The sequence below is a fragment of the Oryctolagus cuniculus genome, chromosome 11 (assembly GCF_964237555.1).
Source record: "Oryctolagus cuniculus chromosome 11, mOryCun1.1, whole genome shotgun sequence".
NCBI classification, from domain to species: domain Eukaryota; kingdom Metazoa; phylum Chordata; class Mammalia; order Lagomorpha; family Leporidae; genus Oryctolagus; species Oryctolagus cuniculus.
In genome coordinates, this window is record NC_091442.1 from 70658962 (window position 1) to 70731050 (window position 72089).

The following is a 72089-nucleotide window of genomic DNA, read 5'->3' on the forward strand; positions in this document are numbered from 1 at the left end:
GGCCCTACCGAACCTTACGCTGATTTCGTGAACCGATTAATGGAAGCAGCAGGAAACATTTTCGAAACCGTGGAAGAAGCAATGCCCTTAGTCAAAAGATTGGCGTATGAACAGGCCAATAAAACATGTCGGGAAGCTCTTAGACCATGGCAGCATAAGGACATCCCTACCTTTTTGAAAATCTGTAGGGATGTCATGGATGATGTAGTTTCTGGATCACATGCTGCAGTAGCAGTAACCCGACAATTTAGACAGAACATCAGGGGACGTATATGCTTTAGATGTGGTCGAGAAGGGCATCTAATGAGGGAATGTAGGGCCAGATTTCCAGCCCGAGATCGGCAGGGCATAGAGAACTCGAGAAGACCAGGCCTTTGCCCACGCTGTAGAAGAGGAAATCATTGGGTCAGTGAATGTTACTTTAAAATAAACAGCGCAGGCAATCCCCAGAGGATGCCAAATGAGCCGGGCCCCATAAGAAGATCAGGTGTATATGGTCAACAGCAAAAAAACGGAATGTGGGCCCCTGCACCCCGGGGCCAAAACAATCGGTGGGTGCCACGGTCCCAAAACCAAATATTTACCGCGCAGAGTTACGAGCCACCGAATATTCGGTACTGACACCTCAAATGGGGCCACAAGCCATAGAGGTGAGGGCAGAAGCAATTTCAGCGGAGCATAACGGACTTGGAATAATCGTAGGAAAAGAAACAAATGCTTTGAGAGGCCTAATGGTCATCACCGGAGTCATTCAGTTACCTTTTGATAAGCTAAAAGTGCTAATACAATCTACAAAGGGTATTATTCAAATCAAACCAGAAGAACCTGTGGCTCAAATACTAATCATGATTGGAGCGCAGGATGTTAATGGACCCCAAGGGGAGAAATTTGCAGCCTTGTCCCTATCTCTAGCAGATCGACCTCTGTGGACCTTAACCATTAGAGGAAAGTCGATTCAGGGCCTGCTAGACACAGGTGCGGATGTAAGTATAATTTCGGAAAATGATTGGCCGAAGTCATGGCCCCTTCAGCCAGGAGATAATACTTTAGTAGGCCTAGGTGCGGCCATGACACCATCAAGGAGTGCTCAGGTGCTTCATTGGCAGGATCAAGAAGGGAACAAGGGAAATGTGCAACCTTATGTTAGTGCACTCCCCATCACATTATGGGGAAGAGACATTTTAGAACAATTGGGACTGACGTTAACAAATGAGGATCAATTGGAGAGTTCTACAGGACGGCGTATTATGTATAAAAAGGGATATCAGGAGAGAGGATTAGGCTCCAGAGAAGGCAGAAGGGACCTAGCCCAGCCCATAGGCGATTTTAAAAGACAGGACACGGGTTTTTCGTGGGGGCCACTGAGATGCAGCCGCTGCCATTGTCATGGCTGGACAACAAGCCAAAGTGGATACCACAGTGGCCCCTTACCCAGGAAAAGTTGGCTGCGGTAAATGATATAGTATCACAACAATTAGAGGCAGGCCATTTGCAACCATCAACCTCCCCATGGAATACGCCAATATTCGTGATAAAGAAAAAATCAGGGAAATACCGGTTGTTGCATGATTTACGGGCTGTTAATCAGCAGATGCAACCCATGGGGGCATTGCAACCCGGACTCCCGGTTCCTACTATGATCCCAAAGCATTGGCCACTAATAGTACTCGATCTGAAGGACTGCTTTTTTAGCATACCTCTACATGAACAAGACACTCAGAGGTTTGCTTTCACCGTTCCTTCCATTAATCATCAAGGTCCCGACAAAAGATATGAATGGAAGGTGCTTCCCCAAGGAATGACCAACAGTCCTGCCATATGCCAGCTATATGTTGACCAGGCAGTAGAGCCGGTTCGACAACAGTGCCCAAAGGTACAAATTTTACACTACATGGATGACTTGTTAATAACGACTGAAAGTGAAAGTCACCTAATGGAAGCATATAAGCTGCTGTTATTATATTTGGAAAAAGTTGGGTTACAAGTAGCGCCAGAGAAAATACAAAAAGGGGAAGTAGTACAGTACTTAGGACTTAAAGTAACTTCTGAAAAGGTAACCCCATTAGAATTTGAAATTGCAATAGATGGGTTACAGACCCTTAATGACTTCCAAAAATTATGTGGCAATTTAAATTGGTTGAGGCCCTATTGTAAATTAACTACCGAAGATATGATGCCATTATTCAATATTTTAGAAGGAGATGCCCAGCTTGATTCCCCTCGTAGATTGACAATAGAAGCCCGCTTGGCGTTACAGAAAATTGAAAAACAAATTAAAGCAATGCAGATGGAAAGATGTGATCCACAACAAGCCCTAGAAATATTAATTTTTATGGAACAGCTGTATCCCTTCGCAGTCATTTGGCAAGGAGGACCCTTGTTGTTTGTATACCCACATTCACATGCACCGCGTGTACTATACACCCAAGGCATTGCGGTGGCCGATTTAATATTAACAGCAATAAAAAAGGCGACAGAAATGGCGGGGAAGACTCCAAAGCGATGTGTAGTTCCCTTTGCTCAAGAGGCAGTAGAAGCCTTTACAAGGGAATGCTGGCAATGGGCATACATAGTTCTCATTCTACAAATAGAGATTGACAATCACTACCCTCGCCATCCATTTGTTAACTTCTGCACACAGGTTTCAATAAAACGGGTGCAGAAGGTGCGAAGGGATCCAATTCAAGGGGCAGTTACCGTATTTACGGATGGAGCTAAAGGCGGAACAGGAGCAGCTATATTTAACAATCAACGATATTTTGTTTTAACAGCATCCCCTTCTCCACAACATGCAGAATTGGCTATTATCGCAACAGTATTACGCAGAGAGAGCGCACCTATGAATATTTTGTCTGATAGTGCATATGTGGTGAATGCAGTTCAGATGCTCGCTACACAGTGCCTTATTCTTAAATCCTCCTCAGTCTATTCTTATCTAAGTGAAATTCAGGGGTTATTAAATCAAAGAGAGCATGCTATTTACATAGGCCACATAAGAGCTCATTCTAATTTACCTGGCCCACTTACTCGAGGAAACATGATGGCAGATCACTATTCAAGATTCTTGCTTGCATGCACCGCTTTGGAACAAGCTAAAGAATATCACTCTAAATGGCATGTTAACACCCACACTTTAAGTTTTAAATTTAATATTCCCCGCAAGCAAGCAGAAGATATCATTAGATCCTGTGAAAAGTGCGTTGTTACCATAGTTCCAAAGATTCCTGCGGGAGCCAATCCCCGTGGCCTTAAACCAGGACATATCTGGCAGATGGACGTTACACATATCCCCTCTTTTGGGCGACAAAGCTGTGTTCACGTCACTGTAGATACATACTCAGGTGTAATTATGGCCACAGCCATGAATAAAGAAGGAGTACAACAAGTAATCCAACACTGCTTGCAGGCTTTTGCAGCCTGGGGAGTTCCTCATGTGATCAAAACGGATAACGGCCCAGCATATACATCAAAGCGTTTTGCTGCATTTTTGAAAGAATTCGGAATCTCCCATATTACCGGTATTCCATACAATCCACAAGGGCAAGCTGTGGTAGAACGCGCTCACTTATATTTAAAAAATTTAATAATTAAACAAAAAGGGGGAATAGGGGAAATGGCCACATCCAACAAGGATGTCTTGGCCCTAGCTCTTTATACAATTAACTTTTTGAACAAGAAAAAGAACGGTAAAACACCTGCAGAAATGCATACTCAATCAGCTGATAAGGAATCAATACAGTGGGTAATGTGGAAGGATTTACAGGACAACCAATGGAAAGGCCCGTTCCCCTTACTCAGAAGAGTACGAGGCGCCGTTTGTTTTTTTCCACAGGGTGCGGCACAACCAATATGGACCCCTGAGAGAAGAATTCGGTTGATAAACCTGCCAGCAGAAGATCTAGAAGAAGAAAACTCCATTTGAGGAAGAAAACAATGAATAACCAATCCCTGGGATCTTTGGAATACGGGACATTTTTCAACAAACTCTGAAGTAGCACGACAAACAAGAGTCAATAGCATGAAGATCACACTGAACTTTACACAGGCGCGTATCAACGCCAAAAAATAAAAAGAAAGGGGGATCTGTGGGGAGCAATTCGGACTATACTGTTACTGGAATTAAGATTTATTCTATGCATCTGCTCTCCCACAATATGGCGCTGGGAGAGAAGTAAACAGCTTCTACCCAGCTGCCTCTCACCAACTTGACAAGCTGCAGGAGCTGCTCCTGATTGGAGGAGAGCGGCGTGCTCGGCGTGTGGGCAGCCGAGTTGGGATTGGTGGAGAGTACTATATAGGAGGAGAGAGACGGCATGGTGGTGTGGGTTGGTTGGAGAGTGCGTTGGAGAGTTCGCGGGGAAGTTCGTTACTTCGTTCTTTCTCATTTCTCTCTACTCATTCTTGCTTTGGGAGTTTGCTGTTTACTTATTCTTACTTTACTATAGAAAGGACTTGTAAAAAAAAGGGAACAACAAGCGCCCGGTCCGGTGCGGCTCCTCCGCGTGCGGAGGAGCAGCACAGACAAATGTGTAAGATTCCTCTCTGGACCTGCTCATTTAGTCCCTTGAGAGGAACTCAGCATGGGTGTGGGAAGCTTGGTAACTTTCCTAACACAACACAGTACATGTCCAAGCAGAAGTCTCATTCCAATCCACCTAAGACCACAGCCTATGCATCTAATCACTGTACCAGCCATGGAGATGCACTCTTGAAATAACAGTCAATACTTCATTGCTATGTTTTGACCCTTTACAACCAAAGGGCTTGCAGAAGTGATTTTCAACCAGTTCCTGCAGAGCCACCTCAGATGGTATTACAACTTAAATCTAAGTGGTGAGTACAGAGTTCAGACTCCTAGGTCAGAAGTAGAAGAACCACAGTTTCATTCATCTTCCTCCATCATGGTATTTCTGTTAGGAGTCCCATTCATGGGGGCAGTAGAATGGAGTCAAGTCCAAGTAATATCAATTGAGTCTCATTTCTTTGTCAAGTCTATGGTCACCTCTGTGGGAGGTATCGTCTCTTGTCCTGATCCTGTGTTGTCTCTTATCCTCTCTCCTATCTGCTGGGATGTGCATCTTCCTGGCTGGGCTTTGATCCTCAATGCCCCCGGGCAAGGGTCCATTTCAGCGACTTCTGAGCCCCTCTCAAAAGTGCAGGACAAACGTGAGAGCCCTTCCTGGCCCCTCTGCAGCCCTGGGAAATTCCATGGTGCCATCTCCCTATCCTTCTACTGAGATTGGCCAAAGGCCACACAGCCATTCCTGCTTTGCACCAGATAGGAAATAAGCGGCTGGTAGACATCAAAGGTTTGTCATCTTCCTGTGCTCCACTAGAGGAAGAGGTCCCTTCTCCATGGCTCCTAAAGCAGTGGCATGCTGGCAAGTGCTTAACAACCAGTTCTGCAAACGGAAAGCCCCAATTTGTAGTGGTCGAGCTACCAATGTGAGAGCATCAGATGTAGCCCTGGGAATAGATGCCACAATGCTGCATGGCTCTCAGGACTAAGCTGGCCCAGCACATCATTGCCCCAATCTAACTGAAACATCTACAGTCCACACCCAACCCACCCAGGCCTCCACTTAAGAGAGTTTCAGGAAATCCATCCACTCCTTAGGAATCCATTGGCATTTTCTCCTCCTTCACATCCTCATCCACCCGTCTGGCCATTGTTAGTCTCTCAGGGCTGCAAATATTAGCATCGTTGGATTACATGCTCACCCAATTTTTTTCTAAAGATTTATTTGAGAGGTAGAGTTACAGACACAGAGAGGGAGAGACATAGAGAGAGCTCTTTCATCTGCTGGTTCACTCTCCAAATGGCTGCAACGTCTGGAACTGGACCCATCTAAAGCCAGGAGCTTCTTCCAGGTCTCTCATGTGGGTGCAGGAGCCCAAGGACTGGGGCCATCTTTTACTGCTTTCCCAGACCATTAGCAGGGAGCTGGATTGGAAGAGGAGCAGCCAGGACTCAAACTGGCCCCTATATGGGATGCCAGCATTGCAGGCGGAGGCTTAGCCTGCCATGGCACAGCACTAGCTCTGCTTGCCCGATTTTTATTATTTGAAAACAAAATCCAAAAGCTTGACTTTCTCTCTCTCCATTTATGGAAGTACAACACTCTGGACGTAATGGAGTATGCAACACACCACGTGGATCACAGCTTATGGTCCAATGCTGAATTGGGAGAGAAAAACAGCCCAATAGAAAACCCCAGGTTAGAGGATAGGAATGGGAAGAACTTATGCTTACTATATCACATGAATATGTCACTGCACTACAGGAAATTCACTCCCTCTCCTCTCCTCACCCCTGCCTGCCAAGGAGTATGCCATTTGTCTCTGGTGCCTACCCACCCACGGTGTGCACTTCAGCTGATGCCTTAACCGTGCAATTGGGGTCCAGACAAAAATATGCCAAAGGCTGCAGAACACTTGTTAGAGTTGACTCTCCTGGCTTCTGTTTACCTGTCTCAATTACTAGTTACTCTTTTTTTTTTCAAATACCAAGTAAAGATCATTGTTTCTCCCAACATCCCTCACCTCCTGTAAAATAGAGCTGTTTGCAGGACTAAGAGAACAGCAATAACAGTTACAATTTGTTTTGAGCTCTAACTATCTGCCAATGTTAAGAGCTTCACCCACATGAAATCATTTGTCACAACATAATTTAATATAACTTATGGTTAATGTCCAGGACCACACAGCTAACAAAACAAAATCTTCTTATCTGACCCAAGAGTCCAAGTCTTGTTTGGAATTCACATTTGTGTTGTCCAGGCATTTAGCCTAACAGTTAAGATGTCCACAGCCCACACCTGAGCACCTGGGCTTGATACGTGGCTCTGGCTCCTGGCTCCTGCTACCTATCAATGCAGACCCTGGGAAGCAGCAGGAATAGCTCAAGTAGTTGGGTCTCTGCCACCACATGAAAGACCTGTATTGAGTTCCTGATTTCAGCTGTGGTCCAGCCCCAGCTCATATAGGCATTTGGAGAATGAACCAGAAGATGAGGGATCTCTCTCTCTCACTCTCGCTCCCCCTCCTTCCCCCTCCCCCTTCTTCTCAAACAGCTTTTTTGAAAACTGACATTTATGGCTATCTCTTTTCCCCAGCTCCTTTGGGACCTTGTTAAGATTCGAAGAAAATCTATTGTAGGAAGACTTAAAGAGGTTGAATCATTCACCCAGAGAAAAATTTGGTAAGTGAACATCAGCAGGCAAGGGAATTTCCAAAAGTACCTGGAAAATGCATATTGTGAAAAACTATGCGTGAGTTTCAAAAATTTTTGCACCAGAAAACACTTATCTTTTGATTCCGTCTTTTAAACAAGCATTTTAAGGCATTCCTGTATTCTAAACACATTCAAATTCAGGTCATTGCCGTGTCTGGTTCTGGGACGCCCTGCTAGGGCCAAGGCAAAGGAGAGTTCTGGAGATCCGGCATAGCCAGGATGTTTGCACCAGAAGGGAGCATGCTCCACGCTTCACATGGAAAACCAGAGGGGCAAAGACAGGGCAAATGTTCTTTCAAATGCGCCAGTTTGGCAAGGCGGGGAGCATACAAGAGTTGTTATATTTCTATCTTCCTCTAAGAGCACGCATAGGAACTGCGGTCAATGACACAATGTCAGTGTGTTGGCGTTATCATTAACACACATGCAAACATGGACTCATGCACACGCAAACCACGCATGTCCTTTGTTACTGCAGCTTAGGTGGACTGTGTTAGTAACTGGGACAGAGTTCAGCGAGGGGACCCTGACATGGGAAAAAGCAACACCCTCGGGCTCTGCGTCCCCCAGAGACAGAAGGAAGTGGAAATTGCTTGTCACGGAAAATCTGAAAACGCATGAGGCATGAGTGGGAAATGATCTTCCTTATATGGAATTAACCGAAAATAATAGCAAGATGTCTAAAAAATTATTTTGTAAACCGCAACAGGGACTTATTTACAATTATGTGAGTTAACTACCTACAAACACGAGATTTATGGATTTTTACGTATTGGAAGATAGCTGTGAAATTTTTGCCTGCAGTTAAAATGAATGAATGAATGAAAATAATCATATCTGTATCCCAAGGAGGAACATCAGTGGTTTTTTAAAGAGCATCTCTAATAAAAAAAAATTCACTGTTTTCTGAGGCTGGCATTTGGCTACTGATTAGGATACCAGTCAGGAGGCCCACATCATAGTGCCTGGGTTCCATTCCTGGCTCCACTCCCAACTCCAGCTTCCTGCTAATGAGCACCTGGGAGGCAGAGGCGAGGGCTCCAATATTTGGGTTCCCGCCATCCTCATAGCAGACCTGCACTGAGTCTCAGCTCCCAGCTTCAGGTCCACGCCATTGCAAGCATCTGAGTAGTAAACCAGTGGATCTCTCTTTCTCCCTCCCTCTTTATATTCTCTCTGTGCCTTTTTTTTTTTTTTTTTTTAAGGAAAAAGTTTATTGGGAGAAACCAGACAGACCGGTGGGAAGGGGCAAAGAAGGAAAAGAGGGAGGAAAGCATAAGAGAGAGATCAAGAGAGAGAGAGATCAAGAGACACAGACACAGAGAGAAAGAGATCAGGAGAGTCATGTGCTCAGGAACAGGTCCTCTGAACTCTGCCCAGGGGCAGGCAGGGAAGCAGGAGCAGCAAATCCCATTAGGATGGAGGTGGAACTGACAATGGTGGTTGGCCATGGGGTCATCTGGCTTCCAGCCATGGCGGCAGGGGCTAGAGCCTAGGATGGTGTCCAGGGTATAGATCGTGCCATAGATATGACTGTGCCATTTTACTAACATTCCCCTTTTTTATTTTCTATAAAGCAAGTTCTCTGTGCCTTTGAACATAAATTTTTAAAATTGTTAAAATTAAAAAATCAGGTTTGTTATTACACTACTATTTAAATAAGTCATGACCATACATGCTGATACATCATTCTCTGCTATACTATGTTTTTACATTTCTTCAAAACATAAAAATAAATATGTAAATATATAAAAAAATTTTTCTTGACTCTCACCTCTCTGACTGATGAAAAATATAACTGACATGTTCTTAGATCATTTAAATTCTTGGTAGCTACAATTCACAGTAATGAATTGGATTACACAAGGGTGTCTGTTAATAACAAATAATAAAGCACTTGGACATTCCATCTTCACAAAATTACAAACTGAACGTTATAACTGCTCTTCCTTATGGAACCAAAGGGTTAGTAGAGTCACACAACCTATTTTCAACTTTCTCTTAGTTTCCCCAGAACCTTAACCGTTTTGACCTGAATAATTTTTTTAACGGGAACAGTAAATGCTAAGAGGCTCATTGTGGGCAAGTTTCCCAAACCCTGACTCTCACTGAATTCTGAGGGTAAAGCATCCACTTTTTCCCATAAAAAGTGGCTGCTACGTGAGTTTATATTTTCTTCTTGAAATTACAAGACTGAGTTGTACTCTAATCCACTTTTAAACAGGTTCCTTGCAGCAGACATAAGAAATCATTGATACTGGGTGTGCATTCATTCAGGGACCAACCTTGCCTCACTCTGCTTTTGTTGGTAATGATAGTGGGTCCTTGATGGCCGCATTTCCTGACTCACATCCGATAACATCAGCAATTCATGGCTACGCTCATGTAGTTTGCATATACCAGGTAACTGATTCCACCTTCTAGAGTCGCTGAGTCACAGCGATGCAGAAGCAATCCTTTCTGCTTGACCACATAACGGAAACAGACAAATCATTTCAGCACCTCTACTCAAAACTGCCTCCGTGGGAGCTGAATGTAGGTCAGACAAGCTGGGGCTGTGCTGAGAGATGCCACAATTTCAGGATATCTTGTCTCTTGCTCGCTCAAGTCCACCTTAACCTCTACTATTGCTTTTATGAAAATTGGCCAACATAATATTTTGAAGGGAATTAACATTTGAATCACACATATGAAACACCTTTGCAGACCCTATGCCATTTCATCTTAAAACTGAACTGGCTGGGGCCGGTGCTGTGGCATATAGTGCATTAAGACACCGCCTACTGTGCTGGCATCCCATATGGGCGCCAAATGGAGTTCATGCTGTTCTACTTCTGATCCAGCTCCCTGCTAATGTGTCTGGGAAAGCAGCGGAAGATGGCCCAAGTGTTTGGGGGAGACCTGGGTAAAGCTCCTGGCTGCTGGATTTGGCCTGGCCCAGCCCTGGCTGCTGTAGCCATCTGATGAGTAACCCAGCAGATCAAAGACCTCTCTCTCTCTCTCTGTCTCTGTCTCTTTCTCTCTGTCTTCCTCCCCCCCGCCAACTTTGCCTTTCAAAATAAATAAAATAATTTTTAAAGATTTTTACTTATTTATTTGAGAGGTAGAATTACAGAAAGTGAGAGGGAGAGACAGAGAGAAAGGTCTTCCTTCCGTTGGTTCACTCCCCAAATGGCCACAACGGCCGGAGCTGCGCTGACCTGAAGCCAGGAGCCAGGAGCTTCTTCCGGGTCTCCCATGCAGGTGCAGGGGCCCAAGGACTGGGACCATCTTCTACTGCTTTCCCAGGCCATAGCAGAGAGCTGGACGGGAAGAGTAGCAGCCAGGACTAGAACCAGCACCCATATGGGATGCCGGCACTGCAGGTGGAGGATTAACCTACTGTGCCATGGCATGAGCCCCATTAATAATTTTTTTAAAAAAAGAACTGTTTAACCATTATCCTCAATTGCGAGGTAAGGACTGCAGGCTCAAAGAAACTTAACCAGTTTGCTCAAGGTAGAACTGGGCTTAGATTATTGATTATTAAAACCCCAGCACCAGTGCTTTCCAGTCTACCTAAAACTCAGAATCACTGGGAAGATGATACACACAGATTCCTAGGCCCTATCTCTGGACAGTTCCACAGGTGAACCAGGGGTGCTCTCTCTATAAATCACTTGTCTGCTTTTTGTGCCTTGTGTTTTATTTTCTCGGTGGAGTCCAGCAGAGATAGAAAATTAAACCAAGCTGTTTTATTTTTATAAGCCAAGGAGTATGTGAATGGTACAATCTTTATTTGTTTTATTTGAAAGGCAGAGTAAAAGAAAGAGAGAACGAGAGAGAGAGAGATCTTCCATCCCCTAATGGTTGTAACAGCCAGGTCTGGGCCAGGTCCAAGACAGGAACCTGGAACTTCAGCCATGTCTCCCCTGGGTTGCAGGGATTCAAACACCTGAACCATCTCCACTGCCTTCTCAGGAGCACTAGCAGAAAGCTGGACTGGAAGTAAAGCAGCCAGGGCTCAAACTGGCACTCTGATATGGGACGCTGGTATTACAGGCAGTGGCTTAACCCACTGCACTACCACCCACCGCTCCAGTAAAATAAGATCTATCTCAAGCTGCCTCTTAGCTCCTTTCTGAATTATACTGTTTTCTCCACCCGTCTTGTTAGGTAACAAAGGGAGCGGTTGATGTAGTGGTCACAGGGGTGAGCTTGCAAACTCCCTCTGGCGGGGAGAGAAGAGAAGTGCTGACTGAGAGGGTTTGCTGATTTCAGTGGTGTAAATACTCCCACCATGGCCAGTTGCAAACTGCTGATGACTTAATCGCCTGCTCACAAAATTCCTGAACACTGAACAACTGGCTCACGAACCAGCTCCACCATATGACAGGATATAGAAGACGTAAGGGAGAAATTGAATAATTTCTCAGCATTATCTAAATCCTCCATTATGTGGTCTGAACCACTGTGAACCCCTCAGACACCACTCTACCTGTTGGCCTCATGCTCTGACTTGTAAAGGCTGCTTGGTGACCATGAGTCCTCATTTCTTCCTGTTTCCAAGGGGATGCTCTGACACTGCCTTGGTTATCCATGGTCCCAGGCATCACGAAGCCATGGATGAGTCTAGTCATGGAGACAGGGTGAGCAAGAATTAAGTGCTGGGACCATCGCTGTGGCACAGAGGGTTAACGCCCTGGCCTGAAGTGCAGGCATCCCATTAGGGTGCCAGTTCTAGTCCTGGCTGCTCCTCTTCCCATCCAGCTCTCTGCTATGCCCTGGGAAAGCAGTAGAAGATGGCCCAAGTCCTTGGGCCCCTATACCTACATGGGAGACTTGGAAGAAGCTCCTGGCTCCTGGCTTCAGATCAGCACAGCTCCTGCCATTGCAGCCAACTGGGGAGTGAACCAGTGGATGGAAGACCTCTCTCTCTCTCTCTCTCTCTCTCTCTCTCTCTCTCTCTCTCTGCCTCTCCTCTCTCTGTGTAACTCTGACTTTCAAATAAATAAGTAAATCTTAAAAAAAAAAAAGAATTAAGTGTTTTCTATGGGACGACTGTTTCTTTGTTGCTACCTGCCAAGTGGCAAGTATAGGATGGGGGCGCCACCCCCTGCTTGGGAGCACCAGAGTGCGAATGGAACATAAATGGGATTGAAGGAAGCTTAACTCTGAGCCTGAGAGCAAACTGTCAGGTCTCTCTGTGCCTCCACTCACCACAGAAGAGACATCTGTTTAGATTAGAATACAGGGTCAACATTAGCACAAAAAGTCATGGACACAGAGCTGATGATTCATGGTCATTGGCTACTTTTAATCCACGAGTTACGCTGCAGGGGTTGTAAGCTCTCAGAGCCCCCACATGACCCAGCCCAATGAAGGACAACCTCAGGTGGTCCAAGGGCAGAGAGAGCCCTTTTACCTGGAGTACTCAGTGTACACAATCATCTTGGGAAACTGAGTCATTGCTGCTGTGTGACAAATTCTGGGCCCTGAGCATGGTAATGTGACCACAGCCACCACATGGGAAAGTACAAAAACACATTCCAAAGTGAAATACAAATGATTCTAGCACCACCTACCATTTTAGATGGTAAAGTTCCAGAAGTCAGGATAATTATTTTTGGATATCTATGAAACATATGTACCACCACAAATGTACGTTACCTCCTTAGCTTCTTGAGTAGCCAACCTCAATGCTGAGCTCTATTTTGAATGCTAACTCATTTACATTCTGGTCGAATCCATTTGTACAATATTTCAATTACCCCATACTCTTTTCCTGACTATAAAAGAAAGGCACTTATCTTCCAAGAAGGTAAAATGGAAAATTAACTCCCAAATGTATCATCAGAGGACTGAATTTCAGTAGGAATTACACTCCAGAGGAGGTAGTTTGGGTGGATTTCAAGAAAGAAAACCTAAATTGAATTCACCAGCTGAGATCTTAGGCAAATCTCTTTTTCCATCAATAAGATGAGGATATTTATGCTTCAATGACATGGTAACATGTCTCACTATGGGCCAAGCTTGTAAGCATACAGAATGCTTATAAACCATCTTCTCCAAGGGTTTTTAGCTTAAAACTCTGGGATCTGTAGATGAAACATAAAATTAACATGCAAAACCTCCCAAGTGTGTGTATTTGTGCATTTTCATCTGGATTCTCAACCAGGCAGGGACACACTGACAACCTCTACATCTGGGCTAAAGATCACAGCAGGGACAAGCGGTGGACAGAAGGGTGAGGTGTGCGCACGTTGAAAAAATCATCTATCGTAGTGCTGACATTTGCTTCTCCATCTGGAGTGAGATGCCAACTTAGACCAAAGAGAAAGATTTTTAATATTGACCTGGATAGGCTGGCGCCGTGGCTCACTAGGCTAATCCTCCACCTGCGGTGCCGGCACACCAGGGTCTAGTCCTGGTTGGGGCACCGGATTCTGTCCCGGTTGCTCCTCTTCCAGGCCAGCTCTCTGCTCTGGCCTGGGAGTACAGTGGAGGATGGCCCATGTACTTGGGCCCTGAACCCGCATGGGAGACCAGGAGAAGCACCTGGCTCCTGCCTTCAGATCAGCACGGTGCGCCAGCCGCAGCGGCCATTGGAGGGTGAACCAACGGAAAAGGAAGACCTTTCTCTCTGTCTCTCTCTCTCACTGTCCACTCTGCCTGTCAAAAAAAAAATTGACCTGGATATACAATACATATATACTATATGTGTATATATATATATACATACATATTTTTCAACATATATACTGCACATGTATATATATGCATATAAATACACATATATAAAGTAGAAATTATATTTAAGGTGAATAAAACTGGATTATCTAGATATCCTCCAAAGAGAAATTAAAGCATACATCTACACATAAAATTGCATACAAATATCAAGAGCACAGCTTTATCCATTATAGTCCCAAACTCCAAACAACCCAAAAGTCCCACCTGTGGGTGAATAAATTCAAAGGAAACATGCACAACAAAACATGAATGACACTCAAAAATACTGACTGAAAGGCAAAGAGGTTCCACTTACGTAGAATTCTTCCAAACTAGTTCATACTGACAGGAAGATAAGCAGCTGCCTTCGGGACCAGGGGTGGGAGGCCAGATCAACTGCAAAGGGAAATGAGGAAATGTTTAGGGTGACGGAAATATACTTTGATTATGCTACTGGTTTCACAGATTCTGTCCAAATTCATTGTTATACTCTTTTAACAATCACAGTTTATTGTACATAAACGTATGCCTTACCTGGGAAAGCAGTGGAAGATGGACCAAGTGTTTGGGCCTCTGCACCTGCAAGGGAGACCTGGAAGAAGCTCCTGGCTTCTGGCTTTGGATGGGCCCAGTTCCAGCAGATGCAGCCATTTGGGGAGTGAACCAGCAGACAAAAGATTTCTCTCTCTGTCTCTGCCTCTCTGTAAATCTGCCTTTCAAATAAATAAATCTTTAAAAAATAAAGAGTATGCCTTAATAAAACTGATATAAATTGAATTAGAAATCTCACTAGCAAATCTCATGGGATAGTTCTTGTGTAATTAAGACACACCCACCAACTCAAATGCATGTCTTTTGAATTCCTCTTCCAGTACAAATAATGAGATGGTACTGACTGCTTAGCAATTCTCTCCCCTGAGCCACTGAGTAGGTTAACAGAGGGGCACTCAATAGTATACTGAAAAGGTAACTGTCATACACAGACTGGAATCATGCCTTAGCCCCACAAGAACCATAACTAATCCATCTATGCCTGGTAGATCAAGTTTACCCTAACAGATGTACCCGAATTATAGTCTGTAGCTAGGCAAAATAATGTCATGGACAACATTCAATAAGCTAGCTACAATTTTTTTCTTTACACCAGTGGTCAGTCTATGCAAATTCTATGCTCACCAACTAAGCTAACCATCTTTTAAGGAAGAAGACAATCATATCTAAGCTTCCAAAGTCCAAAATATGTTACAACTAATATGGCTCAGAACACATTTATATACAAACCAATTTGTTCTAAAATCCAGTATACACCAATTTTAAGATTTTATTTCCATGCTTAGTATCTCATGAAAAAAATTTTGTGAACAAATTATTTTAAATGGTCAGTGGAATGTAGGCAAATATCTGTATTCTATGTCTATATATGTCCATTTCTGTCTTATGATCAAGATTTTGCGTAATATAGCTTATAAAATCTGTTTTTCAGAAACTTAAATTCAACATAATTTGCAAGATAGTAAAGCAACAGAATATATCCTTGTGAGTAAAGTGGTTCAAAAGTTTGTGCTAGGGGCTGGCACTGTGACTTAATGGGTAAAGCTGCCACCTGTGATGCTGGCATCCTATATAGGCAGTGGTTTGTGTCCTGGCTGTTCCAATTCTGATTCAGCTCCTGATAAAGCACCTGGAAAGCAGCAGATGATGGCCCAAAAAGTTGGGCCACTGCCACCCACGTGGGAGACTTGGATGAAGCTCCTGGCTCCTAAATTCAGCCTGACCCAACCCTCACCGTTGAGACGACTGGGGAATGAACCAGTGGGTAGAAGATTCTCTCTGCCTCTCCCTCTCTCTGTAACTCTTTCAAATAAATAATTAAAACTTTAAAAAGTTTGTGCTAAATTTTTTAAATGGCTCTGCATTTTAGATTCTGTTATTTGTACTATATTTGTGCAGAAATATTGTAGACTCAACCTCACTGCGTTTTTTTTCAAAGATTTTATTTATTTATCTGAGAGGTAGAGTTACAGACAGTGAGAGAGAGAGACAGAGAGAGAGGTCTTCCATTTGATGGTTCACTCCCCAAATGGCCGCAACAGCCGGAGCTGTGCCAGGAGTCAAGAGCTTCTTCCAGGTCTCCCACACAGGTGCAGGGGCCCAAGCACTTGGGCCATCTTGTACTGCTTTCCTAGGCCACAGCAGAGAGCTGGGTTGGAAGAGGAACAGCTGGGACTAGAATCAGTGCCCATATGGGATGCCGGCGCTGCAGGGGGAGGATTAACCTACTGCGCCACGGCGCTGGCCACTGCATTTTTTTTTTTAAGATTTATTTTATTTGAAAGGCAGAGTTACAGAGAGGTAGAGAGGCAGAGGGAGAGAAAGAGAGAGAGCGAGAGAGAGAGAGAGAGGTCTTCTATCCACTGGTTCACTCTCCAAATGGCCCCAATGGCCAGAGCTGTGCTGATCCAAAGCCAGGAGCTTCTTCTGGGTCTCCCATGTGGGTGAAGGGGCTCAAGAACTTGGGCCATCTTCCACTGCTTTCCCAAGCCATAGCAAAGAACTGGATTGGAAGTAAAGCAGCTGGGACTTGAACTGGCGACCATATGGGATGCCAGCACGGCAGGTGGTGGCTTTACTCACTACGCCACAGCGCTGGCCCCTTCACTGCATTCTAACAGCAGCAAAAGAAGAATAGCTTATGCCGCCACAGACAGTTATTTGTTCCATGTAATAACTTTCTGGAGAAGCCAAACACACTTGATCAATTTTTATTTCAAAATATCTACAAAGTTTTAATTTCACATTATACAAATAATTTTTCAAAATCCAGACATTATTCAATGTAAGCTGAAGTCATTATACAAATAGAATACACACCAAGATAAAAATATACACATTCTCTCAGCAAATTTTGTTACATAAATAAGAAAAATATATACAGCTAGTATTTTCAAAGTATAGTTTTCTTAAATAACATTGCAACAACATGTAGATGGTGCTAAAATAAATAGTACAGCAAAAGTTAAAGGAACAGTAACTCATTTTATGACTTCTGCCATTATAAAGACACAGTCAATCTTAGAAGAATACACACTCCCCACTTGGCTGTTAACTTTATCTTTTTAGAATATTCTCTGGCTGGGTGAAATTCACAATTCTGCCAGCTATCCCTGACAACTAATTAAAAAAAAAATTAGGACATGTGAAGAACTATATAATCTACATCTTAAAAATTTGTATAAGCATGTGGTAAAAATTTCCAAGTAAACTGAATTGACTATTGAAAAATCACTTTTTTTTAAGAAATGTCAGAAAAAAATTCAAACACTCAAAAAATCTTAACACAGTAAGTAATACAGAAAAAATAGGGCAATAGTTCCCTAGATGAAGGTGTTGCAACTCCATTTATGTTTTGCCCCAGAAATTCTCCTTCCTCTTCTGGGCCCGTGCCAGTGTCTGGAAAGCCCGGAGACTAGAGGCTGCAGAGCGTGCGGAAATCTCAGACAGTCTGTCCTCATCTGCAATGACAGAACCCCAAGGTCACGTTCAGAGCAAGAACAACCATTAAACAACATTATGTTGTATACAAGAGTAACAGAAAATTAAAAGCATCAAATTTTATAATATTAATGTTGGACCAATCAGAAAAACATAATTCATTGACATGTAAGAAACACCTTCATGGTAACTTACAGTAATCTTCCCAGTTTAACATTCATAGAAATCAATCATGCTTCTCTTCCCCAAATCCCGCAACATCATAAACTAAACACATAGCCTATAATTTCAGTATTACTTGGACACAATTAATCGTAATATCATCCTGTCTGACTTTTCAAAAACACAGCTGCTCTGAACAAAAAAATCATTGCTAAACTTTTTAAACAAAATGCCAGACCTGACCATGGTACTTACATCACCTTTCTAAAGTAATCTCACTAAATATAAACATACTGTTTGATTTTAATATGCTACTTTTCCTTATTACTGAAATTCCTCAATGAGTATGCAATCTATTTATAAAAACTGCTCTTCCATTAAAAATAAAACAGAACTGGATTCAAAGTTGCCAGATATTTGCATTTCAAAATCTAACAAATTGATTTCTAGTTCACTGAATTCTAAGGAAAAAAAAATCATAAATTTCCCAAGTGCAAAGAAAATCCTTAATATATGTGAAGTATGAAATTAACATTTGCTTTTCAGTTCAAACTTCAGAAATTCAGTAATTCCATACTTCTTAAGATGAATCAAAATGATAATTTCAACTGTTCACATTGAGAACACAAAAATCTTCCGGCCACTATTAGAAGCAAATGAATGTCAGAATGAAAACCTCACAGGAGGAAAAAAAGTCCATTTTCCCTACCCATATCATATTTTGAGAACTGAAAATTGAGAAAAACATAGATATTTGAAAACAAACATGACGGGAGTATCACTAGGAAAAATCCCTGAGCCACAAGCTGGACAGGGTGGACAAACAGAAAGAGAAACTGCCCTTGGCTGGGACACCAGGCGCGGGCTCTAATGATCCCACCGCCCTGGTGAAGGGCCTGACCACTGCGGTGCCAGCTGACTCATCTACAGATGGGATAACTTCTCCCCCTCCTCACAAAGGATCTAAAGAAATAACTGCGGAAGTACTTTATAAACAATAAAGTGCCAATCAAATGTAAGGTCATTATGCTCTCACACACTATCATAGACTTCTAAGTCACAACACTGAAATACCTTCATCATTAAAGGCTCCATGCTGAGGTAACTGGAAATTGTGCGTCCTTGTTTTTCCCACTTTAAAAAAAAAAAAAGAAGAAATTATCCATTAAAATCACCAAATAGCATATCTTAGTGCTCTGGTTTCAACGTCTGTCCCCTCCAGAGCTCATATTGAAATGACATTTCATTGTGATGGCACTAGGAGGTGGGATGGGTAAGAGCTGCTTCAGGCAGTAATCTCAAGAGTGGGTTCATACCTCAGGCAATCACTGACGTCATAAATCAGAATGTTACATGTTAAAAGAACAACAGAAGTCACTGTGCACTTACTCCCCATATAGGACCTCCATCCCTAATGAGTTGTACTATGAGAATCGACTGCAAATTTTGTTCTCAAACTGTACTCTATATGTTGTGTGTGTGTGCATGGGTGCAAATTGTTGAAGTCTATGCTTAGCATGGAGTTGGTCCTCTGTATATAAAGTCAAACTAAAAATGAACCATAAAGAAGGAGATGGGAGAGGGAGAGGGAGGTGAGATGGGAGTTGAGTGGGGGAGGGTGGGTATGGGGGAAAGAACCACTGTATTCCTAAAGTTGTATCTACGAAAAAATGCATTCATTAAATAAAAACTTAAAAAAATAAAAAAATTTTTAAATTAAAAAAAATTGGGTTTATTATCATAGGAGCAGCTCTCTGGTGAGAGGGCCTTGATCTGGACTGCTCAGCCTCCACAACTGTGAGCCAGTAAGTTTCTGTTCATTGTGAATGCCAGTCTCAGGCATGCTAGTATAGGAGCACAAAACAGACTAAAACTTGGATCGTAAATCTTTAGTGAAAGTAGGCTATACAAATTTTATTAATTCCACATTTTGAAGGGCCAGGGCCATGTAGTAGTGGGTTAAGCATCTGCCTGAGGCGTCAGCATCCCATATATGCACCAGTTCATGTCCCAGCTGCTCCACTTCCAATCCAGCTCCCTGTTGATAGTCTGGGCAAGCAATTGAAAACGGCCCAAGTGCTTGGGCCCCTGCACCTGCATGGGAGATCCGGAAGAAATTCCTGGCTCCTGGCTTCGGATGAGCCCAGATCCGGCCATTGCAGCTATCTGGGGAGTGAACAAGCAGATGGAAGACCCCTCTCTCATTCTTTCTCTGACTCTCAAACTCTGCCTCTCAAGTAAACAAATAAATCTTTAAAAAAATTCCTTATCTTGTTAGAAATTGCTATCAAAGGGCCATTCATTAATGTTTAGTGTACTTAGCAAATATGTAAGCAAACTACAGATAATCTCCTAGAATTCCTTTTAATAATTATATTGATCTAACTTTAAAGAAACATAGTAGGTTTGTCTTTAGAGATGACAGGTTAAATATACACATTTACAAAATGGTATAAAACAAAGAAAATGGGAGACAAGAAAACAGTGACAAAACTTTGGGAACTGAAGGGCAGTGAGTGTGTAATGATATCTGAGCAAGGTGCATTCTTAAGCCAGCAGAGGAGCGAAACCAAAAGCAATCAGTGTGTCCCCTAAATGGGGCAGGCTTTGGGAGGACTGAGTACCCCTGAGAAGATAAGTGAGTGGACCTAAGACTAGACAGGAAACTGGGTGAAAGTCTTTCTACAAAACAGACTACAAGAATCTTCTTTAAATTTACACCACTGGGTGACTGCCACTCACCCAAAGGAGGAATGGCAATTTAGTCTCTAAAGGTTTATTAGAGCTACCGTGACTGAAGGACACTCAGGTTCAACTGAGGGCAAGGTACCATATTTGAAACAGGGTGGGTGATAGATGTATCATTTATTTCCTCAGAGATAAAACATTCAATACATGAAATAAAAATGGAATGTTGTATAAAAGAAGTAGGTAGTAATTTTTTAATTTTTAGAAATAAAAAATATTATAACAAAAGTTATTTTAAAGAAACAACAAAAAAGGTAGAAGATACAAATTAGCATCCCTTTCAAATTAAATAGAAAGACAGATATGGAAAATAGGAGCAGGAAGGCAAACAAAATGGAATCACATCCAACAGCTAAGTAATAGGAGCACTAAAAAAAGGCAACAGGAGCCAGTGCTGTGGCATGGTAGGTTAATCATCCACCTGAGGCGCTGGCCTCCCTTATGGGCACTGGTTCAAGTCCCAGCTTCTCCTCTTCTGATCCAGCTCTCTGCTATGGCCTGAGAAAGCAGTAGAAGATGGCCCCAGTGCACCCACATGGGAACCCATAAGACGCTGCTGGCTCCTAGCTTCGGACTGGCTCAGCTCCAACCATTGCAGCCATTTGGGGAGTGAACCAGCAGATGGAAGACCTTTCTCTTTTTCTCTCCCTTTCACTGTCTGTGACCCTACATCTCAGATAAATAAATTAAAAAATTATTAAAAATCTTGAAAAAAAAAGAGGCAACAGAAGATGGAGCAGAATTAATTACTGACTGAATAATTCAAGAAAAGTTCCCTGAGGTGAGAATTTTCTAGATTGGAAAGATCTACAGAGTACAAACAAAACAGATGAAAAAGAAACCTGCTCTCACTTTAGGTGTGATGAGAAAACCCTATAAGCTTCCCAAAAGAAAATGCTATATACAAAATAAAGTAATAACAGGACAGAAATAGCACTAGATTATCAGATGTCTCAATAGCAAAAGTAGAAGGTAAAAAAGAGCAGAGTGATGATACCTAATAAAACTAAGGGAAAATGATTTCTGATCTTGAATTCTATACCCAAGCAACGTCAGGCAATTTCAGATTTCATCTGGGGCTGTCACGCCCGGAGAGGTGCTGTGGGTACCCAATGGGTTACTTACACAGGTATGAACGTGAATAAGAACTTGGGAGAGAGCTCATACTTACGTAAGAGCAAAATGCAAACTTAGTTGTAGTATAATTGAATGTCTCAAAGAAATCTACTGTGTTAACTAAAAAACTAAATTGTTTATTAATACAGGCTTACCTGTGTACCATATATTTTACTTATCAGTCATTTCAACAGACAAAAAATTGAAACTAAAATAGTTACCATTATGCTGAAATTCTGGGTGTCTCAGAGAGCCCTGAATTCGACGAGAGGGATGCCAGTAGGACAAAGCATACGGTGGAGAAGGTGACTGTCCAGGGGTGTTCATTGGATATGCTGGAATTTTTGAAACTGGAGGAGTTGCCTCAGCACATTTAGGGATATTGATTTCAGAATCTTCCCGCAAAGGCAGGGGATCAACTGTTTTTATACCAGCAGCTGGAGAAGTCAGTACAGATACAGCACGACTTTCTTTCTAAATGAAAACAACAACAAAAGATGTACATATTTGAGGGGACTTCAAAAATTTCGTGAGGGCTGGCTTTGTGGCACAGCGCCCATATGAGCAAGGTGCGAGTCCTGGCTACTCTACTTCCAATCCAGCTCCCTACCAATGTACTTGGGAAAGCAGTGGAAGATGGCCCGAGTGCTTCAGCCCTTTTCACTCATGTGGGAGACCTAAATGGAGTTGCTGACTCCTGGCTTCAGCCTGGCCCAGACCTGGTTGCTGTGGCCATTTGGGGAGTGAACCAGCAAAACAGAAGGTCTCCCTATCTCTGTCTTTTCCTCTCTCTCTATAACTCTCCCTTTCAAAATTAAATCTTAAAAAAAAAAAAAATTCATGGAGGGGTGGGCATTTGGCACAGCAATTAAGTAAGTTATCACTTGGGACACCCACACTCCATATCATAATGCTTAGTTCAAGTTCCAGATACTTCTCTTCTGATCCAGCTTCCTGCTAATGCACATGCTGGGAGGCAACACATTATGGCCCAAGTACTCGAGTCCATGTCATTCAACTGGGAAACCCAAAAGCAGTCTTCTGGGCTCCTGGCTTCAACCTGGCCTGTCTCAGGACTGTGTGTGGGCATTTAAGGAGTGAACCAGCAGATGGAAGATCGCTCCCTCACTCCCTCCCTCTCTCTACCTCTCTCTCTCTCTCTTCCCCCCTTCCCCTGCTTTTCAAATAAATAAAGCTTTAAAATCAGATTTCAATAATAACATCTTATTTAAAAAACCTATCACATAATCACAGATTGCATATAATGTCACTAACAATAAGAATACAAATAGTATTTAATGATGTGGATATATATTTGCAATATAGGACTAAGTAAGAAAAAAAGTAGATTATAAAGCCTTTTACATAATACAATAAACAAATACATTAACACACATATATGCTTAAATATCTCAAATAGTTAACAGTGGATGTCCCTGGACAGTAGGTGTAAGCCACTCATTTTTTTTTTTTTTTTTCCAGTTTGGCCAGGATTTTGTTTCCACAATAACAACGTATGATTATCCTATAAGTTCCTCATAATTCAACTTCTCAAAATACAAATAGTAAAATTAAATAAGTTTCAGACTTTCCTGATTATTCTTTCAATAACTCCCTTCACTTACTATCTTTCAGTCTATTAATGCAACATTCAAATCTCTGCTTCCTAAACTTAGGTGTTATTTTCTACAATTATAGCATTTACTGCTTTAAAGTAAAGACAGCCTGTGGTCTCCACCAAGTATATACATGTTTTAAATCAGATCTAGAGTACAATCAAAAACCTTCCACTTGCTTTCTTTTTAAATCTCAAGTATCCATTAGTACAATACATACAATTCCAGAGGGAAATTGTTCTTTTGATTTTTTTTTCTTTTTCTGCATATATCAGAATCTGGGATCTCTGTTAAACTGGTTTTACTATTATTAAAAAGACTTGTATGAAGGGCTGCTGTTGTAACACAGTGGGTTAAGCTGCTGCTTATGATGCAAGCGTTCTGTATCAGAGTGCCGGTTTGAGTCCCAGGAGCTCTGCTTCCCATCCAGCTTCCTGCTAATATGCCTGGGAAGACAGCAGAAGGTGGCCCAAGACTTGAGCCCCTGTCACCCATGTGGAAGACCTGGCTTCAATCTGGCCCAGCCCCAGCTGTTGCAGCCATATTTCACTCTTTTACTCCCTCTCTTGTTGCTCTGCTTTTTAGATAAATAAATAACTCTTTTTAAAAAGATATTTGAATAAAATCTGTAAATATTTTTAACGCATGGGGCTCCCAGGTTTAATGTAACTGATTTCATGATCTCTTGCTTTATTTAAAGCCCCTTTATGGTCTCCCTGCTCCTACCCTGCCCTGTGTACAGCAGCTCTCCACTGAGTAGCTTTGCTGCTACAAACATGCCAAGGGCTCCCAGTGCCATTACAACATCACACTCCTTACCTCTCCTCTCCTTCTAACATCACTTCCACTTCCCTCTGTGCACCACACTTTGGCCTTTTCACTCTTTTCAAAACTCAGCCCCAGAAAAGAACTCCTGCACTTGCTTTTCTTTCCACCTGGAAAACAGTCTCTGTCCCAGATCTCTACCTGGGCACCTCCCTCATTAGGTCTTTGCAGAGGTGCCTGTCCACACAACAGCAGCCTCACCCACCCCTGGAGGTCATCTTGCAGTTGCAATTAATTCACAGCACTTCCTATAACTCGAAATTCAGCTTTTTAAAGTTATTTGTCAATTTCTCTCAATGAAAATGTAAGCTCCATTAAGACAGAATGCTCTATTTTCTTGATTATCAATGAATACCTTGATTTGAAAACAATGCCTGGCACATAGCAAGAACCTATTAAAGGGTTGGCATTTGGCTCAGCTGTTAAGACATCACTCCTGGCTCTACTCTGCCTCCTTATCAACTTCCTGTTAATGAGCACCATGGGAGGCAGCAGATGATGGCCCAAGCACTTTGGTCCCTGCCACCTACATGGGAGACCCAGATGGAATTCTAGGTACCTGGTTTTGTCCTGGCCCAGCCCCAACTGTTACAGTGATTTGGGGGAATGAACCCATGGATAGAAGAGCTCTCCATCTGTTTCTCTTTTTGTATGTCTCAATTAAAGTGAAAATATTTTTTTAAAAAAATAAGAGTCCATTAAATAGTCATATTGCATGACTGAAGGAAAATGATACTCCTGCTATGCTCTCTCCAAAAGAGGTCCTCATCAAGAGTTCTCTTATCAGTGCATAGCACCCTCATCAATCCTGTCAGACAGGCCAGAAACCCAGAAGGCATCCATGGTCTCTCATCCTCCATTATGCAATCCAGCACCAAGCTTGATGTTGTTCTCCTTATACAAGTCATTAGTTGTGTCCTCTCTCCCTAGCCCCAGCAGTCCACATCGCCTACCTAGAATATTGCAATTGCCTTTTAAGGGTAACAATAATCTATTCTTGCTTTCCAAATGAGATTTCAAATACTTAAAATTTTAAAATGCTTCCATATTTAAAATATTTCATATATTCCCAATGCTTTTGAGGTAATCATAAAATTCTCAATATTGCTATCCTGTCAAGCGCCACATTGTATGATGTCCCGTGCCGCACACTGTACAGGTCTGATTCCTAAAACCCTACGTTCTTATTCTCCACGGGATCTTGGCACATGCTACGCTCCTCCCCCTACCGTTTTTTGCCTGGTTCACGCCTCCTCTTTCTCTTTATCTCAGCTCAATCATGACTTCCAAGGAGCATCCTTCATGTCCTGGCAGCATCCTTCCTCCATGAGTAGGCTGATTCCTTCCAATATAACACTACGCACTTTCACTACGAAACCTTTATTAGTTTTACTTTGTGTGTGTGTGTGTGTGTTGTGTGTGTGTGGTTAATGAATCTGTACCTCCCTCACTGGACTACAGGTCACATAAGGAAGTCACCAACCACAGCTGTTGTCATTCATATCATAGCCACAGCACCTATCATGGAGTAAGAAATATCCTCTAAGTGAAGTAAGCTACTGAACACTCGAACTTTTAATGTCCTTTATAAGATCTAGAAATGCTTCTAGATGATCAACAATACCATGGAATTCTACTGCTAAGCTGTGTGAGATAGTTTTATTAAGGTGTTAAAAACACAGGCTTGGGTCTGGCGCCCCAAGCTAAAGCCACCATTGCCTGCTGTGCCAGCATCCCATAAGGGTGCCAGTTCGAGTCCTGGCTGCTCCACTTCTGATCCAGCTCTCTGCTATGGCCTGGGAAAGCAGTAGAAGATGGCCCAAGTTCTTAGGCCGCTGCCCCAACATGGGAGACCCAGAAGAAGCTCCTGGCTCCTGGCTTTGGATCAGCCCAGCTTTGGACATTGTAGTTATTTGGGGAGTGAACCAGCAGATGGAAGACCTCTTTCTGTCTCTCTGTAATTTGGTCTTTCAAATAAATAAATCTTATTAAAAAAAAAAAACAAAAAAACAGGCTCTGGGGACAGACCCACTGAAATCAAATTCTACTTTACAATATGGCAGCCATGAGACCTCAGTTTCACCATCTGAACGACAGAAATAACAACACTTATCTTCCAGAGATGTTGTAGACTTAACGAGGTAATATGTATAGAGTGTAAGTTACCCAAATGGCTGCTGGGCCATTTATTTCCACATTTCAAAGTATGTGATTAAAAGTTAATAGTGAGAACATTTCTAGATATTATGATAATATATTCTCCCAAATTCCTAGGTTAAAAACACATAAGATGATACTAATCAAGGGTAACTGAACAACAGGAATAATTTATTGGAAACTGAAAGATTTATGGGTTTAATTTTATATGTAATAATAGCCCTTATACAAAAATAAAGGCGAAAAACTGATAATGTATTTCAAGCTTAGTGACTCCTGCTGGCAAGCAAGGCCTAGACAATGAGAAATAATCAAATCCACTTCCTAGACAGCCCCTTGTAGTGCTGGAGGCAGAAAATTCACATGGAGAGATTTCTAATTATGCTGTTCATAAGAAATTTTCTCATTTCATAGGAGTGCTTAATTAAAATTCTACAGGTATGTTGTGTGCCTGATGAGATGGAGATTGGCATTAAAAAGTTATAAGGATATTTTCTTGTATTTAGATTATTCAATAAATTAATTCCATAATGGATGAAAATCCATATAAATCCAGCTGCAAATGAAAGTAATTCAAAAAGTTCACTGAATATTAAATTATAAAATTTTTGTTTTGGTGCCCAAAATTCTTAAAAATCCATGACTTTCTTTTAACATACACATTTTCTGAAGCTTTCTGCAAACCCCACCTGGATCAAGTCAGCTCCGTACACAGCTGCCTAGAAGCACCCCCCTTCTAGGTAGCAGCCTGCCCACTGAGGAGGGGCAGGACCATCCACAGAGGCAACAGATTCCCAACATCTGTTTCTGATCAAGCCTCTAACCGTATTCCTAATGCCACATGTTCTTTAATCAGTCAGTGTACCTACATGCCACAGGAAATGGTTTCAACATTCTGTCACTCCAATAACATGCATTCAACACACATTTAACAATTACTTGCTATACGCTGGGTTCTGGTCTAAGTTCTCTCCCCAACCACTGAAGACTCTCACTGTGCACACACTCTTGAACTCCTAAAAAACCATCAGAAAATATCCCTTAGAGATTAGTAACCAGTTTTTTTGAATGTTCTTTATTCTACTTCAGCCACTTTCAACTTTCACCCAGAATTATGTTAAGCCTTGTCATTACTGCTAACTGCAATCTCTCTGTAATCGCAGTTTTTAACCACCAATACTTAATTTTGACCACAGGACCACAGGTCCCCCAGTCTTTAAGGCTACCATGACCTCCCATACATTGCTTCTGTCACCTTTCTTATCTGTCATCTGTCTTCATCTTCTCAATTCCTACTGTCCCTCCCTAATCCAAAAAAAACTTCCATGGCCAATCTTTATAATCACCTTTACATATCCCTTAATACCCTTACCCCTCTTTTTCATTTTCTCTCCTTCTCTAGGCAAAATATGTAAAAAAAACCCTGGTTAAATTCAACTACCTACCCTGCACTTCCTAGAGAAAAACACACAACCTATTCCATTTCTCTTACATCACATTTATGGCTGCTAACTTAAAGCAGCCCCTTAACGTTCCCTGAAATATCCCACACTTGCCTGCCTCACTCACTCTCTGGCTCTCCGACAAAGCTATTTGGCACCTTCTTCTCTCTCCTCAGACTTCCACACATTTCCTTTCCCATCCATTCTCAGCAAGAATCTTCTTCATGCATCACCAAAAAGCCATCAGAAGAGGCTTTCCAAAAGCTTCCACCCAATCTTCCTGTATTCATCAGTGCCCGTGAATTCTGCACCCCCTCTTGAAACAAGAACTTGACCGTTCTTGAAGACCTGTCAGAGTGCCTAAAGCTAGCCCTTCCAGGTCTCCACTAGATCTTAAGTCTTTCTCCCACTCAGTATCTAACAAGCTTCCCCTCACTTCTGCATTATCCACTCTCCTCAAAATTTCTCCTGTCCACATACAAACGTGCTGTTATCTCTTCCATCTTGATCTCACTTCTTCCCAACTACCTCTCATTACCCTGCTTCCCTTCCAGGAAAACTTCTGAAGAGTTGTCTGTGACAGCTGTCTCCAATTCCTCTCCTCTCTTTCCTCTCAACTGCACTTATATTTAGATTTTTGTCCCTTGCTGCCACCAAAATGACCCTCTACCAAGGTTACCAAGGACCCCCATGTTTTTAAAACCAACCATCAACTCTCAGAGCTGACTCAGCAGGAGCACTCCCTCCTCCTTGACATCCCCGGGATGCCAGAGTCTCCTGATTCTCAGCACTCACTGGCTCTTCCTCTCCTGTCTCCTCTCTGTCTATACCCATTCCTTTCATGGTCTCCTCCAGTCTAAGGCCTTAGATACTTGTGCCATCCATATGTTAAGAGCCTCAAATCTATCTGCAGCCCAACTTTTCCTTTACATGCAAATTCCTAGTCAACTCCCTACCCCACGTGTCTACTTGTCTATCTAGTAAGCTTCTCAAATTTAACCTGATCCAAATACATCTCTTGATCTTTCCTGACAGATACTGTCCTTATCTTGTCTTCCTCATCTCAAATGGCAACTCCATCCGTATTTCTTAAGCCAAAAATCCTGAATCACCCTTAATTCTTCTTCCTCTCTTACCCCTTATCTTTTGTATCAGCAAATCTTGTCAGCTATACCTTCAGTTTATATCCAGAACCAGACTTCATCATATGACCTCCACTGCTACCCCATGATCCAAATGAGTATCATTGCTTGCCTAGATATTGTTACTGATCCTTGCTGGTTTCATGTCCCTGCTCTTGCTCTCCCACTGTCTATTAGCAACAGAGTGGCTAGAGTGACTTGGAAAAATCCTAAGTCAAATCATGTCACTCTTCTGCCCTTCCAGTGGCTTTGCATCTCGTTCAGAAGATTCGAAGCCTTGGCCATGACCTACGACAATTCAGCCCTACACAATTCAGCACACTACTATGTTCTGATCTCATCACCCCTACTCCTCTCTGTCTCTTACTCACTGTTCCAGCCACACTGACCCACTGGCTGGTCCTTGAGCCATCAGGCAGGTACACTCTGACCTGAGGGACCTCACACTTGCTGTTCTCTTTGACTGGAATGCCTTTGCAGACGTGCACATAGGCTGATCCCTCACCTTCTTCAGATTCTGCTCAAAGGCTACCGTTGCAGTGAGGACTTCCCTCGCCACTTCCTACTCACTTCCCTTGCTTTATTTTTCTCCTTAGGGCTTATTACTATCTAAAATACTATGTACTTTACACAGCTCTTATTTACTGTGTCTCTCCTCCACCAGAAGCTAAGTGCAATGAGGGCTGGGATTTCTGTCTATTTTGTTCACTGCTATAGCTCTAGTGCTAAAACAGTGCCTACAAGTTGGCATACAAGCTATGCATAGTAGAGGCTCAATAAAGAGTAATGTTTTTCTTGTCTCTTCTCCTGTTGGGTCAGTATGACAAGAGTGAAAATATATTAGCATCAATGCAATGCCATTGCTCAAAAATAAAATAAATAAAATTAATGTCCTTGTTTTACAAAACGTAAATGAATCATCTTCACATACATTAAATGATTTTCTAAAGTCTGTATCAATCATTTTTGAACTTATCATTCATTTGTTACATATGACTGAAATAATTCCAAAACAGATGCTGTTTCCCAAACTACAAATAATTTACCTTAGGAAAATCATTCTTTGGGGTTTCCAGACCATCCTGTGGGGACACTCTTCTCCTCTGCTCTGGTGCTGCAGGCTTCACTTTAGATGGGGACACTAAAACAGCGCCACCTGGCAAAACGCAGAAAATGGCAGGTTTCAACCCATCGCAGTGATCACGTAGAAAAAGCAGTCTACAGGAGCACTGGCTGCCTATTACCAACAGCTGGAGTAGTAAGATCGTGATGAGTCCTCTGGATCCCACCCAGTTCTCTCAGCTTCGGAGTAGGAAGCCTGCCTCCCGTTCCTGAGGAGGATTCAGAAGAAGAATCTGACCTACAAATTGAAATCATCTATTAGGAAGCATTTCCTCGAGAAACTACAAGCAAGAACACTAGACCATCATTGTACAGTATCAAGGTACAAAACTTGTAAGAAAAGGCCATTTTGCTTGTGAAAATAATAACCATCAAATCCACATGCAATCAAGAGGGAGCAGACACACAAAAAAGGGGAAAGATCACTAGTCAGCAACAACCCAGCAGAGAAATCTTCCATTAAATCAGGGCCCATGGGCCCGGCACCATGGCTCAATTGGCTAATCCTCCGCCTGCGGCGCCGGCATCCCATATGGGCTCCAGGTTCTAGTCCCAGTTGCTCCTCTTCCAGTCCAGCTATCTGCTGTGGCCCAGGAGGGCAGTGGAGAATGGCCCAAGTGCTTGGGCCCCTGCACCTGCATGGGAGACCAGGAGGAAGCGCCTGGCTCCTGGCTTTGGATCTGCACAGCACACTGGCCGTAGCAGCCATTTGGGGGGTGAACCAATGGAAAAAGAAAGACCTTTCTTTCTCTCTCTCTCTCTTTCTCTCTCTCTCACTGTCTGTAACTACCTGTCAAATAAACAAATAAAAAATCTTAAAAAAAAAATCAGGGCCCAAGTTCCAGGTGAGCTGCAACATTCACAAATGAATAAGAGATTCAGACTACAGACAAAAGGCACCACTGTAAAGGGTAGAAAACCACTCCCCAAACCAACTTGTCCATCAAACAAGAATTCATTATTTTCAGAATGATTTCTAAATATTACAAAACATCATCTGTTCTTTTTTTTCTTTTTGTAAGACCATCTCATATTAAAATATACTACTTTTTTTCTCATTATACATGGAGACATTCATCCAAAGACATTTGTAAATCTGGCAAATCATAATTATAGGACATAAATGAAACACCCTGAGTAGTTCCTTTCCAAGTAGCCCAGTGTTCAAGGGTTTAATTACCAGCTAATTAGTGGTGACTCAAATACCTGGAAGAATCAAGTTATAAGTCATAGAGCAACGCCTACTTTGTGATATTAAAGTAAAAATCTGATCTTCATTAGTCAGAAAACCAAAAGTGTGAATCATTATAGAGACAACAAAATATATAGCAACCATGCATAATGCTTCTACATGCTGAGTGATTTAAAACTCTCACCCTTCTTTTATCTTGTCTGCCTTAGATTTCTCCTGTGCATCCAACTTCTCCAGATGTCCTGAATAAACCTGCTTGTCCCTTCCCCCCTTCTCCTTCTCTTTCTCCTTCTCCTCCTCCTCCTCCTCTTCCTCTTCCTCCTTCTCCCCTCTGGGCTGTTTCTGTTTGTCTTCGCCAGTGTCCTCTGCATCCCAGGCCAGCCGCCTTCTAACAGGTATGGTGGGAGCACCTGACATGCCCAGTTGCTCCGTGGTATTTGTCTGGGGTTGCTCTTCCAAGATCTGCCCTTTTTCTTCCAGTTTTGTAGAAGGACATTTCTGCAAAGTCTTAGGAACTGTAGGCTCTCTGCATAACAAAGTAAGTTTTAAGTTTGATTAGTTTGAGTTTTCCAGCTTATACTAATCTGGTGCATCTATCATTTTCTTCCACTGTTCACACCTACATGTTTCCTGCAGAGATTGTCTTGCCCAGGGAGTGAAGAAAGAAATCTAATTATGAGTTCATTTTATAATACAATTAAACTTGCCATCTAGAGTTTTTATTAAAATAACCCAAAATATATTTATCTTCCCTTACTCCTACCTTCACACAGAGATGTCTGTATCTCTGGTGACAAAAGTCATCCTTAGCCCCTAGACTGACATTTACATGCATAAACTAGGACCTCACATGGTATAACTTGCTTGGTTACTGAATTGAGGTCTGTGCAGACCTTGTGTACTTGTGATCAAATAAACTGATTCCGATTTTATAATTTAGACTCATCTTTCCAATACATTAAAGAATAGATTTTAAGTTTTTTAAATCAGGTGTCACATATTTAGAATTTATAGATTAATTTAGTTTGTATGACTGTATTAATATACTGTAACAACCAAAAACCATTTTATTTGCAATTCATCAGTGTGTTACTTCTCTTACAAAGAGTTAAAGTTTGTTCACTTCAAAACTCAGAACAACAGAGAATTCTCCCATTAAATCAGGGACCCAGATCCATATTAGCCTCAAAGTCCATTAGTGAGTGATATGGATATGTATTAATAGCTTATAGACCCTGTGTTTTCCTTGTACTTTTTAAAGTCCTTTAAATGTATCATATAATCATCCCTACTTTGCTATTAATTATTAATATTATATAATGTGCAATCTCCCATATTTATATTACATGCTATTTATGTACAAATAATTAAAGCTAGTATAGTTAGCTTTATTTTTCACAACAGAGAATAAACTAAAAATAATTAAATAGAAATAGCCAGTCTACATCCAGTGGACTAGAAGGCAAGTTCTGGATAGTCAGGCCACTTTCCTATAGCATTCTATGATTCACATGAGCTCCCAGAAAGCACCTCACCCGGCCAGATCTAATGCTCTGATGTTGCTACTAATGGTTCCTTCTGAGCTTGTGGTGGAGGAGACATCCCAACAGCGGTTGTTATCAGATACAATCTGATTCAGATGGTCCCGAGAAAAATGTGTTCCCTGGACTCTCTTCCTGTAAAACTCAGCCTTCTCTCGGAGTTCTTTAACCTGGGCAAGAGAGTTTGGACATCGTATATAATCGTAAATGTCCCTTTACAAATATTACCAAGTAGCACATCAAAGACATTGCACAAATATAGCCAGAGACCAAAGAGAAAAAAAAAGAGAAAACAGCCACCAAATATGGTCATCAGACTATGTGCATAAAAAGCAGAAATTAAAACAATCAAGCTTAAGCATGATGCAGTTACTGTCAGACCAGCAGGCAGGGAGGAATTTGTAGCTAAGAAAAATATTGACACCTACTTTTTATTCCAACTGAAATTACACAAGTACTCTATGCATCATTATAGCTTTTAAAAACTCAAAAGCAACCAACCTCTGCATACCACATGGCATTTAGAGAACCCTAGGGGAGGAATACAGAAACACACTTAATGACAGGTTAAGGCCATAATCGAATACTAATGGGAATCAATGGAATCAGTCCTTCCTCTAAATATATATCAAACTTCGCAGTATTTCTTAGTATTTTCAGTAATGTTTAATTCAATAACCAGGATATGTTAATATTACCTACCTTGACAATCAGCCACACCCTGATGTGGCTGAGGTGCTGCTGACAACAGGTACCCTAAATACTGTCCTACTGGCCTACCTCTTGAACAGTACTTACAGGCAAGAAACCCCTAGGCCAGCTCTAATTGCTGACTTCATACAGCTGCTACCACCAGAGAAGCCCCCTCCCCCAGTGGCAAAGTTATGCGGCTTTCTCTATACATTCCTCAACATCTTCTTGGAACCAGCAAAACCTCAACTTTCTAGAAATGTACTAAACGTATACAAGAATAACCACAAATTAATCATTGCAACATGTTCAACAAAGTGACAAGATATAAAATGTTCTCGTGAACAATAAGATTCTTTGAATTCCCTAATATGCAAGTGACATATTTTCATATGAAAAGGAAACCTATATACCCATTCTAAATCCTTTCATTTAATGCATTATACTGCCACCTGCTGGCTTCTCTTAATACAATTCCACAATAGAAAAGAAATTCAATTGAGGCACTCCATCCACTGAAGAACCTCAGTGCTTGATGGCTGAGGGGCCACATGAATATCCCCTTTATGTACAGAGATCCAGTTTTGATATCAATTTTGTTTAGGGAGGAGGGAGAAGACAGAGTTTACAGAAATTCTGTAAAACTTTATTCAGCTCTATTACTGACATTTAAAATTCCATGCTTTAAATTCACTTTATAAGTAATCTTTATTAATAGTAGCGCTAATTTATGTTTTCCAAATATATCATTTTAAACTCTACAATCCTAACCTAAGATGAAAGACTAATAGGCTGACACATCCCAAAGTAAAGTGTTCTACTAAAAAGAGAAGAAACTCAACAATGTGAACTCAATATTAAGAATAGCCATGACATAAACATCATATGGTATGCTCTAAATATGTAAAATTTTTATATGTGAGTTTAAAAACGTTAATTATGAAAAATAAAAAGGACAGCCACTATAGCCAACAACCAGAGCTATCAGAAAGGATGGGAGAGGGGCCAGCGCTGTGACACAGTAGGTTAATCCTCTGTCTGCAGCACCAGCATCCCCTATGGGCGCCGGTTCTAGTCCCAGCTGCTCCTCTTCCCATGCAGCTCTCTGTTGTGGCCTGGAAAAGCAGTAGAATATGGCCCAAGTCCTTGGGCCCCTGCACCCACATGAAGCTCCTGGCTCCTGGCTTTGGATCAGCCCAGCTCCGGCCAATGCGGCCATTTGGGGAGTGAACCAACGGAAGTAAGACCTTTCTTTCTGTCTCTCCCTTTCAATGTCTGTAACCCTACCTCTCAAATAAATAAATACAATCTTTAAAAAAAAAAGTTAAAAAAAATGGGAGAAAAACGTTCTTGAGTTAACTGAAACCACACACACAGCTTCCCATGTCAAGTCATGCCATCCAATTACATAATACACACAGTAGAATTCTTTCATTTCTGAATTGACTTTCCCAAATTAATAATTTAACTAAATTGTTCAAATTTATATGCAGAAAATTCAAACTCAGAAAACTGGGGGAAAAGAGGGAAAATAAAATTTTCCGCCAACAATCATGCCTCCCAAAATGAAGAGGCAGCTGACATCTAGTCCTTAACAATGTCTGTCAAATTCCAGGACGTCTCTCAAATGTGGGACTTTATCTTCAAAGTCCTATTTGTGGAGCACAAAGAATAAAAGTGCCTCCGCCAAAGTAGTCTGGATGATTAAAAGAGTACAGGACTGTTGAGAGGAAAACAGCTTCGGTATCAATTCAGTAGTTGTTCTGAGGTTGGGGATCTGACAATTACAAGTGCTGCTTATTATTATATAAAAACAGTCCTGGGACGGGCGTGTGGCAGGACAATGGGTCTCTGCACGGGACAACTGCATCCTGTATCAGAGTATCTGAGAATGATCCTGCCTCTGCTCCCAATTCAGCTTCCTGCTACCGTGTCTGTGAGGCAGCAGTGACGACTCAAGTACTCGGGTTCCTTCCACCCACATGGGAGACCTAAATAATGTTCCAGGCTCCTGGCTTTGGCCTGGCCCAGCCCTGGCTGTTGGCAGCATTTGTGGGAGTGAACCAGTGGATAGAAGATGCTCTCTACTTTTTTAAATAAAAATTTAAAAATAAAAACAATCCTTTAAGTGAGAACTTTAGAAAGCAACAGTGCAAGAGGGTATATTAAGGAGATGACAAAAACATAACCACCAGCCAAAAAATATCCAACTGTGTGTTCTATGAATAGATACCTGGGACTTAGGATTAAAGTAGCCTGAGATTAAACTATAAAAAGATTCAAAAACTATAATATTTCAAAAAATATAAAAAGAAATGACAAAAAATGACTTAATATCCTAATGATAACATCAGTGATGTTCAAAGTGCACTTGTGGATTCACACAAGGGCATTTCAAAAAGTTCAAGAAAAACGCAATTAAAAGATAACTTCATTTTGGAGCAAAACGTTGTTTGAAATCCATGGTTGCTTCAGAATACACAGTTGTCATGAACTTTCTGAGACCCTCATATGCATGAATTTGAAAATATTTTACACCAAAATAAACATCTTTTAATTCCATTTTCCCATGAACTTTTTGAAGTACTCTTGTATATTCCTTCATCAAATGTTAGGTGTAGGAAAATAACAGTTTCTTATATTTAGGTATCTCATAAGCAGCCACAGATAGGAAATGTATTTCAGAGGGGTAAAACAGTCTAAGACTTGAGTAAAACACAGCCCATATTAAATGTCTATAACTTGTTCAACTAAAATTGTATTACCATCACTAATCATTGACTTCTCAGCTAAAAATTATTATTCTAACTCCAACTTATTTAAGTATTTTGCCCAAAGAAGTTAAGGCAATGATGCTAGTAATTTAAATATTTTAGCCACCAACTATGATTAATAAAACAAAAATTATGTGCCAAAATATCGTAAGAAGAAACCTTAAAAAAAAACAGATTTTTTTTTTATGACAGGTAGAGTTAGACAGTGAGAGAAAGACAGAGAGAAAGGTCTTCCTTCTGTTGGTTCACACCCCAAATGGCCACCATGGCCAGCGTGCTACGCCTATCTGAAGCCAGGAGCCAGGTGCTTCCTCCTGGTCTCCCACGAAGGTGCAGGGCCCAAGCACTTGGGCCATCCTCCACTGCCTTCCTGGGCCACAGTAGAGAGCTGGACTGGAAGAGGAGCAACCAGGACAGAACTGGCGCCCCAACCGGGAATAGAACCCAGAGTACTGGCGCCGCAGGTGGAGGATTAGCCTAGTGAGCTGTGGTGCAGGCCAAAAAAACAGATCTTACATCAACAATAACACCAACAATCCTCTTCTGTATCACAGAAAGATGGGGCCACTATCAGAAAAATTATTTAATCTTGAAAATTAATCTTCAGTTGAGACATTAGAGGACTGGATGTTATAAAATAATCAAATTCGTAATACTATCATCTGAGTTTATAGACAATTAAATGTTTGATTGCAGAAAAAAAGTGTTTTTTTAACTTTAAAGACTTTAACAGTAACTATTAATCTCTCAAGTGCTTGTTAGTATAAAAAAAGTAAATACACTGATAAGTTAAATGCTTATTCATACAACTTTAAGTTCCTGACACTTTTAGTGCTACTATTGTTATCTCTTTAAGTTACCATCTTTATTACTAAATGAAATACACTGTGAAGTTAAGTTGTTATACAGACTCAAAGATGAGAGCTTACTGAGTCTATGCGCACTCACCTGGTTTGGCACATTTTCCTTCACTCGTGTCCACACCCCAGCTTTATAGAAATACTGAGCTGGGCTCAGAAATTTTGCTCTATATTCAGAATTCACCTTCCTAATAGAAGCGAAAAGAAAGTAAATATTTCACCCAAGTTGATCATCTAAATACCTTGATTTAAAAAAAAAAAAAAAAAAAAAAACTAGTACATACCCAAGCCTTTGATGTCTCCAAGGAGTAAGTTTCTTTTTAGGCTGGTTTGAGTCTTTTGATGCCATCTCTGCTTCTAATTTTAAAGGAGTGTCTGTTTTATTACACTAAAATGGAAATAATTTAAGCTTTTCACACTTAAAATATGTTATACATTACAGTGAAAACATAGATGTTATAAAAGTTGGACTCAGATATTCTATTATATTTCTGTTTCTCGAAGTAGGCTTCAACTGTGAAAGGTAACAGAAATCACAAAAAAATTAACAAGCAAATTTCGAAAAATAGTGTAAGTGCTTTTTTTTTAAATATACCTCAGGGTATTATTTCATTTTCTAACAATAAACACTACAGATCTTTGGTTAGGGAAGAAAATTTGAAAATTAACAAAACATACATGTCAAAATAAAACTTTGTTACTACATATTGAACCATTGTTCAAATTCTTAACATTTGTCCTTAATATTATAAATTAACATTTAATTGTTACAGTAATTAAACATAACATCCTAGTGAGTATGCTTACTGAGTAACTTAACAACTCTTTTTTGCTGACCAACAACTCATCATAGGTCATGTGTGTGTGTGTGTGTGTGTGTATACACATGCATATACATATATACATATATCCCCATTTAGTCATAGTTAAGTCATATACTTTCTATTTTTAGAAGCCACAAAGTATCAGGTATCATCATTTCAGGAGATTTAAAAACAGTATTTATATTCCAATTATCTATAATTTACAATTATTTTTTGCCTGGTGCTGCAACTTAAATAGCTATAATTTCATACACAGAAGCGGTTGTTTGTATATCCTGAGGTAAATATTATGAGTTACACTGGCTATAACTTGACATGCTAGGCTAAAAATACATGTGTTTTTGTATTTAATTTCATTACTTAAAACAAGTATTTCTGTTATAATTACGAATCCTGAAGCTTGCACTCCTGTAAGACCAACCACCAGATATCACACACAGATTTTCCTGCTGCACTGCTAAGTATTCATCATACCACATTATCTTTAACAATTTGTTTAAGTCTCCCCACCAGCCCAAGAGCTAGTGTTTCTTATCCTTGTATTCTCAGTTCTACCCAGTGCCTGGCTCCTAGCAGGTGCTACATATACACCTGACATCAGTTTAACAAATGAATGAATGAACTATTAAATATAATGCCTATATATTAGGTATTAGTGAAAGAAAATGTGTAGAATCTGAAATCAAGGGGAATTTTTTTTGTTTAAAGGTAAGAGGTTATGAGTACCTTCTTTTCAGGAGATAGTGTTTCACGAATTCCGTTTTCTTTCAAATCAGTTCTTAATTTGGGTTCTTTCACTGGAGACAAACCCTTGAAATTTCTTTTGTATTCAGTTTCATGGATGACTGAATTACCTTTGAATTGTGGAACAAATTTGCTTTTACTGTGGAAAACCTTAAAACAAAAATTAATTCAAGTGTTTTTTTGTTGGTTAAATGTATGGAACTTAAGTCTTCAACTGATTTAAAAATTTCACATTACACAAAGAAGCAATAGCATATATGCTCTTTCATAATTTCATTTGACATACCTACTGAATATCCAAAAGTAAACTTTCTGTATCCATTGCTATATTTTGAATAATTAATGCAATCAAAATAACCCAAAGTAAATCATAAGTAAAATAAGCATATTTTAATAATATGAACAGACTTTTGCTTTATTATTGCTTCTTTGCAACTCTGTTAGCTCTACAGGTTTTTTTTTCCTCCTTAACATGAACTGTGTTTCCATCCTGCAAAAATCTAAAAACCTTAACATTCTGAATACCTGATACATTCAATTTGTTTAGTTCCTCCTACCCCAGCACACCCCAACTTCTGCTTTCTTGCATTTAAGTTTTTCATTAAGGCAAAGAAAATATTCAGGTAATATCTATTTTAAAATGTTTCCTTTACCCTTACTACTTCACGAGATGGCTTCCATGTTATAGCACGTTACCACTGATGCCAAGTGAGAAAGTTAGGGAGTTCAAATAAGATACTGAGTCTTGCTGATTTAGAACACGGGACAATGCATCTCCACACACATCAAATCCCAATAGTCTCGTTCTTAGTACAAGACAACTTCAAGGACTTCACAGCCAAAAACTGTTCTGACTCCTTTACATGATAATATAAGGAATCTTTTCAGAAAACAGGTGTCTGATGAAATAGAGCTGAACAGCTCCTTTAGCAGATTCCCATCAACAAGCATTGAAAGTCTGTCACACAGCTCTCCAATCCACAGACCCTGAAACTGATATGCTTTGAACTAACAAAGAGCATTTGCTTTCAAAAGAAATTCTTTGAAACCCTCACTAATGAAAGCAATAAAATTGCCAGGGAAGGTACTGCTAGTGATTTATTTTATATTGTGCTTCTGATCCTAGAAAAATAACATTTCTACACAGTGCTTTCATTGACATGTAAAATTTATCAATGGGGCTTTGATTTTAATCAGCTCTAGCTTTAAGGTCAAATACTCTAAGGAAAACTGAACAATCACAATTTCCAGGTCATAAGTACTTTTTTTAGGTACACTTAACTATGCAAGAACATTTGTGAGCAAGCAAAAGATCATAGATTCTATTTACTAGGTTATTAAACGGTACCTATCACTTTATGTTACTTTATATGTTCTGAAAATGTTACATAAGTTTCAAAGGTATTTTAAAAACTTAACAAGTAAGCCTAAAGCTGCCACAATTTATAGGATCACTGGTTTCATTGTCTTAGTACTGCAGGATGACTGATACCCTCTCAGTCCTTGTGGGTATATAAAGTACACAAATGAATGCTGAAGTACAGCACAAGATGAATATCAAGGTGTGCCTGTGTTTATAAAGAAAAACACAAAGACCCACAGAAAGAAAAGAGTAAGCTGTCCTAAGTCTCTGGGGATTCTTTAAGAGGAAGTACAGCCTGAAGTCTGGTTAAGAACAGAAATGAGAATTAAGAGCCTGAGAACTGTCCAGAGGATGATAGCAGAAAACAACATAGTATTTATTTGTAATGGTAGCACAATACTAAAACTCCAAGAATATAATGAAATCCAATATTACATTTTGTTATTCCTACAGTTTTTGAATTTTATAAATATAAATTGATAACCACTACTACTATTTATCTGACACAAAGGCAAAATTATATATCTTGTGTTACTTTTTTTATATTTATCAACATAAATATCCAAACCAGTTATACTTTTCTTAAGACAGAAAATATTATTATTGGTCAACTAAATGTAACATTTTAGAATAAAATCATTTTACTAACTTTTTAATAAACAAAAATCTTATAGCATGCAAAACTTACCAGCTTCCCAAGTTTTCATTACCCTATCTCATATTTAGCATATGTGATAGACGTGGTAACAGTAACCATCAGTAGCCTTGGACAGTATAACTACCATAAATCTTCAGTGATAGCAAAACCTTCATTTTCAGTTTTCCAGAACCTACCTCCAAGCCTACTTAAGCACCAAATTGCTTTCAGCTCTTGGTTCTCTGTAAATCTGCATCACTAGATCAGATGACAATACTCAGAAGGGTATTACATCCATTAAGTACCTGATGAGCTGGAAAAACTGGAGCAGTGTCTTTAGAGGTCTTCCAGACAAACTGCCTTTGATATTCAGAATTTCTCAGGGCATTATGTGCAGGAACAACAGTCAATCCAGCTTTCTTACGCAGAAGTCTATCCAACTGTTAGGGGAAAAACAACCACTAAAAATGCCATTAAAAATTTCTATGCAAACTTTTTCGTAAAACACATAACATGAGACTTACCCTCCTTAGCAAATTTATACCTGTACCTCACAGTATTATTAACTGTATCCACACTGTTGTGCAACAAACTTTTTGCAACTCATAAAAAAATCTATTTTTGAACTGTCAAAACTAAAGTTCTTTCTGACTACTGTCAAGGGATGATTATGCACCCCAGAAAAAGATCACATCTCTCAGTCCCTTCCTATGCATCATACATAATTAAATCTATTCATAAAGAGCACAGAACACCTTGCCTGATCCACTCCGTGCTTCTTTGCCCACCAGATTCACACACCCCCCTCCTTGATCCCCTGTACCCTCTCCTATCTCAACAAGCCATGGAATCTTCTCCACCACTCCCAGCTGCCTCTCTGGGATTCCAGTCAATCGTGGACATGACCGAGGAAGAAACGGGGAGGCAGTGAGATCCCCGCCTGGGTGCTGGTAGCCTCTGCTTATGTGCTCGCAGGCACCCGCCACAGGCCAGCTGTGACACAGGAGCGCAACACTGCAAGACCTTTGACAGCCAGCCAGAACTCTCCTTCCTCTTGCATTGTCAACTGAGGTTCTGTTTGTTTGCTTGCTAGTACCCAATGACAAAGTGAAAGGGGATAAGTAAAAAGTCGGCTCAGCATCCCTGCCAGAAGCAACGGCCTACTCCTCCTCTCTGTCTCAACTTGATCCCTCCCTGAGGACAAGGGCTGCGATCTGATGAGAGAAATCCAGGGGCAGGCTGAACATCCAGTGAACAGCTGAGTATCTTAGTAGAACCAGCACAGAATATCGAGTATCTAGAACTACATACAATAACCAAAATCAGCAGTCTCTCACCAACCACACTATAGATACTGGATGAGAAAATAACAATGGAAAATTTTAAACACAAAACATAGGAGTACTGAAATGATGATGAACTCAATAAAGAAGTTTATGCTTCTGAAAAGAAATATATTGAATATGCTTACCCGATTATCTACATTTTCTGAAGGAAGCTTGGTAGAAAGTTCCAGTTCCTCATGTTCAGTAACCAGTTCATGGTCCCTTTTCACACCTTCATTATCGTCCACCACATCTGAACTGCCTTCAGCTCTGGAGTCTGCCGAGTGAGATCTGGTTCTCTTAGAAACCCTGGGGGCTTCCAGTGGCAGGACTCCTTGTTGGCTAACACCTTCCACTTCTTGTGGTTTGGGTGTTTCTGGGGCTTCAGGTTCTGGTGATGCCACCACTTTGTTCTCTGTGATGGCTCCATTCCACTCAAGAGATTTTGAAATCTGTGGGTCATGGTAAGGGACTCTTCTCTTTGAAATAAAACTTGGCTCTTTTGTGATCCCTACAAAATATGGTATACAAAGATAGCAGCCATCAAAGCACCAAGTTATAAAGACAACTTTCAATAATACTTTTGAGAGGAGACACAGACTTTAAGATTTAGTTGGGATATACACACATACACACACACGATCCTTCAGGTTATGGAATAAAAAATAAGTACTTTTCAATACTTGACCATCACACATACAATAAGTACTTTTCAATACTTGACCATCACACACACACACAATAAGTACTTTTCAATACTTGATCAGCACACACACACACACACACACACACACACAATCGAGGTCACCATGTTGAAGTTATCCTCAGGGTCACTGGAATGGCAATGAACCTGGCAAGCCAAGCAGTACATGCTGCCTCCGTTTCTAATTACTTTCCTGTGCTACTTAATGGAACAATGGGCCCCAGTACTGTCAAAATTTGGAACTTTTCACAAAGCTGCCCTTATGCGCAGCAGACCAAGATGAGCAGGATCAGATGTCATTATGCTGGGTCTTGGTTTTATGTTTGTCTTGATTTCCTGAGAATGAAAAAGAATGAGCCCTTTTCACAAGAGCTAAGGTGTGATTTCTCTGTATTTCTGTCTGGCAAGCGAATGTCCAAAAACTCCACCTTCTGCCAAGGTAAAAGGAGCTCGGTGGAATGACAGCCACTGAGGCATCGCCCTAGTTAGGGGCCATTCTTTAAATAGAAAGGAGACTGCTACAGGATGGGAAACAAGACTAAGACCAGGACAGAAGGAAGGGAAGGTGGACAGAAAATCAGGCACGAGGTAAGCTCAGAGCTCCTCAGCCCTCTCATGGATGCTTTGGCCACTGAACCCAGGGTCCCCACCCTACAGGCCTTCCCTAGACCAGGGGTCTTCAAACTGGGTGCACTGATGACCGAGGGGCACACAAAAACATTCCAGGGGGTAAACAGAGATGGGCAGCTGAGGGGGATCATTTCCCAGATCCTCACCCCTATATGCGCTCTGGCCTGACACAGCTCTATGTGCCTGAGGGCTGCACCTGCCACCAGCAGTTCTATTTGCCTCTGCCCCTTTCGTCAGCACTGCTTTACAAAAGACCAGCCTCTGCACTGCAAGAAACCTACTCTGGCACCCAACCCCAAGGTGTAATACAACCTCAGGGGTAGGGGGACAAACAAAGGGATGATCTAGAAAGCATAATTCCTGAGGGAGAGCATGGGACAGGCAGGCAAAGGCAGAGGTTAGAGGTCACAAAGGAACACCACCTTATTTCATACAGCTCCACACCTTTTCCATCACCCATTTTAGGATTAAAATTGAGATTGGACAGGGCTGTCACACAAAAGGCATAGATACTATACTAACTTTGTATTGAAATCAGGCAAATTTGGTTGCTTACTTTGCCAAGAAGGACTGACTCTGCCAATTCTATAATGAACATTTTCCATATACTGAGTGAGCTACATTGACAGCTCCAGTTTTCACAAAATATATGTAAAATAGATACACAATATCCAATATGCTAGAAGTTATTATATCTTTCAAAACTATTTGTAAAACTTTTGATTCAAAAAATTAAATATCTGGGCAGGTGTTGTGGTGTAGAGGGTTAAACTGCTTCTTGGAACACCTGTACCCCAAATTGGAGTGCCTGGGATCAAGTTCCCCCTCCACTGTTGCCTCCAAACCAGTTTTTTGCTATGGTGCCTGGGAGGCAGCAGATGATGGCTCAAAGAGTCCCTGCCACCCCTGTGGGAGACTCAGAGTTCCTGTCCCAGTCCCTGCCGCAACAGGCTTTTGAGGAATGAACCAGTAGATGAAACATCTCTCTTTTTTCCCTCTCTCTTCCCCCACTTGCCTTTCAAATAAATAAAAATCTAAAATTTTTTTAAAAGTTTATAGAAATGTGCCTGGCGCAGTGGTGTAGATTAAATCTCTGCTTGCGGGCTGGCATCCCATTTGGGTGCCAGTTTGAGTCCCGGCTGCTCCACTTCCCATCCAGCTCTCTGCTTATGGCCTGGGAAAACAGTGGAAGACTACCCATGCTTGGACTCCTGCACACACACAGGAGACACAAAGAAGCTCCTGGCTCCTGGCTTCATATTGGCACAGCTCCGGCCATTGTGGCCATTTGGGGAGTGACCAGTGGATGGAAGACCTCTCTCTCTCTCTCTTTCTCTGATTTTGTCTCTCAAATAATAAAAATCTTTGCAAAACAAGAAGTTTATAGAAATCAAACTAAATGATAAGTTAATTTTAAAAAATTAAATGTCAATTTAAAAATATGTGAAGCAGAACAAAGAGTTTCTAAATTCTTTTAAAGACTACAGGCTTAGGGCGGGCAATGTGGTGCAGTGGATTAAGCTACCACCTGGGACACCGGCTCCCAAATCAGAGTGCCAGTTAAAGTCCCTCTCCTTGACTTCCAGCTGAGCTCCTGGAAAGAGAGTAGGATGATGACCCAAGTACTTAGGCCCCTGCTACCCATGTGGGAGACCCAAATGGAATTCTGAGCTCCTGGCTTTGGCCTGGCCTAGCCCCAGCTGCTATGGGCATTTTAAGGAGTGAATCAGTAGATGGAACATACACTCTTTTTCTGTCACTCTGTCTTTCAAATAAAATAAAAAAAACTTTTTTTTTTTAATTAAATAAAGGGGCCGGCACCATGGCACAGTAGGTTAATCCTCCGCCTGTGGCGCTGGCATCCCATATGGGCGCCAATTCTAGTCCCGGCTGCACCTCTTCAAATCCAGCTCCCTGCTAGGCCTGGGAAAGCAGTGGAAGATGGCCCAAGTGCTTGGGCCCCTGCATCCACGTGGGGGACTTGAAAGAAGCTCCTGGCTCCGGATTGGCGCAGCTCCGGCTGTTGCAGCCATTTGGGGAGTGAACCAATGGAAGAAGACCTTTCTCTGTCTCTTCCTCTCACTGTCTGTAACTCTACCTCTCAAATAAATAAAATCTTTAAAAAATAAAATTAAATAAAGACTACAGCCTTAGCCTTCTCTTTGCTTTAACAGTGGCCAGGGCTGCAGTGGAAAATGAAAAAGGAAGATTCTCAAGTGGTCTGGCCTCGTCTCCTGGCATCAGCAAACCTCTAGAGAAAAAGCCATACTGTGCTTAAAGAAAGGCCAGTCCTCGGCAAAACCACCATATTCCTTGCCGCCCTTCTCACTCCCTCGCTGAGCAGCCTGGAGTTGATACTCCACCCCTTACCTAAAGCCCCCATTGACCTCCCTCCCGGAGACCATTCCATCTTTCAAAATGTGTCATGCTGCGAAGTACCTTTGCTCCCACGGTCTCCTCCCATCCAATGCAGGTGATGAAGCTAAAATGTTATAGAGGCAACAATCTAGTTAACTAAACATGCAGTGCTGTCATATCCACATCAGGCCACAGAGGATATCTATACTTAAAGACTTATTTTCAATTTTTTTTTAAAGAATAATGTATTTATTTTCTTGAAAGACAGAGTGACAGAGAGACAAAGAGAGAGAGAGAGATCTTCCATCTGCTGGCTCACTCCCCAAATAGCTACAAGAGTAGAGGCTGGGCCAGGCCAAAGCCGGGGGCCCAGAACTCCATCCAGGTCTCCCACATGGATGGCAGGAGGCAAGTCCTTGAGCCACGATCTATTGCTTTCCTAGTACATTAGCAGGAAGCTGGATAGGACACAGGGCAGCAGAGATTCAAACCAGTGTTCCGACACAGGATGCTGGTGTGGCAAGTGGTGGCTTAATCCACTGCACCACAACATCAGTCCCTTGATTTTGGGTTCTTACCTGTTGGAGTCTCAACAGCATGGAGTTTCTGGTGGCTTGAGCAGGGGTGCTGGGAGCACAGGGAGACCCAAGCTCTTAAGTCAGGCTCAGGACTAAGGATCTTGATGCCACAGGAGGCACCTAAAGGAGCAGCCAGTTCTAGCCCACTCTCCCTTTGCTGTCCAAACCTAATTCTCAAGATGCTCGCCTTGCTTTACTAACTTCCCAGGCCTGGCACCCGACCCAGGTTTCAAACAGCTGGCATCGCGTCGGCACACTCAACCACCAAGCACTGCTCTGCATACGCACCAGGACTTATCAGGCAACACGTCACTTAGCAATCCTATGCAGTGAGCTTCCTACGAGGTTCAATTTGTCCAGTGTCACACAGCCAGTGTTGATTCAAACTCAGTGTTACTCATTCATCCAAAAATTCATTTTATAAAGCAGCAAAGTAGCCTTAGGCTCTGTTAGTTACTGGAGGGTGCAAGGTAATGCGTAAGACAGAGCCCTGTTCTCAGCTATCTTATATCCTAGCAAAGGAGAAATTAAATAAGTAGGTACAATAAAGTCAGTCCCACTCTGGGAAACTTTGGCTGATGGTTGACTTCTCTGGGATACAAGGAGGAAACATGTAATGACAAAAATGTGACCTGTGAACTCATGGCCTTCAAACAAAACAGACTCAATTTCAAATCATGGTTCTGCCACTCACTCGCTGCCACCCTGGGGCAAGTTGTTCAACTCATCTATGCTTGCATTCCTCAAGATCGTGGGGTATTCTTCCCCACCTCTGTCCCTTGACAGCTTTGGGGTCCAGCACAGATGTCACCTCCCTAGAAAAACCTTTCCTGACTATCAAATCTAAAGTGTAGGGGCCAGCACTACGGCATAGCGGGTAAAGCCGCAGCATGCAGTGCTGGCATCCCATTTGGGTTCAAGACCCAGCTGCTCCACTTCCGATCCAGCTCTCTGCTATGGCCTGGGAAAGCAGTAGAAGATGGCCCAAGTCCTTGGGCCCCTGTACCCACGTGGGAGACCAGGAAGAAGCTCCTGGCTCCTGGCTTTGGATCAGCCCAGCTCTGGCTGTTGTGGCCATTTGGGGAGTGAACCAGCAGATGGAAGACCTCTGTCTCTGCTGCTTCTCTCTCTGCCTCTTCTCTCTATGTAACTATGACTTTCAAATAAATAAATCTTTAAAAAAAATCTAAAGTGTATTCCATCCAATGCAACTCTGCCTCTATCACACTGCCCTATGATTTTGTACACAACCGGAAATCCCTCCGCTTACTTATTGAGTTGGGTGTACACTGTCTCACCACAGGTCAGAGACTCTGGTCAGGGCTACATCACCAGCAGCTGGAAACACCCCTGGACGACAGTAAACCCTCAAGAAGTACCCATTAAACCAATGAATCAGGCGACCAGGCCAGCTGAATTTTGAATAAATCATTTTATAAGCTTAGCCCAAGGTGGACTCAAGTGATAATGGCTCTCAGTTTGCCCGACTTACCTAATTGATCTGACCTAAGTCCAGCCCATGGGTGCCTCTGCCCCCCTGAGGAATTACAGGACTCTGACAAGTAGGACTTTTTCCACAGAAAGTTCCTCTGGTATTCACTCAGCCCCTGTAATGCAAAGAACAATGTGAGTACGGTGTGGTATGAACATTTCTTTAAGGCAGACATCAGAAAAAAATAAATAAGACAATTGGAGGCTTCCAGCTTGCTAATTCAACACAGATGGGCTCCTTAATGATGGCTAATATTTACCCAGCTCTGTGCTAAGCAGTTCACATGTATTATACCCTTTAATCCCCACAGCGACTTGAGGCAGGTGCCAGCAGGGCTCCAAGGCTCACAAGCTCCCCCACCCAGAGCACACTCCGTATTATGCCGCGTTCCTTTGGGGGCTTTGATAAAGTGAAAAAAGAACTCCCTTCCCATTCTGGATAAGAGCCCTTAAGATGAAAGAGTAAGAGTCAGGAAGGCTACAGTCACCTGTTCTTCAAGGGGCGCCTGTCGCGGACAGCTCCCAGAGACTCGGAACTTTTAACGAACCTTGAAACTACACCACCGGGAAAAATGTGTATTGCTTGTATTCCCTCTTTACTGAGGACCCGTAACTGACGTCTTTAAAACACACACTTTAAAGTATCACAGGGAAGGAGGGCCAGACGCTACCCAGTGAGAGGGGTCAGTTCCTCCCATAGGAACAGCGCCCTCCTCCCTTCTCCGCTGCTGAGTCCCTCCATACCACCTGACTCGCCGCGAACCGCACTCGGAGGTGTGTGAGCGGGAAGGGAGCCAGGTACGCGGGGCCTCGCGGCTCCGGGCAGGGCCGCGACACGCAGGCCGGGGCTAACAGCCCCTGCGGGGCCGAGGCGCGCAGCGCACAGAGCCAGCGCGGCCCCTGCCCCGTCCCCGCCCCGCCGCGGCTCCCCTCGGCTGCCTTCCGGCCCGGCGATCCCGGCCTCACCTTGAAGCGCACCGGCATGTCGCCCGGCGCCGGAGCCCCCGCCACTCCGACAGTTAACGGGACGAAAAGCCCGGGGGGGCGGGGCGACAACACAGTTCCCTAGGAAAAGGCTCAGCCTGGCGTCCCCGACTACGCGCCGGCGCACTCCCCACGTCTCGCCTTGAGCCCTGTCGCTCCGCTTTTCCCCGCCCACCGTGAAGCGTAAGAACCAATACAGTCTCGCAGAGCCCCTTGCCGTCATTATAACTCGACCAATGAATGCTCGGTCGGGGACCGCCCACCTCCAGTGCCCAATCCAGAGTGCTCATAGAGATGGCGGGCGGAAGTTTAGCCAATGAGGCTCCCGGAACTGGGATGGGCGGGGCTCCGCGGGAGCTTCGTCCTAGGAGGGATTGATGGGTCCTGGGCCGCCGGCTGCTGGTGCAACAATGGGTTTGTGTGCTGGTGGGATTCGAACGTTCCCGGCCTCGCTAAGCCCAGGATCTTTACATCATAAAGCAAGAACGTGTGACAGAACAGAATGCTTCTTTTTCTGCAAAGTGTGCAGGTCTGCTCCGCGGAAAACCTATTCCTGGAACCGGCAGCCCGCCACTGTGTGCTATTGATGGTCGCATCGAAAGGGGTAGGCCAGAAAACAAATATAGCTTAGGTAAATTTAAAAACATTTTATTGAAACTCCAAAGAGTTTCCTTCAATCTCCACCTTCCCTCCACCCCCCCCCAAAAAAAGGTATACACAGAGCACTTGTTTTAGAAAATATTGATTAATCATCCTTGTGCATCTCAACTTCCAAACCTTCAGCCTTGTTCCTCCGCTCGCCCTTTTTTGAAAACTAAAATTCCATCTGATTTTAATAGACCATGACTAGCATCATCAGTAAATATTTCTTGACAGAACACTGTGCTGACTCTGAGCACTGGGAAGGAAATAAATTTTCCAGACAGTCGGTGGATGCACTTGGAAAGGAAGTGCATCTGTTTATTCAGGAGCAGTAAAAAGCATCAGGTGCTAACTGTCCAAATGAGAGGTGTGGGAGTCATTGCCGAGGGCAGAGATGACTAGACAAAGGCTCAGGAGGAAACACGCAGGCTGGGCCTTGAAGACTGCAGTAAGCAGAGAGGAGGCTGGGATGATCAAAGGGCAGGCGGCTGAAGAGGATGCTGCCAGGCTCTTTCCAGGAACAACGAACACAGCGCTTTTTATTTTGTCATTCGTGGATGGTGTAAAAGCCACCTTTTTCATACTTTCAAATATCAACATCAATCCTGGCTGCTCTGCTTTCAGCGTTTTCTGCAAAGGCTTGTCTTCCCAATCCTAACTGATGTCGCTGTTCTTCATCATCATCACCGAGATACTTAAAAATTCATTTGAAGGAGCCACTCGATATCTGAAACAAAGGGAATATTGAATTAGTCCCCATGCAGCCGTGCAGCCAGGGGCCCTTGATTCGTGTTAATTGGTGATGACAGCATCTCTGTGGTGTCAATTAAGAAATGCACAAACAAGACAGGGGAACATACAACAAAAGTCCTCTCTAGGAAGGCAGCCAGATCTTAAAGGGTAGGAAAGACACATCTCTGCTTGTAGACATAGCTTTGTTGCCACGTATCGCTAAGGTGAAATCAACAAAAGCAAGCATGCAGAATGTGTCGGCTAAACAAAGGCAATGCTAACTGTGGAAGAGCTCAGAAGAGCAGGGAATAAAATACCAGGAAAACCAAACAACCGATGGTAAACCTGGTCACATTTACTACAAATGTATTATAAGGACTCGAGGAAGGACAACCTACTTTGTTATGGTTAAACAAAAGCCCACCCTCGTTTACCAGGCAATGATGTAGAAATGAAGAAACGGATACCTCAGTAGCTGAGTTTTGCAGCCTGTGGTTTGCCAGCTCCTTGCTTCTCAGCTACTGCAGGAAATAGACCCAGGACCCTACGAAGTCCCACCCAAGTGTTCTGAAAGCCCCTAGGTGGTGTCTCACATGTTCTTACAGCTGCCACCTACACTGTGCCCAGCAGCACTGCCCTGTGTTCCAATAGTCATGTGCCCATAGGTGTCACTCTTGCTGACAGCCACCTGGTTAGCTTGGTACTGAGTCTCCGCTGGGCACAGCAGTCTTCCTTATCCCCAAAGGGCTCGGAGAGAAATGCATGGAGTCTGGGCCAGCAATTCCTCCCCTCACAGCTCTCATGCAATGCTTCTGTCTCCCACTAGTGAAGGCCCCTCTTGCCTTAGTAGATTTCTCTGTTGCCTGTGAGAGACTAAAGGAGTACAACCCCTTTGAAAGGCAATTTGTCATTCCTTTGGACCCAGGAATTTCTCGCCTATAAATCCATCTTACATAGATATGTGAAATCCATCATCCACATGTATGTGAAAACATATTCACTTAAGGTTGTCTGATGAACAAACCGGTTATCCTTGCAGGGGTGGGAAAGTTTTTTCCTGCCAAGGGCATTTGGATATTTATTGCAACACTTGCAGGCCATACAAAATTATCAACTTACAAATTAGCCTGCTATAGATTTACTGAATTTCGAGTCCTGCCTGCAGTTGCCTTGGAAGGGCCGGACCCAGTGATTCCATAGGCCTTACATGGCCCACGGGCTGGACCATTCCACCCCTGTAGGAGGGAACTGTTTCAGTGCATTGTGGTTCCCCTGAGGCTCAGAGCCAGAGCAGGCTACCCGGCAGGTGCACGGACGGCAGGGAGACTGTTCTGTCCCTTTGAACCTTCTCACCCAGCAGTCCCAGGTGAGTCGCTCCCCCCACAGGTATCCAGTACTGCATCTGTTAGGATCCAGCCAGAAAACAGAAACTGCAATGGGCAGTTCAACCAAAAGAACTTAAGTTAGTAGATTATGTTCAGAAGAGGGGATATTCACTCCAGCAAGGAGCTCAGATCCTGAGAGTGAGAGGATGCAGACCCTGAGGTTACTAGAATGAAGAGGTCTGCAGGAGGGGCCTGAAGGGAGATTGCTCAGAAAGGCTCACGCCCAGCCAGTGTGGGTGCCTCTGGGAGACAGAGTGAGGAGGTCTCTGGGAATGCCAGGAAAACAGGAGACTGCAATCAGCTACCAGCTTTGTGGGACAAAGGATCCCCATTGAGGTGTTGCTGACAGGAACAGTGAGCGAGAGAGGACATTGCCTTCCCTCTAGTGTCCTCGCTTAGCACACCTGACAGGAGCTGCCATGTGGTATGCGGAGTCTGAAGGGCAAGATGGAACTGATAGGAGCAGCTCACTCACCTGCACACAACCCTTAGAAGGAGCAGGCATCAGGGCCAGCGTTGCGGCACAGCGGGTGAAGCTGCCACTGGGAATGCCAACGTCCCACGTGGGAGCACAAATGCCAGCCACTGCACTGCCCTCCCAGCTTCCTACTGCTGCACTCGGGAAGGCAGTGGAAGACGGCCCAAGTACTTGGGCCCCTGCTACCCATACGGAAGACCAGGATGGAGTTCCAGGCTTCTGGCTTCGGCCTGGTCCAGCCTCAGTCATTGTAACTATTTGGGGAGTGAGCCAGCTTTTGGAAGATTTCTCTCTCTCTCCTTCTATTTCTCCCTCTTTCTCTGTCACTCTTCCTTATGAATGAATGAATGAATGAAAAAAATAAATAAATAAATAAATCTTAAAAAGAAAGAGAGTTTCTTGAGAGTTAACGTGGAAGAGTCTCAAAGAACAAGACAAGACACTAGAGTGTGTATAGAGTACTCATATCCCACCCAGTGAGATGGAAGAAGGAAAAATGAACCAAAACAGGCCGGCGCCACAGCTCACTAGGCTAATCCTCCACCTGTGGTGCCAGCACACCGGGTTCTAGTCCAGGCTGGGGCGCCAGATTCTGTCCCAGTTGCTCTTGTTCCAGTCCAGCTCTCTGCTGTGGCCCGGGAGTGCAGTGGAGGATGGCCCAAGTGCTTGGGCCCTGCACCCGCATGGGAGACCAGGAGAAGCACCTGGCTCCTGGCTTCGGATCAGCACAGCATGCCGGCCATAGCGGCCAAATGGGGGGTGAACCAACAGAAGAGAGCTCTGTCTCTCTCTCACTGCCTAACTCTGCCTGTCCAAAAAAAAAAAAAAAAAAAAAAAAAAAAAAAAAAAAAAAAGAACCAAAACAAATGTCATGTGATATCAAATGAGTATAGTGGTGTTATTTACAGGTGTTTTCCCCATCAGTCATGAGTCTAACTCCATCAGCAGCAACTGTAAGGACAAAGAACACTGTATTCAGCTTACTTATAAATAAATGGAAATGCAATTATATTGGTAGTTATGCTTCTCACACAAAATAACCCCTTCCAGTAGCCCTTTCTAGATTCATCCTGACTTACATTCATCACAATAAGGTTTTTTAAAGACAAAAACATATCCTTTAAGTCAACTCTTACTGATTTGAAATAATAAATGCACTTGAAATACATAAATGTAAATATACTCACATACTATTCATTCTATAGAAAATAGGAAGTTGATGAAAGCGGGCATTTGGTGTAGTGATTAAGACGGGGACCCATATCCCATATCAGTGTTTGAGTTCAAGTTCTTGTTCTAATTCTGATTCTAGATTCCTGCTAATGTGTACCCAAGGCAACAGTGATCACTACTACACACCTGCAAAACCTGGATTGAGTTTCCAGCTCCCTGCTTCAATCTGGCCCAGCCCCGGCTGTTTGCTGGCATTTGGGGTATGAACCAGTATATAAGAGATCTCTCTGTTGGGTTCTCTCTGCTCTTCAAACAAATAAATAAATATTTTTTAATAAGGAAGTTGTTCACTACAGAAACTAATAAGCTGTCATTTTCTTGGTAGCTGTTGAAAGCATTGAGAATTTTCATTAGTCTCTAACAATATTTAATGTTATTTAACAAAAAAGTATTCTATATGTGCAAAACATAATCAGACAAGGGTTGAAGAAGGAAGACAGAAAGATGAGGAAGACATGGCCCCTGCTTTCAAAGACAGTAACAATCTAATGGAAGGACTGACATGGACACGAAGAACACAGGAAAGGAAAGGAACAAAGGAAGCAAGGCAGGGGCAAATGTGAGCCCCTGCACACTCCAAAGACGCTTTTAAATCTAGTGCCAAGACGGGGACTAGAGAGCAGGCAGGAGGGAGGAGCTGCCTTTATATTCCATTCTGAGAGACACCTGATCTGGTTCACTCTCCTCTGCTATGCCCTTGGTAGCTGAATTCTGACCAGCCATTCTTTGGGAAGATCTAACATCTTCTCCAGACCAGATCCCCTAAATGGTAAATCACTTGCTGCTATCTGTTGTGTGTGTGTGTGTCTCTCTCTCTCTCTCTCTCTCTCTCTCTCTCTCATCTTGTTTCAGAAATCAAAGTAAAACAGAAGCTGCTGTTTTATCAACACAGTGATAAAACAGCCTGGTATTTGCAAATATGTCATTTTCTCTGAAATACCTTGCAAGAGAACTAAAATTCCAGTGTCCAGGCTGAGCGATGCTCTTAACCCTGTGGGCTTTCATTGGTGAATCTTGAGCTTAACTTTGCCAAAAAGCAGTCAGTCTGATGACTGCTTTTGTATCCCTCTTTCAAAAGGTATTAACTGATTGTTCCTCATATGAATGAATCTCTGATTGCACAACTAGAAAAAAAAAGACAAAATTAAGTCAATGGATTCAGTCTCAGAAGCGAAATTGCTGATGAATGTCAGTAAAAATCAAATAAACAGATCTAGGATTAATGCTTTCCAAGGAGCCAAGTGCAATCTGTCCTCCAGACGCTAAGCCAGGGGATGCCTCTGCTGACAAGGGAGTGTCTGGCTTTTGAATCAGTGGGGCACCTTTTTGGAGAGACTCCAGGTTCTCCTGACAACAAGGACCTTTTTTTTTTTTTTTTTTTTTTTTTTGGTGGTGAGCCTGAGGGACTCCTTGCCATACAAGGCCACAGCTGAGTAAAGTAATTCTCAAGAAGGCATAAACCACTGCAAGCCTCACATACCATAATAACAATGTTACATCCTGGCTGAACAAGACACAGAGACCAAAACTGGAGGCCTCAAGATTCCTTTCATTTAAAGGTTCTGGCTCTCAGTGATTCCAAGAATTGCCTTCTCTTTCCTCCACTGATTGCTCATTGTCTTCAATTACCATCTTTTTGCAAAGCATCCATAGGGGTGCACATTTGTCCAGAATCGCTAACTACAGATTTGGAAGCCCTAATTCTCTGACCACGTAACATCAGACACTGTGTCTAAGACCAAATCAGAAGATGCTATCCAAGGGACTTCGTGAGAACCTTGTAAATCTCTAGACTTACAAAAAAATACATTTTGAAATCTGTGTTTTATTCTTTTGTAGTTCATGTACATGTGCTTTAATAACTACAGGTCGATACCAAATTGCCATTATGATTCCTTCTGAAATCACTTTTTTTTCTGTTAGCAATATGCTATATCAAGGATCAATAAGGGGAGCCAGATTTGTGGCACAGCAGGTTAAGCAGCTTCCTGTGATGCCAGCATTCCATATGCACACCAATTCATGGCCAGGCTGCTCCACTTCTGACCCAGCTCCCTGCTAATGCACCTGGGAAAGCAACAGAAATTGGCTCAAGTCTTTGGACCCTTGCCACCCACTTGGGAGATCTGGACATAGTTCCAGGCTGCTGACTTTGACCTAGCCCAGTCCTGGCCATCGTGACCATTTAGGGAGTGGAAGATCTCTTTGTTCTCTCTCTCTCTCTCTCTCTCTCTCTCTCTCTCCTTCTCCCCCAACTCTGCCTTTCAAATAAATAAACACTTTTTCTAAAAAATATTTTTATTTGTATTTTGCTTCAGCAATGAGTTCATAAAAACTTAGACTATGTTGTACATTCTTTGGTCTCCCAACTTCTATTAATTGAGTTATGATGTTTGACAGTGTAGAGCATGATATATCCAATTGTAAAAATATTGCCCATATAAATTTTAAAAAATTGTTTCAGTATCACTGGGCACTACCTATGGGGTTTTAGAAATCATATTTATTTAGTTAATCATTGCTATGGAAGATACTGAGACTGACGGTTATGATTTGAACAGAAGAATCAGCAGGCCATTATTACAATAAGCCCACCTCACCTCTGTATACGCTGCAAAGATAATTTCTACTCTAAATAGCCAGAATAAATTATATTCTCTGAAATTTCACTCTGACCAATATTATGGCAGCTCAAACACGTGCATTTATCTCTGTTACCTCTTTGAACTCCATAAAATGACAGCAAATGATTAAAGCATGCATAAAGTGGTGAAGTCAAAGAGCAGAGCAGAGAAGACAAGTACAAAACAGAGACATCAACAAGGGTTTGGAGCATCTGTTGTAGACTGGGCTCTTTGGGAAGCAGACTCTGAGATGAAGTTGAATGTGCTGAATGTTTATTAATGAAGGCCCCTGGAATCAACACCTGTGGAAGGGAGGGTAAGAAGCAGAATTAGGCAGAAGTCAAGTTGCAAGCAGGGTCTGATGACAGCCTCAGCCAGTCCCAGGAGGAGTCCTGAACAAAATGGCCCATCAGAGTTGTCCTGCCTTGGCCAAAGTAGGCCTCCATAGGAAGACCATGTCTGTGGACACTGGCTGTCTGTAGCAGAGGCTATCCCAAAGGGGAAGACAGCAGAGGGAACTCACTTGCAGCATCCTTCCTTGAAATGGCATATGGACAGTGCGCCCTTGAAAGCAACTTCCTACTAAGCAATCATCTGTACCAATTGGGAGCTGGTCTCAATGCAGCTATTACAATCTTTTCTAAAAAAAAATGTATTTATTTATTTGAAAGGCAGAGTTACAGAGAGGCAGAGGCAAAGAAAGAGGTCTTCCCTCTGCTGGTTCGCTCCCCAAATGGCTGCAACGACCAGAAATGGGCCGATCTGAAGCCAGGAGCCAGGTCTCCCATGTGGGTGCAGGGGCCAAGGACTTGAATCATCTTCTACTGCTTTCCCAGGCCATAGCAGAGAGCTGGATTGGAAGTGGAACCGGCAGGACTCAAACCAGCGCCCATATGGGATGCCAGCACTCCAGGTGGTAGCTTTCCCACTATGACACAGCGTCGGCTCCAATAACAAATTTTTTTAAAAAAAGATTTATTGACTTATTTGAAAGTCAGAGTTACACACAGAGAGAAGGAGAATCAGAGAGAGAGAGAGAGAGAGAGAGAGAGAGATCTTCCATCTGCTGGTTCACTCCCCAATTGGCCCCAGTAGCTGGAGCTGCGCCAATCCAAAGCCAGGAGCCAGGAGCTTCTTCTGGGTCTCTCACATGGCTGCAGGGGCCCAAGGACTTGGGCCATCTTCCACTGCTTTCCCAGGTCACAGTAGAGAGCTGGATCAGAAGTGGAGCAGCCAGGACCCGAACTTATGCCCATATGGGATGCCGGCACTGCAGGAGGTAGCTTTACCCACTACGCTACAGCACCGGCCCCAGTAATTACAAATTTTTTAACTGTGAGTAGTTGTTATTAGGTTACAAGAATGGTCCCTGTTTGCACCACTTCTCTTCACAATTCTCAAGCAATGGAAATCACATAGTCTACTAATTTCCAACTTATTCTGAATAATGCTCTTCTGATTCTGATCATTATTACTACTGGCCTCTATTGATACAGTGACTGCTTCATGTGTATTGTGTATCTGATCGGTTCTGTCAGGGCCGCTGAACGTTGTGCAGGAATACGGGGCTTTATACAGAAAGGAGAGCCCCTGTGGATGTGAGAGAAGCTGGGAGAACGAAAGTCCAGAAGGTCACAGCTGGAGGACTGGAGAAAAATTCACTGACGCTTGAGTCTGGAGCCCTGGCGTATGGTGAAGAAACTCGAACACACAGGTGGGGTGTGAGAATCCTACTTTGACTCCAGAAAGAGGGCTCATGGATAAGATCCCGAGCTCTCGCATCTGCTGAAATCCTGGTCTCATCAACTCCTCAACCTGGGAATGACAGTCTCCCTTCTCTTCTGCCCACCAAATCTTGTGCAAGTCACAAAGTTTCATTCACCAACTCCAACCCAGATCCACAGAAGAAAGAGGATCCTGGGAACACTCCTAGCCTCAGGCAGAGAATTCTAGGAAAGTTCCTAGCCTCAGGCAGCAGGGATGCCACAGGTGCTGAATTATCCACTGACTACCCATGCAAAGATAACTCCACTATCTAGAAAACTCCATTATCTAGCATGTAGGTGTCCCTGTTAACATTTGTTGGCAGATACATCTCTAAGGGATGAAATAACTTGCCTGAGGTCACATGCTAATAGCTGGCAGAATTCAACTCAAACCCAGGTCTGCCTAGTGCCCTTGGTGATATTTTCACAACTTTGCTGTAATAGCCCTTCAAAATCTACACAATTACTGATAACCTGTCACAATATTCCTTTAAATAGCATGCCCCATCTCTCATGAGTGCCGGAGGCATATATTTTGACTAAACTAGAACATTGTGGGTAAGAGATTTCAAGACTAAAGTGATGTGTTGGGGATGCGTGCCTCCTTCGGGACCAATCTGGGATATTTCTGTGCTGATCCTTGGTACCAGGTGAACTGTTAGCTTACAGAGCTGCACGTTACCAGTCATGGAGGAGAGGCCGGTTGCAGGAGCAAGTTTAGTGGGTTCTTTTCTTCAGCTAAGAATAGAAATTAAAAGCCAGGAAATAATTTGCAAAGAAGCAGAAACTTTTATTTGATTGGCAAGCGACAGAAAAAGCATCTGGTCCGAGAGGAGAGCGGGCCGAGTGCCCGAGCGGGACACTGGCTTTGAGGAAGTGTCCTGGTTTTTAAGGCATTACTATTTCTTCATTGGGTCATTCTATTGGGGGTGCCCATCGGATGAGGGACAGCCTGACTCTTTCCAGGAGTTCAGTCCCCTCCTCTGCCAGCTCTGGGCAGAAGACTGCAACTAACTTGAAGGCGAGATTTAAAACCACAGGCTCACACACCTAGCACAGAAGCTATAGCAGGGAGATGCTTGTGGGTCTGGAGACAGGCTCTCCAGCCACAGCGGCCAGCCTGCTTGTGAAGGACATTCTGCCTACGTCTGAGGGGCCCACAGACCCCCAGCCCCACTGGCCAGCCTCACTGCATCTTCAGAAAGTGCGTGTTCTTCTGATTGGAGAAAAGTTAGTATCCACTTGTCCTCAATTCTCCCAGCTTTTCCAGGTATTGTGCCCTGCAATGCTGATTCCTTGAGCTTCCTTTTGGAGAGAGGGAAAGACATCTTTCCCAAATCCTCAAACTGAGGGTGAAGACCCCCAAGGACTCCATTTGGAGAGCTTGACCTGTTCTCCCTAGACTTAATGAAAGAGAACAGTTGCTACCTAATTCCCACCTACAGAAAGATGGTGGGGAATGATTGTGGCTTAAGTCGCCAGTTTGATGATAGCATGAAGAGAAACAGATGCATGAGGAACTAAGTACATTTCTACCCACTGTCAGGCAGAAGGTATGAGTTTCCTAAGGGCCAGGTTGGGCAGGTGGAAGGGAACTAACTGGGAGTCGTGCCTGATCCTACCTAAGAGAATTACCTGATGGGAAGGTGTGACCCAACAATAGCTTGCCAGAAGTCCAGGTAGTGAGAACAGGATGGAGTGTTCCCCCAGGTACAGCCCCACCCACACCAAAGAAACTATAATCAGAAGTCTTTGGGGGGCAGACCTCCACAACACCCCTTGGGGGATACAACCATCAGTTGTGCACCTGTCACCTAGAGGAAATCATCAGATTACAAACGACAAAAGCCACAAGAGACCTTATGTCATTAATCTCCTTTCCTCCTGAGCCTGGCTCTGGAAATGTCAGAAATAGCACCCAGAAAACAGGGAGTAAAAGTTCAAGGCAAATCAAGGAGATAGAGGAGTTAATTATGCATTTTGCTGATTGCAGGTATCCAAGCCCTAATCAGGCATATGTTTGGGGAGGAAGGGGTCAAAAGGAAAAAAAAAAAAGGGAACTGGATCCTTTTTGTTCTAGGTGGGAACTTTAAGAATCACTAAAAGGAGGCTGAGATTACATCTGGGAATGGGATTTAACAGGGAGAGGTGGAAAGAAAAAAAGTTAATGCCTGGTTTATCCTATTCAGCTCAGCTTCCAAGTAAAATGATTGCATCACTATAATAGGAACATGAGGATAACATAAAAAGATTTATAGGATATAAAAGCATATAGTAGAATTTTAAAGTGCCACATAAAAGACAATAAAGGTGAGGATACCTCCTGGAAAAATTCAAAATTCAAAAATTAAATTAAAATGAATAAAAGGGTAACATTCATTGAAAAGATCTAGAATCTGATATTGCAACAGGACTTTGAAAAAAAGAAAACCAGAGGGGGCAAAGTAGAGAAGGAAATCACCAATGAAACAGTGGAATAAATCTTCTTAGCACTGAAGACATGAGTTTCTAGCATGCACATTAATTCATTCTGCAAATATTTGAAGGCATCTTCCATATGCTAGGCCCTATTCTGGAACTGTAGCAGACACAAACGAGCCCAGTCCCTGCTACAGAGACTGCATTCTCTGGTGACAGAGACAGGTAATAAATAAAGCAATAATTGGGTAATGTGTCAGATGGTGATAGATGTTCCTAATTAAAATAAACAGGAAGAAGGAATTTGGGACGATGGGGTGATGGGGAGGAGTCAACATTTTAGACTTTGTGCTCTGAGAAGGCCTCTGATGAGGAGACATTTCAGCAGAGGTGGTAAGAGAGACAGATGGAAATGTAGGCACAGCAAGGACAAGGGTCTCGTTCACTTGTTTCCTGCTGTATTGCAGCTACCCAGGACAGTGCCTAGCACAGTAGAGGCACTCAAGAAGCATTTGTTGAGCAAATGAATCAAGGCATGGCGAGCTCAAGAATAGCAGTGTCGGAGTGGACATTTCCTCCATCTGGTAAGACACCCACATCCCATATACAACGGTTTACCTAGGAACGAGCGCCGGTTCTGGCTTCTAACTCCAACTTCTTTCCAGTGCAGACCCTGGGAGGCAGCAGTGGTGACTGGAATGACTGGGCTCCTGCCATCCAATGAGACACCTGAGCTGCATTCCCAGCTCCTGGTTCTGGTCTTGGCCCAACTTATCCTTTACAGACACTTGGGGAGTGAATTAGTGGATGGGAGTTCAGTCTTTCTCTTTCTCTCTCTCTGCCTTTCTCTCTCAAATAAAAAAAAAAAAAATCAGCGTAGCTGAAGCAGAGCGCTGGGGGAAATTGTAGGCTTTGACCTTGCAGACAACAGCAAGGGCTCTGGCTTTTATTCGGAGACATGTGGAAACGCATTTCAGAGTTCCAAACATCAGAATGTTATGATGCAATTTACATGTGAAAGAACTACCTTTGCTCCTGTGAGGAAAATAAATTGTAAGGGAACAGGGGTGGGGGCAGGGAGATCACCCTACTGCAGACAAACAATATCAACGAATAATAGTAGGGTGGCTTTGTGGAGAAGCCATCTAAATACGAAGAAATCTTAAAGACACAGCAGACAAGACTTTCTGATGAATTAGAGAACGGATGTCAACAACAACAACAACAAAATGTTAAGGAGGAAGCCGGGGCTTTTAGCCCAAACCACAGAAAGGATGGAGGGAGAAACAAGCAAGCCAGTTGCAGGATGAGAACTTGGGAGCCATTTTGAATTTATTAACTTCAAGATGCTTAGAAGCCATCCCGGTGGAGACGTCCTGTGAATGTCTTCGCTGAAAAGACAAAACTGGAAGGAAATCACATAAATCACATATTCAAGTTCACCCTCCTTAACACAGCACCTCCATCTGCCTTCACAATCCCAGAACCCACCCCTCACGGCGGCAGGCAGCTACCTACTCTCTCCCTCTCCAGCGCCTGGGGGAGCGTCCCCCGCCCTTCCTGTGGCACGTGACCTTCTCTGGCATGAGACCTTCTCTGTGTCCTCCAGTTTCTGGGGAGAAAAAAAAAAAAAAGACGAGCCAACTCTTCATTCGGCCATCCTGTTCTTTCTTCATTTTCCTGACAGAGACGTTGTTGCTTCCCCCAGCAGTCATGAAAGCTTTCACTCCTCGACCCTAACCTCCATCTCTGGCCCCTCAACAAGCCAGGCCTTACATGGCCACGGCTCCGGCTCCGGGCTGCGCGCGGATCTCCCTCACCCTCCCTGGGGCTCTGCAGGCTCGCTATGGCTAACCACTCCTGTGGCTCCCCCAGCCGTGACCATCTGCACTCCATCTGCGGGTTTCCTCCCTCAAAAGCTCAGCCCCTCCCTCCCGGCGCTGCCATCAGCGCCTCTGCCCTGAGGGCCCCAAGCCGCCATGTTCAGGCCCCACTTCCTGAGAGGCCGCCAAGCAAAGGAGCGGTCTGGCGCTGAATTCAAGTAGCGTGGGTTTAACCCCAATGTGTGTGGAGAAGCTCAGGATCACGTTGCCTCTGTAAAATGGGGATAATCACAGTACTAATGAAACGAGTTTGTAAGTGGAAAACAGTGCTTGATTAAACAGGAAATTGGAAGGCCCGCTGTCACTGCTGTGGTCACGCTGGCACCACAGACTCAACTAACACACCACCAAATGCCTCATTTGTTTCCCTTCCCCATTTAACCAGTTTTCCCGTTTTTCCATGGAGTCTCCAATTCTCAGAACTGCAGAACCAAATTTTTTTTTGAGTGGACAGTGAGAGAGAGAGACAGAGAGAAAGGTCTTCCTTCCGTTGGTTCACCCCCCAAATGGCCGCCACAGCCGGCGCGCTGTACCGATCCGAAGCCAGGAGCCTGGTGCTTCCTCCTGGTCTCCCATGCAGGTACAGGGCCCAAGCACTTGGGCCATCCTCCACTGCACTCCCGGGCCACAGCAGAGAGCTGGACTGGAAGAGGAGCAACTGGGACAGAATCCAACGCCCCAACCGGGACTAGAACCCAGGCTGCTGGCGCTGCAGGCGGAGGATTAGCCTAGTGAGCCACAGCGCCAGCCGAAATATTTTACTTTTGACTTGCCTTCTATTTCCATGCCTTTATCCAGTCATTTGTGAGACAGGTTTTGCTAATTTTCCTACTAATTTTTCCTCCTTTTTTGTGAGATTATTTATTTGAAAGTCAGAGTGACAGAGTGAGAGGGAGACACACACACACACACACACACACACACACAGATCTTCCATCTACTGGTTCACTCCCCAAGTGGCCATAACAGCCAGAGCTGAGCCAGGCTGAGCCAGGCTGAGCCAGGAGTCAGGAGCTTCATTAGGTCTCCCATATGGATGCAGGGGTCAAAGAACTTGGGCCATCTTTCACTGCTTTTTTCAGGCCATTAGTAGGGAGCTGAATCAGTAGTGGAGTAGTCAGGACACAATCCAGCACCCATATAGGATGCTGGTGTCTCAGGTAGAGGCTTTACCCAATATGCCACAATGCCAGCCCCTAATTTTTTATTTGAATTGTCATTTAAATCTTTTTCTTCTAGCCAAGCCAATCAGCATGGGGCAGGTATCCGGCACACTGGTTGAGATGCTGCTTGGGATGCCCACATGCCATATCAAAATACCTGGGTTCAAGTCCTGGCTCCACTTCCAATTCCAGCCTTCTGCTAACGCACACCCTGGGAGGCAGCATGTGATGGCTGAAGTACCTGAGTCCCGGCCACCTACATGACAGACCCAGGTGGATTCTCAGGCTCCTGGCTTCAGCCTGGCCCAGCACCGACGTTTGCAGACATTTGGGGATGAACCAGCAGATGGAAGATCTCTGTCTCTGTCTTTCGTTCTCTGATTCTTCACTTTTCAAATAAAAATAATAAGTAACTAAATTTTTTAAAGATTTTTTTTGACAGGCAGAGTTAGATAGTGAGAGAGAGAGACAGACAGAGAGAAAGGTCTTCCTTTTCCGTTCGTTCACCCTCCAAATGGCTGCTACGGCCGGCACACTGCGGCTGGTGCGCTGCGCTGATCCGAAGCCAGGAGCTAGGAGCTTCTTCCTGGTCTCCCACGCGGATGCAGGGGCCCAAGCACTTGGGCCATCCTCCACTGCTATCCCAGGCCACAGCAGAGAGCTGGACTGAAAGAGGAGCAACCGGGACTAGAACCCAGCGCCCATATGGGATGCTGGTGCCACAGGTGGAGGATTAACCAAGTGAGCCACGGCGCCAGACAGTAATTAAATTTTTAAAAAGACCATCAGCAGGACAACCTCTCCCTTAGGGTCTATAAACTCAGTTCCCCACCCACAACAATGAAAATTTCTTTTAAGTCCCAATTATTGCTCTTTCCTTTACCCAGAAATCTCTGCAATTCCCGGTTTCCCTGTGCATCAAGTAAAGAAGCCTCCAGGTAGACAGAACTTTCTGAACTCCCATAACACAACTCCACCCTATGAGAACTTCCTTCCACTTTGCCAGCTCTGTCTCCCCAGGTCCCAAGCCCATGTCACACTGTTTTCTGGCGTCTCCTTTTCTTGAGTGTTGATCCCATCTGAGCAGCCCCTCCCACCTTTCTCCACCTAACTTTAATCTAACTTTTTTTCAGCCCAGCTCAACCTCCACTCTTTCCCAATGGTGCACAAACTCATTTGACCTCTTTCTTCCTGTTACTACAACACTCAGCACCAACATTTGATCCTGATTACCTGAAAGTACTTCAAAACACTCAGGGGAAATGAGATCAAAATGTAAGTTTATTCTGGTGCAAAATATTTTTGAAAGCCTTCCATAGTTTTTTCATAATATGTATATTTCTTAAACTTTTGGAAGATTCCTTGTATGTATGAATGCCCAAAAACTTTGCATCCAAATAAATTTATCTTTTAATTTCATTTTCATGAACTTTTTAAATGATCCTTATTTGTTATAACATGTTACTCCATGTACTTTCAAATATGTTCATCATTTTTTGTGTGTATTAGCTTACAAGATCCTAGAAGGTTGTGATATTTCCTAAATTTCAGTGTCTCTGTGCCACCAAAAGCCATAAATATACAGAAAAGATTCAGAAAACTTTGGTGATAATATTAAAAAAAATTCACACTTTACTATATGCCAAGTACTTTTCTAAGGAACTTTGTATACATTAATTTATTTAAAACACAATAGTTCTATAAAGTAGAAATCTTATCTGCATTTGACAGCTGAGAAAAACTGATGCATAGAGAGTGTACGTAACTTTCCTATAATTGTTCACTGACACAGAGTACACGTCACATATGAAGATGTGTGGAGGGAGGTAAAATTTAATCTAAGAAAACTATGTTGTAAAAAACACACTCAAGACTCAAGGAAAAGAAATCCGAGAGCTCACCTTCACTCTAGTGACACAAAACAGCTGTCTGGGTTGTGAAGGGGAAGGAGTAAGTGGGAAGGACATTTCTTTTTTAAGATGCAATTTACCATTTTTTGATTTCCATACTTCTCTAATTCACAGAAGAAATCTAAAAATAAATAGTCAATCTGCTCTCCCTGCCTCCGTTTTAGAGGTGAGGTCACTAGGTTTGTTTAAGAGCCCACCCAGCGCCCATGATAAAACAAGCATTGCTGTAAATTGGCGACTGCCCTGCAGGAAATCACCTGTGACATGGTACGCTCTGAAAATCCCATGCTTCCCCTCTTTGCTTTGTCACAGGGAACAGTTTAGGATCTGCACATATAATGAAGAGCTATGCTAACTTGACTGCAAAGTGCTCGGGCATTGCCACAAATAGGAGTGTGTGCACACCTACCTGAATAGGTCTTCATTCTTCAGAAGGAAATGTAAAGGGGCTCAGCGATCCCTCAAGGACTGGCGGAGCTGCCCACACTTTAACCCTCAGAGTAACGGCCCCTAGAGCTGGGCTCTTGTCTCAGCGTGCATCACCTCCTATGCACAAAGGAGAGTCAATGGCTGGGACAGTGCTGTGGTGCAGCAGGGTAAAGCCCTGGCCTGAAGTGCTGGCATCCCATATTGGTGCCGGTTCTAGTTCTGGCTGCTTCTCTTCCAACCTAGCTCTCTGCTACGGCTTGGGAAGGCAGTGGAAGATGGCCCAAGTCCCTGGGCCCCTGCACCCACGTGGGAGACTTGGAAGAAGCTCCTGGCTCCTGGCTTTGGATTGGCGCTTGCAGCCATGTGGGGAGTGAGCCAGTGGATGGAAGACCTCTCTCTCTGTCTCTACCTCTCTCTGTAACTCTGTCTTTCAAATAAATAAAGAGAGAGAGAGAGAGAGAGAGAGAGAGAGAGAGAGAAAGCATCAATGGCCATTCTCCAGCAAAAGAAACCTGAGGTGGTGAGTCTCGGAGTTAAAAAAAAAAAAAAAAAGCAGTCATTTGCCTGTGACCCAAGTAGGAATTTGTACCTCTTGGCTTTTTTTTTTATTTTTATTTATTTATTTTTTTATTTTTTGACAGGCAGAGTGGACAGTGAGAGAGACAGAGAGAAAGGTCTTCCTTTGCCGTTGGTTCACCCTCCAATGGCCGCCGCGGCCGGTGCCAGCGCACTGCGCTGATCCGATGGCAGGAGCCAAGTACTTATCCTGGTCTCCCATGGGGTGCAGGGCCCAAGCACTTGGGCCATCCTCCACTGCACTCCCTGGCCACAGCAGAGAGCTGGCCTGGAAGAGGGGCAACCGGGACAGAATCCGGCGCCCCGACCGGGACTAGAACCTGGTGTGCCGGCGCCGCAAGGCGGAGGATTAGCCTATTGAGTCGCGGCGCTGGCCCACCTCTTGGCTTTTTGTTCAAGGAGGGAATAACAGTAACCTGCCCAGTGGGAAGCTAGCCCTTTAGAGTGTTGGAAAGTTTGCAAATCTAATTAACAAGTTTTGAAACAGTTACCTCTGCTTACAACAGTGATTTAAACAAGGAGGTGGGAATTAAGAAACCATGTTATATAATTAAAGTTTTCTATCACCTCATTGGTATTCAGATACAGTATTTTTTTCCCTAAGCTCAGATGATTCCCACATGCATGGAAGACTTCAGGTTTGATTTTATTGAAGACAATTAACATGACTTTGAAACAGTCGTTATCTGCATGGCATTCCACCTCCAGCACAGTATTTGTATGAGAGGATGTTCCAGCTGTCACACACATTCTTCACTGACATTTAAGTGGATTGTTAGCTGTCTTGCCCCTAGCACCTACTCTGCCTCCCTGGCTTCTCTCCTCCAACAGTGCTGAAAGTGACTTGGGGCACTGCATATTCCAAAGGCAGCCTGCCAAATCAAGCAGAGAGGCTGCGAGAAAGGAACGAACATTGTCAGAGAGAAGTCAGTTCAGTTCCCCTGAGATAGGTGTGTGTTAATGTAACCATGGTTTCTAATCTCCTCGGATACTCTCTTTGTACCTATGCATGCCTTGTACACCATGTTCAAAAGACACATGATAATAGCTAACAGCTGGACTCTTTCTAGCACTTTCTGTTGAGTACCTTCTGGTTTGCAGTTTCCCAGAACAAAGAATGTCTCTGATGTTTAAGCCCAGAAGCTTGATTTATAAACTAAGCATAATGAATCCTGTCAAAATTTTATTACCAATTGGTTTCCACCATAATATATGGAGGGTGCAGCTATTATATACAAGGATGACTTGTTTGAATACACTGGAACTTTCCATTTGTTAACTTTCTCTTAGCCCTGGGAATTGTAATTCTATCGTTGTTTTTATTTCAACGGTGTCATTTAGCCAACTGCCATAAAGATAGTCATCTCCATCTCATTTCTTTGGGCCTACAATTCATATGTTCAAGTAGAATCCATATCTTTATTCACCTTAGAGGAAGAAGAATATTCACAATTAGTGTAATGCCCAAGTGTTCTCTCTCATCAAAGCCAATGCCCAAGTTAAATCTTGGATGATATGTCATCATTACAGTCTTTTTGGAAACCACCAAGGCTGAGGAATTTGCTCCACAAGACAACCTGGAGCCTGGAGGTTGTAATCAAGATTTCCACTGGTCTCACTGGACTGGGCTATGAATCATCTTCTCTCCTTACCCACCAGCACAAATAACAACTGAGCGGCATTGTGTCACATTTCTCTAAGTTACCGTAAGGGACTAGCGATTGCATTCATATCTTGGGAAGCAAGCTGCATGCGGAGAGACCCTGTTGCTGAAGGAGACAGCAGGCAGAATCATCCTCATGGGGCACCTGCCTGGAAAATTGAAGCCGATGGAACCTAAGCAGCCCCGCGGCTCCAAGCAATGACACCATCTTTTGTTCTCAGGTTCATTTTCCTGCCCAAATCCTTCTGTCACCTGCCTCTTCCCTAGGGGATGAACTAATAGAAGATTGTTAAATCTCTCAGCCAGTCCATCTGGTTCACTGACATTTATCTCACAAATAGTAGCCAAACGAATGGGAAGAAAGAGCAGCAGCAAGGGGTCTAATTTCTCCAAGCCCCCCAACTTTGCAGTCAAAAAGTAATAGCTTCCCTTTCACGGCAGCAGTGACCTGTAAGGGAATGGATCCTACCACAGCATCTTGACGAGCCCTAAACCAGGGCTGATATTAATCTGGCTTGTTTCTGGCATTTTATTCAGATTAAATTTATAATGCCTAATTCTTCCACAAGTCTTCTTAATCTTCCTAACATGGAGGGAGTGCATTTCACTTAGACATACACAAAACGTAATAATGCATCTACATTATAAACAAAGAGCAGAGAAATTTTTATTTTTCCCTGTAGATGCCTGCTGAATCTTTTAAGAAGCAATGGGGCCAGTGCTGTGGCTCACTTGGCTAATCCTCCGCCTGCGGCGCCGGCACCCCGAGTTCTAGTCCCGGTTTGGGTGCCGGATTCTGTCCCGGTTGCTCCTCTTCCAGTCCAGCTCTCTGCTGTGGCCCGGGAAGGCAGTGGAGGATGGCCCAAGTGCTTGGGCCCTGCACCTGCATGGGAGACCAGGAGGAAGCACCTGGCTCCTGGCTTCGGATTGGCGCAGCGCTCCGGCCATAGCAGCCATTTGGGGGGTGAACCAACAGAAGGAAGACCTTTCTCTCTGTCTCTCTCTCACTGTCTAACTCTGTCTGTCAAAAAATAAAAATAAAAAAATAAAAAAGAAGCAATGGGCCTGTGGCACTTCCTCACTTTAACTGGGAGTCAGATTTTCTTCTACTAGGCTGTGGCTTAGAACAGTGTTTCCCATCCTATGTGTGCTAGAAGTGACAAACACACATTCAGGAACAACTCACCTGTGTATGTTGTATATATATTGTGTATATTGTGTGTATATATATATGTATTGTACATACAATCTGCCTAAATTCAGGTAACTTACTTCATCCCCATGTGCCTCAATCTCTCTTCCTTTGCCATATGGGGATAGTAACAGTGCCTTCGAGAATTTATTTGATAACTATAGTTGAAATATTTAAGAAGTGACTGGCTGATTGTCAGTGCTAGCTCTTATCATTTTTATATTCTATGGAACACTAGTTCTCAGAGGTGTTCCTGGGAAAGCAAGAGTCTTGGTCAAATACACTTGAAAATGCTTCACACTAACATACCCAATCAAATCTACCAGGCTGTCAGTTAATACCCACCAAGTGGGAAAAAAATAATGGCTGAAAAAGGAATAAACAGACCAGGGCCGCAACTCACTAGGCTAACCCTTCGCCTGCGGCGCCGGCACACCGGGTTCTAGTCCCGGTTGGGGTGCCGGATTCTGTCCGGGTTGCCCCTCTTCCAGTCCAGCTCTCTGCTGTGGCCAGGGAGTGCAGTGGAGGATGGCCCAAGTGCTTGGGCCCTGCACCTGCATGGGAGACCAGGAGGAAGCACCTGGCTCCTGGCTTCGGATCAGCGCAGCACACAGGCCGAAGCAGCCACTTGGGGGGTGAATCAACGGAAAAAGGAAGACCTTTCTCTCTGTCTTTCTCTCTCACTAACTCTGCCTGTCAAAAAAAAAAAAAAAAAAAAAAAAAAAAGCAATGGCAATTAAACTGGAGCATCATGCTTCTTCCAAGATTTGACAATTCTCTCCACTTCAGTTGCATTGTTGCTTTGGCATTTGGTAGGCAGTCCTTTGGAACCTACCTCAGTAACAATACAGCTTCAAGTATTGAGGGTCACCTTAAGTTCTATAAAGCACTTTGTTAGTGCTTTGCAAGAAAATATGGAATGATAGTGCTATGCTCAGACTGCTGGTGTCCCCTAAATTCCCATGTTGAAATCCCAACTCAAAAGTAATGGTATTAGAAAGTGAGACCTTGGAGGGAGGGGATGTGATTAGGTCAGGAGGATAGTGCCCTCATGAATGGGACTAGTGTCTCTACAAAAGAGGCCTGGGATAGGCATCTGGACTAGTGGTTAAGACACCTGCATCCCATCTTACCAGGCCTGGGTTCAAGTCTTGGCTGCACTCTCAATTCCAGCCTCCTGCTACTGCAAACCCTGAGAGGCAGTGGGAGGCTCAAGTGGCTGGGTCCCTGCCACCCACATGGGAGACTTGGACAGAGTTCTGGTTCCTGGCTTCAACCCAGCACAGCCCAGTTCATTGCAGGCATTTGGAAATAAGCCAGTGGGTAGGAATGCTCTTTCTGTGTCTCTCTTTGTTTCTATGCCTAATCTCCACCTAAAATAAAGAAAGAAATAAAAATACTTTTAGAAAAGGAGGCCTGATTGCTTCTGGGCCATTTGGCGAAGATTAAGTGAAAAAAGAGGCCTGAGGCCCCCTCCCACTTTCCTCAGAGAAAGTACCATCAACAAGCCAGAAAGCATGGGGCTCACCGGACACCGCATCTCCCACCAGCACCTTGATCTTAGATTTTCTAGACTCCCAAACCATGAGAAATAAATTTTTATTGTTTGTAAGCCACCCAGTCTGTGGTATTTGGTAACAACAGCCCCACAATGATGAATTTTTGCTGCTCTCCTACAGAAACCCATGCTCTTTTCCCCTCTTTTTTCGTATATACAGCAACTTTCTATTTCAGTGCTAATCGTGGTGTGATTATTATTTAGACATTTGAAAGGGCAATTAAACATGATATGGGTTGTGCTAAGGATGTACCTAACTCAGTTCATGTGGTAAGAACAGAAAGTTCACAGATGCCCAACAGCACAACTGCTCCCTGAGATTCCACAGCCTAGCTTTAGAGATGATAAAAACATGGAGGGCAAGTGCTGCTTACAATTGATGAAATATTGATGGCTCCCTCTAGGAGACTGCCAATGCATATTAGCATATTAAAGGTACAAGGAAGCCCAAACCATCTTCCCTGACCCAAGGCAACATCTACAAATTATACCTATCAACACATTGTAGTGTTGAACCTAACGGCTCTGAGCCCAGCATAGAAGGCACTGGCCCAACCACTTTATAGCAAAGCAGCAGCAAAAAGAAGGAAGAGGGGCCCTGTTCTGGGATCAAGGGCAGAAGAGCAGCTGCCACAGAAACCCCAGATGCTAGTGATGACTCAGCATCTCCTGTCTGCAGTGGGTGTCTGGTGCGGCACTTAAGATGCAGTTCCGGACACCCACAACCTGTATCAGAGTGCCTGGATCCAAGTCCCAGCATCCTGCTAATGAGCACCCTGGAAGGTGACCTCAAGTGGTGGGGTCCCAGACACCCATGCAGGAGACCTGGTCTGAGTTCCAGGCTCCTAGCCTCAGCTTGGCCCAGCCCTGGCTGTTGCAGGCGTCCAGGGAATGAACCAGAGGATGGAAGACCTCTCTGTGTCTGTATGTCTGTCTCTCTTTCAGATAATAAGCAAATAAATAAAATCTTCAATAGGAGCTGAACATTTAAATATTTATATAATATAGATAGATAGATAGATAGATAGATAGATAGATAGATCTTGATCCTAGTCCAGAGTTTCCATTGTGAAGACACTAACTCCTCAGAACTGGTAAATTCCAGCTTCATAAATATTACTGAGTCCTCCTTATATATCAACCCTCAGTGCAGAGCCATGGCTACAAAATGATTTGGAGACCTCTGCTTCATCACCTGCAAAACATGCAAAACCTTAATAATAGGGGCCGGTGTTGTGGCATAGCAGTACACCACAGTGCTGGCCTCCAGACTTTTTAAAAAAAGATTTATTTATTTATTTATTAAGAAAGTCAGAGTTACACACACACACACACACAGAGAGAAAGAGAGAGAGAGATCTTTCATCCATTGGCTCCCTCCCCAGATTGCCGCAATAGCCAGTGCAGGGCCAGGCCAAAGCCAGGAGCCAGGAGCTTCATCCAAGTCTCCCATGTTGAGTGGCAAGGACCCAAACACTTGGGCCATCCTCTGCTTATTTTTTCCAAGCCATTATCAGGAAGCTGGATCAGAAGTAGAGCAGCCAGGACACAAACCAGCATCCATACAGGATGCCAGCATTGTAGGCAGCAGCTTTATCAGCTATGCCACAATGCCAGCCCCAGAATATCAAGCTTTCAAAAAATCAAATTGCATTTATTTACAAAATTTCTACTAATAGAGACAATCTGGCATAATACACACTGGGCACCCCACAAATGGGCATGATTTGAATGTGGTCTGTCCTCCAAGGGATCAGGTGTTGGTGCAGTGATGTGAGAAGTGATGGGGCCTAGTGAGAGGTGGTTAGATCACTGGAGACATTGCCCTTTGAAGGGACTGCTGTAGTTCTTGTGAGACTCAGTGAGTTCTCATGAGAGTGAACTGTTGCAAGACAACAGAGCCCTAGTTCCTATCTACTCCCTGGCTTTCTGTGTTGCCATGTGATCTCTCATACATACACTCCCCTGCCATGGTG

General features: G+C 43.2%; 1 protein-coding gene across 6 annotated transcripts; it reads right to left on the reverse strand.

The window, feature by feature from the left end:
- Positions 1–16691: 16691 nt before the first annotated feature.
- Positions 16692–48868, reverse strand: MDM1 (Mdm1 nuclear protein). 6 transcript variants are annotated; one of them, XM_051846431.2, is made up of 15 exons: positions 48725–48868; positions 47479–47593; positions 41864–42228; positions 40698–40832; positions 38375–38542; positions 37109–37212; positions 36913–37012; positions 33002–33031; positions 32495–32670; positions 31144–31485; positions 29890–30005; positions 29692–29801; positions 21685–21937; positions 18674–18733; positions 16692–17457 (listed from the first exon to the last, which is right to left on the reverse strand). In XM_051846431.2, exons 1-15 carry the CDS (start codon positions 48749–48751, stop codon positions 17345–17347), a joined length of 2214 nt encoding a protein of 737 aa, XP_051702391.1. In that variant the 5' UTR covers positions 48752–48868; the 3' UTR covers positions 16692–17344. The 6 variants fall into 6 exon arrangements, with proteins under 6 accessions (XP_051702391.1, XP_008254986.1, XP_051702394.1 ...); XM_008256764.4 differs by lacking the exon at positions 48725–48868 and adding an exon at positions 48444–48607; XM_051846434.2 differs by lacking the exon at positions 48725–48868 and adding an exon at positions 48444–48572 and having other exon boundaries at positions 37109–37181.
- Positions 48869–72089: the final 23221 nt, after the last annotated feature.

Bases quoted from the DNA above. Each gene is read 5' to 3' on its own strand.
- MDM1 (XM_051846431.2), bottom strand. From the start codon at position 48,751: ATGAGCACTCTGGATTGGGCACTGGAG. The intron at 42,229-47,478 runs GTAAGTCGGGCA...CATATTTTGTAG, and splicing joins ACTTAGGTCAGATCAATTAG to GGATCACAAAAGAGCCAAGT. The intron at 17,458-18,673 runs GTATTTCAGTGT...CTGTCATTGCAG, and splicing joins TGGAGCCTTTAATGATGAAG to ATGAGGACAGACTGTCTGAG.